Genomic DNA, 53144 nt, shown 5'->3' on the forward strand with positions numbered 1-53144 from the left:
GGGTATAGTTGGGGGGGGGGGGGGTCAAGGTATCGCATCATAATGGATTCACCCGAACCCCATTCGTCGAAAAGTTACACTACATATATATATAACGTCTTTTTTTTTATGTATATAAAGTGGATGTTAAATCCTCTTAGTTTCTTTATGTGTTTATATCTTTATATTTTGAATTTCCTTAGTAACAAACTTGGCTCCACCACAATATGTTGTTATTGTTGTTGTTGGTAAACATTAATTGTCAATATAAATATATGTTATTTTTTACTGACTCTGATTTTTTGATGATTTATCAAATTTTGGGATCTAATGAGGGACCAGATCCTAGAAGAGTCTATGAGTTACATTGAAAAGACCGTTGTCTAAAAGATACAACATACAACATTGTCATACATGCTGTGGTTAGTGCACATCTTTTGCCGAGCAACAAACTCTCAACCAATGACATTGCTCCAAGGGTTTGTGTCCAACTTATATTAGTCTCTTCTCCAATGACACAACTTAAGTTTTTGAATTCTAAAATATTCACAAAGCCCACAAAGCAAAAGCCATTCTTTCAAGAAATATTACTCGAAGAACAACAAAGGGCGTGATAGACTTATCATCGTTCTTAGCTGTCATCTAAGTTTATATTCATATACTTATTATTTGTAGATTTATTCCTGAGTTATAAAACAACTAAATCAGTTGTTTGTCTAAGTCAGATTAACTAGGTTAGTTAGTCAAATCATCTATGTTTTAGTCAAGCCTATTTTCATCATTTGTTTGATGTTCTCTTGGGTAGAATTGCCTAGGAGTGTCACCTAGAGTTAGTTGATGTGTGGGTGGAGTTGAATTGCTGCTTGTTTCTTCTCTTATCTTTGAGATCTGAGTTGAAGGCTAGAGTTAGCCTTGGTGTATTGTTGAAGTCTATATTAGCTAGAGTTCGCTAGTGTAGTGTGCAACAAAGTTGTTGCTTAGTTTGATTTGAGTAACAAAGTTGTTACAGTGAGGGGAAAAGGATTAAGAGTTTAGTTCTTAGACTAGAGTTTGTACTCTGAAGCTTTGTTCCTTTGATGATAATGGAGTTGGGTTGAAATCTGAGACAAGTCGTGGTTTTCTTCTTCCTTGAGCAAGGAGGTTTCCACATAAACTCTGGTATTGTTTTTACTTTGAGTTATTTATTTTCTACACTGTTATTCTGTTGAAGGACTTGGTCCATTGACTAATCGTGACGCATACATTCTATCAATATATGATAAAAATGGTAACTAATATGATGTTTATCACACACTAACTATATTAATTGTGTAAAAAAAAAAAAAAAAGAACACTCCGGCAAGGCATGTAATTTAATCATACTCCTAATGTACTACTACAAAAAGATTTTAAGTGCAGTGCAATTCTAGCTTAAAAAATAGGAAAAATTGTATGAAATAACAAACTATTAATTCAAATTAAATGTTATAGCCATAGTTTATTTTAATTGTAATTCGCAGCAAACATCCCTTTTTTTGCCATTTGATTCGGTATACAATTAGCCATTTTCGGTATACAATTAGTCATTTTATACATTTCGGTATAAATTGTATAAAATGCGTTTTAGTGTTTGTATAAAGCGAGAGAAAAGTGTATATACAAATACAAATACATATATTTTCATCCTATACACTTATAATTATACAAATACAGATCTTATTATACAAATTACAATGTATAAATGAATTTATACAAAACTGAACAATTTGTATAAAAATTGAATGTTTGTAACGAATTATACAAATCAAAAGCTCCATAGCAAATATAAAATTTGTTATGGAGCGTAATTATGCAAACTATAATTATAATATACAAATATAATTTTTATGTTTGTTGTAGGTGAAAATTACTCTAAAAAATATTCGTACAATTAATCACTTCTAAGGTTATTAGATATACATTTTTATGATATACTTCAGTAATTCAACATTAACAACCTGATAAAAAGGGTAAGTTGGAGTGATAATGTAGGAAAAATCTTTACCTTGATTATCCATATAATTTAAGTCTTTTCTTTAAATTTATTTTAATTATTTAAAAATATCTTGTGAAAAATCTTTACATTGATTATGCATATAATTTATTCTTCTGTTTAATTTTTTAAAAAAATATCTTGCGACTCTACTTACGAGTGAACTATTGGTAATAACAAGCAAACAGGACAAAAAAACAAATTAAAAACCACGAAAAATATAACATAGCGAGAAAGATGTTCTTGCACATTAGTAGGGATGGCAAAAGGGCGGGGCGGATGCGGGGTGGATTTAAGGCTATGTGGGGCGAGGCGGGTTTAAGGTTGTGTGGGGCGGGTCAAATGCGGGGCAGGTTGAAGTGGGTTTTTTAAAAATTAATGTGGGGCGGGGCGGATTGCGGGTATATGTAATTTTATGTGGGTTCAAACTTAAATTTAACTTTTTACATGTTATAAGAGTGATAGAACATTATTTATTAAGATAATTTCATTAAAGCTACTAAAATATTCAAGATAATAAATGAAAATGGTTCAATAAAAATAATACAATTTCTTACATGTTTCCCAATTGATCTACTAAAAAATAAAATTTTTAAGTCACTATCCTATTAAATTAATACAAACTTTAATAGAAAAAAATGAATTTATTTTTTATGAATTTCATTTTTAGTATCAAACATAACTAGAAAAAGAAAATATTAAAAAAAATTATGCGGGGTGGAGTGAGATGGGTTGAAAAATGAAAAGAGTTATTATGCGGAGCGGATTAAAATTTTTACGGATTAAGCTCAACCCGCACCGCCCCATCCTAAACCGCCCCATTGTCATCCTTACACATTAGCACAAAATAAGAAATAAATAAATTTTATATTACTTTACTCTTATTTAGAAGTGAGAGTTGGAAAGGACCAACATTGCATTAAAGTACTTGTACAATGTTGGTCCTTCCATTGCATTAAAGTACTTGTTCATATATAAGTGGGCCCCACCTCCTTCCACTTAAATAATATTCTTCAACCTTATCATGGTAAAAGTTGAATTTATTATCCTTTTCATTTAATTTTATATGATATTATTTTTTCCTATAAAATCATTATATATGTTTTAATAATTTACTTCCACTTAAATAATATTTTTCAACCTTATCATGGTAAAAGTTGAATTTATTATCCTTTTCATTTAATTTTATATGATATTATTTTTTCCTATAAAATCATTATATATGTTTTAATAATTTAAATTTCAAAAACATTATACTTTAACTTTAAAGATTTTATTTTATCAAAATCTTGTACATTGAAATATATAGTTATGAATTTAAAATATTTTTAAAATCATATAAAAATTTCAATAACTTCTCAAATTCCATAATATAACACTTAAATACTACATATTATATATTAATTACTATACTACAAATGACTTAAATACTCCATATTATCTACTCTTATTTAGAAATGAGAGTTGGAAAGGACCAACATTGCATTAAAGTACTTGTACAATGTTGGTCCTTCCATTGCATTAAAGTACTTGTACAATGTTGGTCCTTCCATTGCATTAAAGTACTTGTACAATGTTGGTCCTTCCATTGCATTAAAGTACTTGTACATATATAAGTGGGCCCCACCTCCTTCCACTTAAATAATATTCTTCAACCTTATCATGGTAAAAGTTGAATTTATTATCCTTTTCATTTAATTTTATATGATATTATTTTTTCCTATAAAATCATGGTAAAAGTTGAATTTATTATCCTTTTCATTTAATTTTATATGCTATTATTTTTTTCTATAAAATCATTATATATGTTTTAATAATTTACTTCCACTTAAATAATATTTTTCAACCTTATCATGGTAAAAGTTGAATTCATTATCCTTTTCATTTAATTTTATATGCTATTATTTTTTTCTATAAAATCATTATATATGTTTTAATAATTTACTTCCACTTAAATAATATTTTTCAACCTTATCATGGTAAAAGTTGAATTCATTATCCTTTTCATTTAATTTTATATGCTATTATTTTTTTCTATAAAATCATTATATATGTTTTAATAATTTAAATTTCAAAAACATTATACTTTAACTTTAAAGATTTTATTTTATCAAAATCTTGTACATTGAAATATATAGTTATGAATTTAAAATATTTTTAAAATCATATAAAAATTTCAATAACTTCTCAAATTCCATAATATAACACTTAAATACTACATATTATATATTAATTACTATACTATAAATGACTTAAATACTCCATATTATCTATTACAATAATTAACAATTATTTGACACTTTAAATTCTATCAATGCCATATAAATTAGGATAAAAAACCTAACATATAATATTTAAATATATTTACAAATAATATAAGTAATACTATACATTATAATAATTAACAGCTTAATTATTTAAATATTTTTTTAATAATATATGTTATTTGCCATGTCCCAATTTATGTGGCATTAATTGATAGATTTGTTGGAGTCGAGAGATTTATTTTGTTAATTATTGTAATTTATAGTTTCTTTTTCGTCAATTTCAAACAATATATGTTTATCATATAATCCATTTTATGTGGTACCAAGAGAATTTAGAGTTAATTAAATTTTTTATATAAGTTTTAAATAATTAAGCTGTTAATTATTATAATGTATAGTATTACTTATATTATTTGTAAATATATTTAAATATTATATGTTAGGTTTTTTATCCTAATTTATATGGCATTGATAGAATTTAAAGTGTCAAATAATTGTTAATTATTGTAATAGATAATATGGAGTATTTAAGTCATTTATAGTATAGTAATTAATATATAATATGTAGTATTTAAGTGTTATATTATGGAATTTGAGAAGTTATTGAAATTTTTATATGATTTTAAAAATATTTTAAATTGTTAGCTATTGTGATTTGTAGTACTTTTTTTTAACATAATTTTGAAAATAATATTTATTACTCTATTTGTTCTAATTTATGTGGCACATGCAGAATTTCAAATATTAACCATTTTTTATATGTCTCTTTAATATATTAAGTTGTTAATTATTGTATTTTATAGTACATTTTGAACCTAATTTTTTAATAATATATGTTATTTGCCATGTCCCAATTTATGTGGCATTAATTGATAGATTTGTTGGAGTCGAGAGATTTATTTTGTTAATTATTGTAATTTATAGTTTCTTTTTCGTCAATTTCAAACAATATATGTTTATCATATAATCCATTTTATGTGGTACCAATAGAATTTAGAGAGTCAATTAAATTTTTTATATAAGTTTTAAATAATTAAGCTGTTAATTATTGTAATGTATAGTATTACTTATATTATTTTTAAATATATTTAAATATTATATGTTAGGTTTTTTATCCTAATTTATATGGCATTGATAGAATTTAAAGTGTCAAATAATTGTTAATTATTGTAATAGATAATATGGAGTATTTAAGTCATTTATAGTATAGTAATTAATATATAATATGTAGTATTTAAGTGTTATATTATGGAATTTGAGAAGTTATTGAAATTTTTATATGATTTTAAAAATATTTTAAATTGTTAGCTATTGTGATTTGTAGTACTTTTTTTTAACATAATTTTGAAAAAAATATTTATTACTCTGTTTGTTCTAATTTATGTGGCACACGCAGAATTTCAAATATTAACCATTTTTTATATGTCTCTTTAATATATTAAGTTGTTAATTATTGTATTTTATAGTACATTTTGAACCTAATTTTTTAATAATATATGTTATTTGCCATGTCCCAATTTATGTGGCATTAATTGATAGATTTGTTGGAGTCGAGAGATTTATTTTGTTAATTATTGTAATTTATAATTTGTTTTTCGTCAATTTCGTCAACAATTTTTTTTATTAATTATTGTAATTTATTGTTTCTTTTTCGTCAATTTCAAACAATATATGTTTATCATATAATCCATTTTATGTGGTACCAATAGAATTTAGAGAGTCAATTAAATTTTTTATATAAGTTTTAAATAATTAAGCTGTTAATTATTGTAATGTATAGTATTACTTATATTATTTGTAAATATATTTAAATATTATATGTTAGGTTTTTTATCCTAATTTATATGGCATTGATAGAATTTAAAGTGTCAAATAATTGTTAATTATTGTAATAGATAATATGGAGTATTTAAGTCATTTATAGTATAGTATAATTAATATATAATATGTAGTATTTAAGTGTTATATTATGGAATTTGAGAAGTTATTGAAATTTTTATATGATTTTAAAAATATTTTAAATTGTTAGCTATTGTGATTTGTAGTACTTTTTTTTAACATAATTTTGAAAAAAATATTTATTACTCTGTTTGTTCTAATTTATGTGGCACACGCAGAATTTCAAATATTAACCATTTTTTATATGTCTCTTTAATATATTAAGTTGTTAATTATTGTATTTTATAGTACATTTTGAACCTAATTTTTTAATAATATATGTTATTTGCCATGTCCCAATTTATGTGGCATTAATTGATAGATTTGTTGGAGTCGAGAGATTTATTTTGTTAATTATTGTAATTTATAGTTTCTTTTTCGTCAATTTCAAACAATATATGTTTATCATATAATCCATTTTATGTGGTACCAATAGAATTTAGAGAGTCAATTAAATTTTTTATATAAGTTTTAAATAATTAAGCTGTTAATTATTGTAATGTATAGTATTACTTATATTATTTTTAAATATATTTAAATATTATATGTTAGGTTTTTTATCCTAATTTATATGGCATTGATAGAATTTAAAGTGTCAAATAATTGTTAATTATTGTAATAGATAATATGGAGTATTTAAGTCATTTATAGTATAGTAATTAATATATAATATGTAGTATTTAAGTGTTATATTATGGAATTTGAGAAGTTATTGAAATTTTTATATGATTTTAAAAATATTTTAAATTGTTAGCTATTGTGATTTGTAGTACTTTTTTTTAACATAATTTTGAAAAAAATATTTATTACTCTGTTTGTTCTAATTTATGTGGCACACGCAGAATTTCAAATATTAACCATTTTTTATATGTCTCTTTAATATATTAAGTTGTTAATTATTGTATTTTATAGTACATTTTGAACCTAATTTTTTAATAATATATGTTATTTGCCATGTCCCAATTTATGTGGCATTAATTGATAGATTTGTTGGAGTCGAGAGATTTATTTTGTTAATTATTGTAATTTATAGTTTCTTTTTCGTCAATTTCAAACAATATATGTTTATCATATAATCCATTTTATGTGGTACCAATAGAATTTAGAGAGTCAATTAAATTTTGTATATAAGTTTTAAATAATGAAGCTGTTAATTATTGTAATGTATAGTATTACTTATATTATTTTTAAATATATTTAAATATTATATGTTAGGTTTTTTATCCTAATTTATATGGCATTGATAGAATTTAAAGTGTCAAATAATTGTTAATTATTGTAATAGATAATATGGAGTATTTAAGTCATTTATAGTATAGTAATTAATATATAATATGTAGTATTTAAGTGTTATATTATGGAATTTGAGAAGTTATTGAAATTTTTATATGATTTTAAAAATATTTTAAATTGTTAGCTATTGTGATTTGTAGTACTTTTTTTTAACATAATTTTGAAAGTAATATTTATTACTCTATTTGTTCTAATTTATGTGGCACATGCAGAATTTCAAATATTAACCATTTTTTATATGTCTCTTTAATATATTCCTTAGATGTTATTTTATTACTTTAGCTGGCATCGACATTTTTGTAAATCTGATATCTACTTTGGAACATTTTATAATGTGGCATAGGCTGACAATTGAGATCATAAATTTAAAATAATAAAATTTAATTTATTATAATACTAATATCAATATCATAAAGATATATATATATCATTTAAAAAATATATAAAAAGTATTATAAATTATAATAATTAACCGCTTTTTAAAACAAATTCATATAACTAATTTGATTTACACTCCAAAATTCATAGGTGTCACATAATTTACACATTAATTCTTCATTACTTAATATATGTAATTATATCAATGACATATAAATTGAAATTAAAAAATACATATTTTATTTGAAAATCACGTAATAGTACTATAAGGTATAATAATTAACAACTCAACATATTTTAAAATTTTAGTTGACTCTCCGAATTCCATATGTCTCATGTAATTGAGACAGAGAAAAACATATATTGGTTTAAAATTAATAAAAATATTATAAATTATAATAATTAACAACTTAAAATTTATAAAAAAAAACCTTTAAAATTTTTTAGTTGGCTCTCCAAATTCAATCGGTATTACAATAATTAAAACATAGAAATTAACATAGATTGGACTCCTGCTGACATTTATGTTTCCTTTTTCTAAATTTTCTCTTTTATACTTTATATAAATAATTTTTTTATGTAAAAAGTATTATAAATCATAATAATTAATAGCTTAAAATATTTCAAAACATATAAACAGTTTTTGTTAACTTTCAAAATTTCATCTATGCCGCATAAATTGAGAGAAATATAGATATATAGATATTTTAAGTTGCTAATTATTCTGAGTTATAGTACGTTTTATGTAATTTTCATATATATTACTCGGTCCTGATTTATGTGATACAAATGAAATTTCAAAAGTCAATGAATTTTTTATAAGTTTTTTTTTATATTAACTTGTTAATTATTGTGATTTCTAATATATTTACGTAAAACATACTCTAAATACAAATAATTAGCAACTTAAAATATATAAAAACATACTAAAAAATTGATTCACTTCAAATTTCATATGTACCACATAAATTAAAACAGAAACAGTAACATATGTTGGGCCCCGTGCTGGCACGGGGTCCTATATCTAGTATTCTTATATTTGAAAAATAAGTTGGGAGAATTTGACTTTTTTAAGTGCCTATATTAATTATTACAGTCAATTAACGTAATGGAGTTATAAGAGCCAATCATGGGCTAAATTATGGGGTACCTGAATCCATGATTTCATCGTAAAATTAGGTACGGTATATATTTAGTAAAATTAATACTCATAAAGGAAAATATGATATACCCTCAACTTTGTCATTTAGAGCTGATATACATGGACGGACCCACATAGAGTCCGCCGGATGCTCGAGCACCTATTAATCTTGTATCAAACTATATATATCTATGTAGAAGTTAAGAAGCATTGGTATAAAATTAACATAGAGCACCTCATAAATAAGTGAATTGATTGGTTCAATGGCTCATGGTGGGTGCTTTAGGTTGTTTTAGTGTTGCTAGGTTGAGTTCAAATCTCACCCTCAACATGTTTATATATATATATTTTTTTGAACTCCTTTGGTGAAAATTTTCTCCGTCACTATTAAGTTAAGAAAACACTCACAACTTTAAAATCCTAGATTCACCATTGTTGATATACTCCTCGATTCCTCGTTATAAAAGTGGTGCACATATATCTCTACAGTTACAAAAATGACTCACCTATACCTCTACCGTTAAAGTGGTCACATATACCCTTACCATTACAAAGGTGAAAAATAATAATTTTACACTCTCGTTAGAAGAAAATGGTATATATGAGCCATTTGTGTAACAATAGGAATATATATGAGCTACTTTCATAATGAAAGTATATCAAATCTAAATAACAAAATTGAAGTATATATTGTAATCTACAATTAACACCCTCTACTAACTTTAGCAGTAGTACTAACCTGCCACTTCATTGTAATGATGCATATTAAATTAGGGAAAATGGTCAAAAATATCCATCAACTGTGGTTTATTGTTTGACTTTACCCTTGCCGTTAAAATGAAGTTAAATTTACCCCTCCCGTTATTAATTTCACCAAAATTACCCCTCATTAGACGGAATCCCCAAAATCGACCCAAATTGATCCAATTACCCGAATTTAAAAAAAACCTATTCTCTATTTTTAACCCAATGACCCGACCCCTCTAGGATAATCTGGTACCAAACAACCCAATTAACTCAATGCCCTATTACCCATTCCCATTTACCCATTCTCTCTCTAATCTCCTTTTCTCTATCAGAAGCTAAGTGAAGAACGATGAGTGGATTGTCCATTATCGGAAACATTCAGCAGCAAGGTTTCAGGGTAGTGTTCGATCTTGCTGGTTCTTGCTTAGGCTTTGCTCCTCGTGGCTGTGCTTAAATTAACTACACACAAAATGGGGAAAAAATTCAAAAAAAATTCTTCCAAATTCCCCAGTTTATTATATGTTTGATGATTTCTTTGGTTTGGGGTGGATTAGGAGAAGAGAAAGAAACATGATTAGATGTTGTGTGTTTGTATTATGTGCTAAATTAATCTTGTAATACAGGGTTAAGAGAAGAAGCAAATTACAACTATGTAGTGAGAATTAGTGTAGATTTGTAACTCAAAACACTCTGTTTTCTGTAAGATGGGGCGAAGTTAATAGTAGCTGCAAAATGTGCGGCGCTGCTTAAACTCATCGTTCTTCACTTAGCTTCTGATGGAGGAAAGGAGATTGGAGAGAGAATGGGTACATGGGAATGGGTAATAGGGCATTGGGTTAATTGGTACCGGATTATCCTAGAGGGGTCGGGTCAGTGGATTAAAAATAGGGAATAGAGTTTTTTTTAAAATTCGAGTAATTGGGTCAATTTAGGTCGATTTTGGGGATTCCGTCTAATGAGGGGTAATTTGGTGAAATTAATAACGGGAGGGGTAAATTTAACTTCATTTTAATGGCGAAGGTAAAGTCAAATAATAAACCAAAGTTAAGGGGTATTTTTGATCCTTTTCCCATTAAATTATAATATATTAAATCTTTTTGTACCAAAAAAAAAAAACCATTTTCCCTTAATATAATATCATCTCTTGACACCCTAATACTAAAAAAAACAAAAACAAATGATGCATTTGGTAAAATGATGAGTTGTTTACCTAGAGGTGTAGAAAGTAATTTCCAGTCAGTACAATATTTTTGGCACACATGTGCTACAAATCCCAGATTCGTCATTAGAGCCAACATAATTATTTTAGGTTACAAGCTATCAATAAAAGAAAAAATAAAACATGAAGAAGGATGCTAATTATACTGTTGAAGATAGTATTAGATTATTAGGATAACGACGTAGGGTAGTTGAATACTTAGACATTTATAAGGGCTTAATTTGCTTTCCAGCAACACAATGGTGAATTAATTGTGTGAACATATTATTGTTCACACCATATTACACCTAGTCAGTCTTCTAGTTGAAACATTCAGCCATTCACCAAACATTGTCATCACTTCAACATAAAGAAAAGCAAAAAAACTACATCAACATGTAGTGATGTTTAATTAATTGACCTAATCCACTTCAACTAGATTGATTTATAAATACAATTCTATGGTTTCATCTTTTGGAAAACTTGAATAAATTAGTCTTAGAAAAAAAAGCATTCAGAGTATGACCTAGTAATTGATGAAGAGATTGGATCATTAGCTAGTATTTTTTTCTTGTTTGTTAAAATCTTGATGGATAGAATTACTTGATACAAGTGATGGTGAGAGGTACTCCCTTCGTTTCTATTTACATGTCGTCTTTATTAAAAATAAATATTTTTTAATAATTGTTACTTTAGAAAATCAATATATAAATGCCATTATTTTTTTCTATTTTACCCTTGAAAGTATGCATTTAATTAACATAGAAAACAAAGTAATTAGTTAATGTTCATTGGTCAAATTAAAATAAGGATACAATGGTAAAATTACCTAGTTTGTTAAGAGGACTGAAACCTAAAATAATGATAACTAAATAAGAATAGGGTTGGAAACTTGACTTCAAGAAAATACTAAATAAGGATACAATTATAAAATCACCTAATTTCTTAAGGGGCATGCTAAATAAGAATGGAGGGTTGAAAACTTGACTTCAAGAAAACACTAAATAAGGATATAATGATAAAATCACCTAGTTTCTTAAGGAGCCTGAAACTTAAAATAACAGTAACTAAATAAGAACGGAGGGATAATAGATATTTGTAAAAATCAGTCCAGATATGAATAAGCTGATTTGAATGTTATGATTATTAAAAAAAGAAAAGGGATGACTTGTATTAGATCTCAATTTTCAGGTCAATCTCCACTAACTAATGGAAGATGTCAAGCTATACGACGTCGGCTTTGATTTTGACTTCTCCAATACGACGGTTTGGCCTTTTTTGAATTGAAATCTTAAAAGGAGCCAATGTTTTTCTAGTATTAAAAAATTGGTAATGACAAATTTGGAATAGACATAATATAGTCTCGTTTTTGTTCCCAGTGGTTAGCTGCTTAATATTTTTTTTAAAATAAATAAATAAATAAAATCTAGTGCTTAGTAATTTATTTATTTTTAAAATAAAATAAAATTTAGTGCTTAATATCTACCACTAGGATAAAAATAAAAATAAAAATAAAAATAGTGGTGCTTTGATCCCTTCCGCACGACTTTGTTAATTATGAATATGAGTTACGACTTGTGGTTGAATTAGATTGTTTTAGTTTAAACTGTATATTTGACTTTAGGAATTTATTGAATATATATAAATTATTAATTTTAAAATTTAATTATAATTTAAATAAATTAAAATTTTAATTTTATAAACTTCATATCTTGATTTCGCTTATGCAGTTAACTATGTTATCATAATATGCATGTAACTTGTAACTAATAATGGACAAGTAGACGTGATTATTTCTTTCCCTTCTCAAATTCTACACATTTACTTAATTTGGGATTCTTTCTTTTTTGAGTTACTAGATTTTAGATTAACAATTCGTATACATTAAATGATGGTGTATTTTTAAAAAAATTAAATTGAATTATTAATGCATTATGTCATGAAATTCATATTACTTTCTTCGTCTCTATTTACTAGTCAAATATTTTTTAATTTGATGTCCTTTTTTACTTGTCATTTTTAATAAATTAAGAAAGGACAATTTGTTTTTCCTCTTATACCCTCAATTTATTAACATTGAGTTAATGTCTTTGACATATGTAGTAAGTAAATATATTTTGGACCCTATCAATTAATAATGATGAAATGGTAAACTCATTATACAATTATTATTTTCTTAATAGATGTGTCAAGTCGTAAAAATGAACAGAGGGAGTATATATTATACCGCCACGGGCGCCACATCTACATATACAAATGAACTCATAATAGTTTACTTTTAAGTACCTAAATTTCATTTTCCAAGTCTAGTTAGGTGTCAAATTGAAATAAGTAGTATACATTCACATTAAATTCCATTAACATGCAAGTTTTGCATATCATGAAGGTACATGAACACCAAAGCAAAGCAAGTGAAAGTTACTAAGTATATCCAAACAATTCAAATCATAGAGACCATCTATAATTGCTATATAAAATCTTGTCATGCTTAATCAATAGAATATATTTCTTTCCCTTTAATAGGTACTGTAATAAAAATTTAATGTTTTTGTTCTTGATAGCTAACTATACAAAAACATTTAGTACGTACAATTTATTTTCTATTTCCTCATAAGAAAATACTATATTTGTAATATTGTAATTATGTTATGAATAAAAAAATTATCTTTGTAATAATCATATCATGCAATTACTGGACCGTATAATTACAATAAATTCACTTACAAAATGCCTTTCGAAGGAAATTAGTTTTGAATTAAATAATTTATTAAAGTAGGTTGTACGATTCCCAAAGATAATGAATATTGATAATCGCTGATTATCCGCATTGAAATCTATTATTGGTAGTATTATTTATTTCATGAGAATAATTAGGCGATTTTATAAGTAGTGTAGTTAATTATATTATAGGTACAAGTAGATGGACAGAAAAATATTGAAAACTAATATTTTCTTTGTTTTCATTTATATTTTTAAACTCGATATCAAGTTAAATTAATTTATATAAATTGAGACAGAAGAAAAATACGTAATCTATAGACAATAATGAACTGCTCTTCCAAATTCCAAATGCTGTCTTCCTAGTTCCTTCTGCTTGAAGCATCATCAATGAAGACCAATAAAAAGCAAAACGCACAACCATATGCCAAAAGAGGGAAAGAAACAAATGGCAAGAAATCAGATTTTGACGTAAAAAGAATAGTCAGTACTACAATGCTTTTATAATATTTTCTTATCAGAAATATTTGGTGATGACACAAATATGAACCATATTGTTATCAACAACTACAATAACTTGAGTTCGAGCTCTAAGTATGAAAAACATTCTCGATAGAAAGTTTTTTCTTGAATGGGATCTGAAATAATCAGGTTTTAATGCAGGTATCAAACATCGGATGTCTCTAATACATTTATCAAACATCAGATGTAAACATAAGTGTATTCAGGATTTTTGAAGGATGAGTGCACTATTACGAAGAGATGCATCTAAGTCCTAAGATATAAATTTGACCGGTTGACCTTTAAGTTCTTAATACTGAATTTTTAAATTTTAAAAATTATAGGTCCAACATATATAATACTACTAATTTTAAATTTTACTATACACATCTGATTAAATAATAAATTTCCAATGTAACACACTTAGAAATTTTGAAAGATTAAACAAAAAAACAAAAGAAAAATTAATTGAAACGCCAAAAGTGTTACCAATAACCACTTGGAGATGTGTTACTAAAAAAAACAGATATAAGATTTAAATTTCTATCATCGCTTAAAAATGTGCACCCAATCATCATCATACTATTATATGATATTTTGAACCCTATATTTATTTATTTTTTAAAATTATAACACTACTAAATATGATCTAGAAAAGGGAGCATGAGTTCATGTAAACCCACGGAATCCCCTCTAGATACGCCCCTGGATGGAAAATTAAAAATATAAAAGACAACAACAATTACGAACCATGTCATCACATATTCGAATAAATGACGTTCAAACAATTGTACAACTCAAATAGTTCTATTATCAATATTATGATAAATCAAAATCTAATAATAGGAAGCATGTACATTCTTTTCTATTCTTTATTCACGTTTTATGTACCACTATGTAACGAACTATTTTTCAAAATTTGAACGTAAAAGAAATAATAATTTATGGGCGATGTCTTAATACTCGTACCCCAATACCTTTGAAATAAAAAAAAGATAGTAGTATAGTATATGCTTTAATATATTCAAAATTTAAAATGCAAGGTGAGATTTAGAGGCTGTCACGTTGGGGTTAATCATCGCATGAAGCCACGTGGATAACTGGTAGTCGTGGATCCCACCGCTGACGTGGTAATTAAAATAAAAAGAGATTTATGGTAGAGGGTTTATAGACTTTAGATAGGGGAGAAATATTAGGGAGCGATTAGTGTATATTGATAGAGAGAGAAAGTAAAAGAGAGGAGGAGCAGATTTTAGAGCGAGAAACAAGGCGCGGAGAGGCCGTCCGAAATCAAGCACGCCGAGAGAGAGAAAAAACTCTTTGCCATTTTTCTACTTTCCTTCTTCGTCTTCGTCTTCGTTTTCTCCCTTTCTTCTAGGGCACAAAATATTCCTACTGTTTTCATTCCCAGAAAATATACATAACATATTCAAAGCAGCAACAAGAAGAAGAAGAAGAACAAGCTAGATCACTTTAATTACAAATTTATACACTAAACTAATCATTTTTACTTTTAATTTTGTTAATTAAATAGATCTTGCTGCTTTGAATCTCTTATTTTTAGTTCAATCAATATACCGATCACATTTTGTATGTGCGATTCCTGGAAATTATTGATTGAGCTAAGGAGATCTGTCTTACAAGGTTCCGGACCGGATCTGTGGGAGATATTTAATCTGCCGTTGGTAGCGTCTGATGATAGAGGTATTGCAGGTTTAAGAAATCCGTCGGGAAAACGATGAAATGGGCAACATTGCTTAAAGACTTCAAAGAAAAAGTCGGTCTCGCTGCTCAGTCTCCTTCTGCTGCATCATCTCCTTCATCTTCTGCTTCCTCACCTTTTCGTGATAGCAATGCTTCTTTTCCCATACAAGACTTCACCTACTTCCCTTCAAGGTTTGACATCATTTCTTCAAAATAAATAAATAATAATATTCCTCTGTATCGATTTTTTTTAGTTTTGTATTTGAGTTCCTGCTGCAATTCGTTATATCTTTCCTTTTAATATTTTTGCCTAGTTCTGATTTGCCGTGCAATCCATGTGCTGAATTGGAGTTGTTTTTCAATAAGCTTTGCTCAATCAGATGCTAAATTTCATATGCACTCTGTTGAAATGAGCTCGTTAATTTTAACCTGTTAATGATCAGAATTATTTCCCATAGAATTTCATTTATACTGAGGATGGTAACCCATCTTATCTTTATAGCCAAGCCTGACCAGTTCGGATTGAGGTTTAGTTTTTTGTTAAATAGTAAGCCTGTTTCAGTTCCTCCAGCAAAGGGTTCCGAGTGCCAAATGAAGCTGCAGTTCGGAAGCTGACTGTCTAGTTTGTGGGTCATGTTTAATCCTTCGGGGTGACCCAGTGGTTTGGGATTGGGACTTGAGGTCTCAAGTTCGAAACCCCTTGCCAGTGCAAGCAAGGGATTTGCGTAGCGCGGGTTACCTCTCCTGTGTGGTTTGCGAGATATTGCATAGGAGCGGGGGTTTTATCCCGTGCTCACCCAAAGGGTAACGGCTACGAGTTTTCCTTGTCATCAAAAAAACAAAAAGTTTGTGGGTCACGTTTTGCTTATCTTGTGCACTTTATCCTGCTACCTATCCTCATGACACAAATGCAATTCGATGAACGAGTTTACACTTGGATTTATTGATGAGTGATAAATGAGAACAGACTACATTTTTTTTAATCCTATCAAACTAACTACATCAAGTGCATGCAATTTGTGCACTCTATAGTTCAATGATTTCCCCCCATCCAAATTGTGGAAATAATTGTTCTGTGGTTACTGATAAAGAAGGCTCAATGACTGTTGAACTCTTCTTGGATTTTGTTAGTTCTACGGTTTAGAAAGAGGCTACAAATCCTTTTTTTGTGAGCTTAACTGATCTATCCTTGTAAAGCTTGCATCTTCTTGATGCCTTGAAATGAATCTACTTACTTTGTCAAAAAAAAAAGACTGTTGAGGAGTCTATTTTAATGGTCCATATCTTCTCTTTTCTATAGAAATCATTTAAATCTGCAAGAGTGTCATAAAATATTAGAAAACTGCTTACTGAAGAGTGGAAATTAAGATGATATTGGTGTATGTTTTTTTTCTTCTTAAGTAAGGAAACAGTGTATGATTGATGATTTTACATGGAATTAGTTGTGCTGTTGGCTTTTACCTCTGTTAACTGGAATACAAAAGATTTCCCCAAGAGCATTTTGTCACTGTTGCTTGCGAACTAATGGATATAAGTCTTAATTAACCAATAGGGAACCTATGTGGTAAGATTCCAGAGCTTGATGTAAAGACTAATGGAAAATTGAGAGGTATTGTCCTTACAACTTGAATCTGTTGGTGTCACTGGATTTCTATCTTCTTTGTGTAGGTGATGGTGAATCAAATGATAGTAGGAACCTAGTGGATCTGTAAAATTAAATTATTGAACGTTATGGCCTGAAGTATGGGTATGATTATATGGGTTATTTTTGGAGAACATTTGCTAAGTTTCAAGGGTTTTGTAGTTGAATGGTTCCGCACTCGTGTCTGCCCTTGAATAGTATTTTGTATATGAAGTAATAAATTGGACTTTTGTGGAGTGTTTGCCTGTTCCTAGTTGCACTACTGAGTGAAAAACTGGTATAATTTCTATCCCAGATAGTTTTGCAAATGACAAAGCACGTTAGTCCTGTACTCCTATATTACTCCTATCTCCTTAGAGTTGAAATGATCTTTGCCGTAACCATCTTGTCACTATACTGTTACACCAATGACTTCATCTCATGTGTTTAACTTGTTGTAAGTTACTTCAATCATGTGTACTTTTTTTTCTTGAGATTGTACTATGATTTTTCAGGTTAACTTTAGGTGAATTTTCATATGACATAAGCTCTTGGTGAATAATGTTTAAGGAGTTTTAGATCTAACTTTCCATTATGTTTTTTTTGTTCTGTCATTTAAAACAGTGACAAACATGAACTGGAGTTGGATTTTAAGAGATATTGGGAAGAATTCCGCTCCTCAAGCTCGGAAAAGGTTATTTTTTTATATATATATATATATAAAACAAAGTAATGCTTGCTCTATTCATCGAAGTTATTAATGGCTCATTTCTTTTCTTTGTTTCAGGAGAAGGAAAAGGCCTTAAATTTGACTGTTGATGTTTTCTGTAGATTAGTGAAGCAACAGGCAAATGTAGCACAGTTGATTACTATGTATGGAAATTGTAGTTATAGCTGTTTGTGCAATTTGTTTTTGACTTCCATTTTATACTCCATGCACCTGAATCTGTACAGCGTTCAACACCTCTTTCTCTCCCACATTGAAAAAAATAAATGAAAATTAAAGCTACCCATGGTTATGTTATTATTCAGTCTAACCCCGTCAAATGCACTGAGATACGGATGATATTTTTATATGCTTTATTCTGTTGTCAGCATATGGTTCTTAACTGGTACTTTGTTCCTTTTTACAGGTTAGTAGAGACACACATATTTTCCTTTGTTGTTGGAAGAGCTTTTGTAACAGATATTGAAAAGTTGAAACTTAGTAGCAAAATAAGATCTTTGGAAGTTGAAAGAGTGTTAAATTTTTTCTCTGAAGTTACCAAGGTTGTTTTCTTTTCTGTTTATATCTGAAATTCTTGTTTCCTTCTGAGCCCATTCCTAGTTTGTGTTATTTATCTATGGGTGTTTGTTTTGATTATATTAAGCAGGATGGCATCCGGCCTGGTGCAAGTCTGTTGTATGCAATAGAGGCCCTTGTCTCTGGTGTATGTCCTCTACCCGCCTGACTTCTTCATATTTTGATTACTCTCTTCGTTCATGCTAATCAATTTTCATAGTATTTAGACTTCAGGTAATTTGTTTCTTTAAATGTCACTGGCATATGTCAATATCTTCATCAAATTGGCAGTCTTAAATATAGAAATAGACGCACTTTTATCAAGGTAGTAAATTTGTTACTCAGTATTGCAGTCTAATTTAGTCGTATATGAATTGTGTTACTCGGACTCTTCAAAATCCTTCCGCACCCATGTCGACACGACATGGGTGTGGGTGTGAGATCCACACTCGATTTGGTCAACTTACCATGAGTGCTTTGACTACATATATGACCGAGAAGTATAGATTGATTGGGTAACATTCTCATACTCATCTGGCAAAGGCAGGGATAAGGTCTGCCACTCTGCCTAGATCCTACCCTCCCCAGATCCCCATTTGTGGATGTTGTTGTTGACAAATCCAATTTTTTTTATTTTTTTTTTAAGTTTCAAAAAAGAATTTTGGATTTGTCAACAACAACATCCACAAATGGGATCTGGGGAGGGTAGGATCTAGGCAGAGTGGCAGACCTTATCCCTGCCTTTGCCAGATGAGTATGAGAATGTTTTGCTATTACACGAGATATTTTATGAATAAAATTTAAGGTGTTTATAAATAATTAAATATTATTAGTTTTAGTTCAACAACTTTAATTAATTGAGGTGTATACTTTATATGTCGTAAGATACAATAATCTACACTCATGGGCGTGGCCTAGTGGTCAGCGACGCGGGTTATGAACCATGAGACAAGTTCAAATCCCAACAGAGACAAAAAAAAATAGGTGTTTTTTTTCATCTGTCCTATCCTTGGTGGACAGGTAAGTTGGTGGGAGGTGGTAGGTATCTCGTGGAATTAGTTTAGGTGCGTGAAAGCTAGCCCGGACACCACAATTATAAAAATAATAATACATTAATTGGTCATATCCCATCACCTGTATATGTACCCGAATCCTATGTGATGAAGAATCCGACCTTTAGATCCACACCCGAGTCCGAGCAACTTAGGGATGGAGTGCTGCTTAAGGTTCATGAGAGGATAGAGAAGAAACTTAGTTCTGTGATGTAAATCAAACTTTCCCAATTGTAACATATATATATGTATCTACAGCCTGTCGACAAACAATCTCTCCTTGATTCTGGAATCTTGTGCTGTCTCATTCATATTCTCAACTCTCTTCTTGGTCCTAATGAGGGATATCCGAGGCAAAAAGTTAGTAATGATGAGGAATTGCTACTGACAGAGGAAAATCAGGATAACATGGAATCGAGCCGTCGGCTTGAGGTACCTTCCTTGAATGTTCTTTCTTCGTTATAACTTTTTAATTTCCGGTCTGTGCAGTTCAAAACAAACATTGTATTATGTTGTCAAGAGTTGTGATTTGTCAAGAGTTGTGATTTATTTGAGGATAATCAGAACTTCTTGAAGCAAAATTTCAACATGTCACTTTATTTGCTTAATTGTATGACTTTTCAGAGGTTCAGATATTCTCATCCATGCAGGTTGAAGGAAGTGTGGTGCATATCATGAAGGCATTGGCATCCCACCCTTCTGCTGCACAAAGTTTGATAGAAGACAACTCCCTCATGTTACTTTTTCAAATGGTTGCCAATGGTTCTTTAGTTGCTTTTTCTCAGTATAAGGAAGGCATCGTATCACTGCATACCATTCAGTTACACAGACATGCTATGCAGGTAAAACTTATCCTGTAAAAGAGATTCACAATGCTGAAGCAGTGGGAGTAATTCCTTTTCAATTATATGATGAAATTTCAGTTCTTAATTCTCTTTCTGTTCTATATTGTTTACTCTCCAGATTCTTGGTCTTCTTCTGGGTAATGACAATGGTAGCACTGCCAAGTATATTCGGAAGCATCATTTGGTATGCCTTTCTAATTTGTTCTCTAGCTAATAGTGTGTTTAAATGGATTGCTGTAATCTGATAAGAGTTATTTTTGTTACCTTTTGGTCCTTCACAAAAGTGGACATTTTTTTTCTTTGAGGATCTATGAATAAGGTTATTGGATAAGGCTTAATAATGTATCCTGCTTTCCTGTGCGTAAGATCATTAGATTGATCTATACTATCTCTAAGGCGGTACACAAATTTCATGAGCATTTACAAACTTTTTCCCAAACTCTAGGATTGCTGCTTCATAATTGATGAAATGCTGTTTAATTGATTTGTTGTTCAATATTTGTGGCGTACAAGAACTATGGAAAGACATATCCAAAATGAACCTCAGTGTGTTTTTTAAAATCTCGTTTGTGAATATGAAAACTAACAGTTCAATTGGATATCTCTTTTATTTTATTTAGATTTGGTATTTGTTCTCTGTTGAATGGTTAATGCAGGCTATTTTCTCAAAATGTTGGATAAGAATTTGGTTCAACCATTTTAGATCTTTACATTGATGAGTATGTTCTGTTTCTCCGGAAGGGTTATTCCTCTCTTATGTGTGGATAAATTCTAGTCTCTCCTCAATGTGGCTTGGGTCCCGTTCAACAAATTTTCATTTTGAGAAGTCCTTTATTAGGATTTTTTTACCCTTAGGTGCTTGTCTCAATCATCATATGTAACCATCACATTTGGGAATCTTTTCTATACTTGTGTTCTCAAAGGGAAAAAATGCTTGTAGTGATAGCTTCTTGAGAAACTACTTTCTGAAGTCCTTTCTTGAGTCCTTTTGAGATTCAAGAAAAGCTATCCCAGCATTATGCTGAGGGCTTAATATCTGATAACAAGTGAGTTAATATTCAGAAGTCCTTGTATTGTCTGCATTTTTTTCACAACGCATTGAAATACTCTTGTTTGGACTTGTCAAGAGATCTGAAACCTTTGGGTGCTTAATCTTTCTGTGGGGTTTGTGTCAGCATAATATGAACAATTTAGTAGTGCCATATCGTACACTTGGTTGATGCGGGTTTTAATTGAAGCATTGATGTCTAGGGCCTGATTGTAAGTTGGATGCATTAACTTGGATGTTGTACTGCGATGATTCAGGGTGAAGCCTCTTTTTCTTTTGTTCTTTCTGATTTTAATAATTGAGGGGTCACTCTGAGCTTGTTCATCTTTCGAAATACTCATATACAATTTACATGAGCGATGTGCCTCTTTTCATTCTTTTTGAGTCAGGACATAGTTTCTTTTTTCTTGGTGACTTGCTGAATATATTTTACCATTTGTAAAATGAATGTTGGAATATTGTGGAGAAGTTGGTGTATATATCATTATTTGTTTCATTGTTTACAGGGCTATTGTCATTTAGCACTGCACTCTTTGTACTCAGAAATTTGATATTCTTTGCATTTCTTTGCTGATGCTCATCATCTTTGATGCCCCAGATAAAAGTTCTTCTCTTGGCTGTTAAGGATTTTAACTCTGATTGTGGAGATTCTGCCTATACGATGAGCATTGTGGACTTGCTTCTTGAGTGTGTTGAATTGTCCTATAGGCCAGGTAACTCTCTTGCGTTTTCTTCTTGTAGCCAATGTCCTCATGTGATTTTTGAAGGCTTGAAACTTTCTCTTAAACTGTTGGGCCATCGTTCTGCAGTTCTGCAGACTATACTTTCAGAAAATAATCCGTTGGGTCCTTTATCCGTTCATAGCCTTATTTTTTTTGTCTCTGTTTGTTGCTGATTCTAGAAAACTTTGACTTGTAGAGGCTGGTGGGATCAGGCTTAGGGAGGATATCCACAACGCTCATGGTTATCAGTTCTTGGTTCAGTTTGCTTTAATTCTCGCAAAGGGTCAAGATCAGAATTCTCATTTTAAGTTCCTTCCTGATCAAGGAGTTACTTCGGATTATCCGCATTTGGCTAATCATGTGGGTAAAAGCGATTTGGAGGAAAAAGGAGAGGATGCTTTATCACAAGATGTGTCCCCTACACTCTCTAGGTTACTTGATGTACTTGTTAGTCTTGCTCAAACTGGCCCTACTGGTGCATCTGGCTTAAAAGCTTCAAAAGCTTCTCATGTTAAGCCTAGTGGGCATGGCAGAAGTCGTACGTCATCAGCTGACAGAATTGTTGATGATGTCTGGGATAAGGATATTGACAAAGTTAAAGACCTGGAAGCTGTTCAGATGTTGCAAGACATTTTTCTGAAGGCTGATAGCAGGACGCTGCAGGGTGAAGTACTCAACAGAATGTTCAAAATATTCTCAAGCCATCTTGACAATTACAAGCTTTGTCAGCAGTTACGGACCGTGCCTCTGTTGATCCTTAACATGGATGGTTTCCCACCATCCTTGCAAGAGATAATTTTGAAGATACTTGAATATGCAGTGACTGTTGTAAATTGCATACCTGAGCAAGAGTTACTTTCACTTTGTTGTTTGTTGCAGCAACCAATCACACCCGATTTGAAGCATACAATTTTGTCTTTCTTTGTAAAGCTCTTATCCTTCGATCAACAATACAAAAAAGTTCTAAGGGAAGTTGGTGTATTGGAGGTTCTGCTGGAGGATCTGAAACAACACAAGTTTCTTTGTGGTTCAGAGCAGCATGCTGATGACCCTAATCATTTTGAAAGGAAATCGAGTTCAAGCTCAAGCAGCTTTAAGAAACACTTGGACAATAAGAATGCTATACTTTCTTCACCCAAACTAGCAGAATCTGATTCAGGGAAATTCCTTCTTTTTGAAGTTGAAGGCACAGTAGGAGTTGCCTGGGACTGTATGGTCTCATTGTTGAAGAAAGCAGAAGTAAATCAAGCATCATTTCGATCAGCTAGTGGGGTGACTATTATACTCCCTCTCTTAGCATCTGACATTCATCGTCCAGGTGTCCTTAGGGTGTTGTCATGCTTAATTATTGAAGATGTGGCACAGGTAAAATCTGAAGTTTTTATTTTGTAATAATCACCAAAAATACTCCAAAAGTGCTCTTTTATTTTTTGTGCTTCGCATTTGATGAAATATTAATGTAAAATCTTTAGAGTTACTTTTCTTACAAATCCTAGTTCCGTAAGTTACTATTCTAAAAGCTACCAAACTTTCAAGTCCCCCCCTAAAATTGATGGATCTTACATACTTTGGTGCATATTGTTTGCATGATTTCTGAATATGTTCTTCCCTAGTTGATGGATCGAACCGTACCATTGGTGAAATTTTAGATCAGGTTGCTAAGCATGAAATCTTTGGAATATAAATTTCCTGCTGATTTGCCCGTGTTTCTTGATTGTTGATATGCTTTTGCAAGTGTGAGGAGGCTGCAGACAGAGCTGGAAATTACTTGGAAAAATAAAGATTGTTGAACTGTTAGGAGTCATTTGGTGTTGAGGTATATGGTATAATAGTCCCAGGATAAATTGTAGGGTTATTTTATCCCATGTATTGTTGGAGGTATTAGGTAGTCCTTGGACTATTTTTCCCACCATTTTTGCCATAGTTATCCCATATACATGGTGGAATAACTTATCCTGGGATAACTTATTCCGGGATTAATTATCTCGAGATAACTTGTTCCCAACCAAACGACCCCTTATATTAACCAACAAGTTGCTTTGGTATTCTTGGAAGAACATGATGCCTTCCAAAATAGCTGCTATCTCTTTAAGTTTTAGTTTATGGCAATCTACGTCTTCACCAGTTAGTTGCTAGTATTGTCCTCTTAGCTTATAGATTCCTCCCTGTGTAACAATAGATTAAATTCATATGGCATGTATATCTGATACGTCTTTTGTTTGTCATGTAAATCGGATTGGTTCCCCTGCATATTTTCTGATCCTAGATTATGTCTTGCTTTGAATAGTTGCTGCAAAAAAAGGTTGACGGTATCTGTTTTTGTCAGGCCCATCCGGAGGAGTTAGGAGCACTGGTTGACATTTCAAAAAGTGGGATGATTACAAGTGCTTTGGGAACTCATTACACACTTCATAATGATGCTAAGTGTGACACTTTTGGAGCTCTATGGCGCATCCTAGGAGTTAATAGTTCAGCTCAGAGGGTCTTTGGTGAAGCCACTGGGTTCTCTCTTTTGTTGACCACACTTCATGGTTTCCAAAGTGAAGGAGAACCCGCAAATCAGTCAAATTTGACAATTTACTTTAAAGTGTTCACATACTTGTTACGCCTAATGACAGCAGCTGTTTGTGATAACACTATTAACAGGACAAAGTTGCACGCAGTCGTATCTTCTCAGACATTCTATGACCTTTTGTCTGATTCTGGTTTGATAAGTGTTGATTGTGAACGACAAGTTGTACAGCTATTGTTGGAGCTTGCTCTTGAGATAGTGCTTCCTCCCTTCGTGATGTCTGAGGGTGCCACATTATCTAATGCCTCTGACGAGGAAACAACTGGATTTATTCTAGTTACCCCATCTGGAACTTTTGTCCCTGACATGGAACGTGTCTATAATGCTGGTGCTGTGAGGGTGCTCTTGCGTGCTTTGTTGCTGTTTACTCCGAAGTTGCAATTAGAGGTACTAAACCTTGTTGATAAACTTGCTCGTGCTAGCGCCTACAACCAGGAAAACCTTACATCTGTAGGTAAGAAGAAATTTTACTTCCGTCAATCTTTCAGTTCTAATCCCATATTAATACTTGTTGATCATCAGGTTGCGTGGAACTTCTCCTTGAAACAATTTACCCCTTCCTATCGGGGTCATCGCCGATACTTTCTCACGCTTTGAATATCATCGAGGTTCTTGGGGCATACAGGTAATGTCACTCGACTGCTATTGACCAAGTCATAAAGATGTAAACTACTCTTGTGTTGGAGACAGAGACAGGTTTTGGATAAGTGCAAATTAGTGTTAATATTATATGAGTTTAATTTGTATATTTTATTTCTAAAATAGTCTCAAATTAACAAGAAATACTAAATTAATGACCATCGGACCTACGGTGTAAAGAACATACTCCATATATTTAATGTATCTCAACAGAAATTTTAATGATTATCAGACCAAAGGTTAATTAATGTACTTCTTTCTAAAAAAAGGTTAGTTAACGCACTTCATATATACAGATAGTGGTATACTGGTATTGTTCATTCCTTTTGAATATAAAGACAATACAATATTCAAAATAGTACTCTCAATGAATACTTGAAGTAGGCAAGACATTAGATTTGGTGAAATCTAAGCCCACATTGCATCTGGGGGACAGTGTGGAAGGAGAGGTATAGCAGAAATTTTGAAAATATATCCAATCCATTCACAAGGTTAAATGGAATTGCATTGTATCTCTATTTTTTTGGTGTAAACAGATAGAATTAGAGGCTTCTTATCAATTTCTAGAATTCCTAGGATCCTTGTAAGTATTACTTTTCTGCTTTTTGTTCTTTTCTAATAAGGTCTCCGGCATATCCTTAAGTGCTGAAGAATACAAAGTTACCATCAAAAAGAAAAACTTTTAGTATAATCCTTATGGCCAAGTCTAACCCAGTGTTGTGCAATATGAAAGACTCGTTGGTTGAAATTTCTTCCATGCTATGTCAACACCATCAGCATTGTTGAATTGGCCTACATTGGTGGGAAGTGAATTTCTTGGTCTCCTTACATGGTCTTAGGTAATCCTCACCTCATGAACTAGATTTTGGGGCTGAGTTAGGGTCAACTTCCATTTATTATCCTGGTTTTCAGGCCTGACTCATCCCAGTTCTTGGTTCTCGGTTTTGGGCCCTCAAATTATGTTATTCAAGCTCTACTTTGCAGACCTGGGCATGTTGAGTTGTCCCACATCCAAGGATGTGGATTTCTTGGTCTCCTTATAAGGTCTTGGGAAATCCTCACCTCATGAGCTAGCTTTTGGGGTTGAGTTAGTTCCAAGGTCATTTCTTATCTATTAATCTATCACCATAGCCATCCTTTTTTTTTAATCAAGTAAACGTATTTTCATTCATACACATGACAAGATGGCCGTATACAAGGGGTATACCAAAAGGTAAAGAATCAACAAAAAGATATGATACTCTACAAGTTCCACCCAGTCTAGCCTTCCATCCTTCCGAGTGTAGGGAGTCGGTGTCTTTTTTCTGTCTAGTAGAAAAAGGGGGTGTTCCAAATGAATAAGCTGAGGTTCCGACTTTAAAAGCATTTCAGGAAGGAACTTACCTATTTTGTTTACGGACACTTTCTTTGTTTGTCCTTGAATTATGTAAATAGCTTTTCTACCTAATGTGTTGTCCGTGCTTCCTATATTGCTGGCAACTGTTGTTTGCTTTAGTGTGCAGATACATAAACTAACAATAGTCATGATGGCAGGTTATCTGCATCTGAACTTCGAGTGCTCGTTAGATACATTCTGCAGATGCGACTAGCCACTTCGGGTCGTTATCTAGTTGATATGATGGAAAGGTTGATTCTTACAGAGGATATGGCCTCAGAAGATGTCTCCCTAGCACCGTTTGTCGAGATGAACATGAGCAAGATTGGGAGTGCTTCAATCCAAGTGCCCTTAGGAGAAAGGTCTTGGCCACCTGCTGCTGGTTATTCTTTTGTTTGTTGGTTTCAGTTCCGAAATTTATTCAAGTCACAGGCAAAGGAGAATGATGCTTCTAAAATGGGATACACTAAAGGGCAAGGCGTAGGTGGGCAGCATCATGGGCCACATGCCCTGAGGATATTTTCTGTTGGAGCAGTAGACAATTCAAGCACTTTCTATGCCGAACTTCGTCTTCAGGAGGATGGTGTTCTCACCCTTGCAACTAGCAATTCTTCCTCTTTGTCATTTTCAGGATTAGAAATGGAGGAAGGGAGGTGGCATCACCTCGCTGTTGTGCATAGCAAACCAAATGCGCTGGCTGGCCTCTTTCAGTCTAGCTTTGCTTATGTTTACCTCAATGGAAAGTTAAGACACACTGGTCGATTAGGATATTCTCCTTCTCCAGCTGGCAAGTCGTTGCAGGTGATTGTTGGTACCCCGGTTGCTTGTGCACGAATTAGTGATTTGTCATGGAAGCTTAGATCTTGCTTTCTTTTTGAAGAAGTTCTTTCCCCTGGTTCAATCTGCTTTATGTATATTCTTGGAAGAGGGTATAGGGGTCTCTTCCAGGACACAGATTTGCTGCAATTTGTTCCTAATCAGGCCTGTGGTGGTGGCAGCATGGCAATTTTAGATTCTTTGGATGCTGACTTACCTCTGGCTTCCAACTCACAAAAGCCAGATAATGCAGGAAAGCCAGGGAGTGTGCAGTGTGATCGGAGTGGATTTGTTTGGGATTTGGACAAATTAGGGAATCTCTCTCTTCAACTTTCTGGTAAGAAGCTCATTTTTGCATTTGATGGGACAAGTACAGAGTTACTTCGAGCTTCTGGAACATTCTCTGTGCTCAATCTGGTTGATCCAATGTCAGCTGCCGCTTCTCCTATTGGAGGTGAGTAGATTAATTTTAATCTTTGTTTTTCTTGTTGCTGGTAAATATCTCAAATCAAAGTGAGAATTACAATCTATTTCAGCTGTTTTCTCTCTTTGATTTCCTAAATCCTGATTATCCACAGGTATACCACGCTTTGGACGACTTATTGGGGATGTCTATATTTGCAAGCATTGTGTTATCGGTGAGACAATCCGTCCCATTGGTGGCATGGCTGTCATTCTAGCTCTTGTAGAAGCAGCTGAAACGAGGGACATGCTGCACATGGCTTTGACATTACTTGCTTGTGCTCTTCATCAAAATCCACAGAATGTTAGAGACATGCAGCAATACAGGGGATACCATTTGCTTGCTCTCTTTTTGCACCGGCGAATGCCATTATTTGACATGCAATCACTTGAAATCTTTTTCCAGATTGCTGCATGTGAGGCCTCTTTCTCTGAACCAAAGAAGTTCTATAGTTCCCAGAAGACACTGCCACCTGTCACACCCGTCAATGAAGGAAGCATTGAAGACCTTACTTTATCCAAATTCCGGGAAGAATTTTCTTCGGTTGGATCTCATGGAGACATGGATGATTTTTCTGCACCTAAAGATTCCTTGAGTCAGATTTCTGAGCTTGAAAATGCTGAAATGCCAACCGAAACATCCAATTGCATTGTTCTTTCAAATGCTGATATGGTTGAGCATGTTTTATTGGACTGGACTGTTTGGGTAACAGCCCCAATTCCAATACAGATTGCTTTACTGGGCTTCCTTGAGCATCTGGTTTCAATGCATTGGTACAGGAATCATAATCTGACAATTCTGCGCAGAATTAACCTTGTTCAACATTTACTTGTAACTTTACAAAGAGGTGATGTGGAAGTACCGGTGCTAGAAAAATTAGTTGTATTGTTAGGTGTTATATTGGAAGATGGATTCTTACCCTCTGAACTGGAGCAAGTGGTTAGATTTGTGATAATGACATTTGATCCACCAGAGTTAACATCTCGGCATCAAATAATGAGAGAATCTATGGGGAAGCATGTTATTGTAAGGAACATGTTGCTTGAGATGCTGATTGATCTGCAAGTGACAATAAAATCAGAGGATTTGCTAGAGCAGTGGCACAAAATTGTTTCATCAAAATTAATAACTTTTTTTCTTGATGAAGCTGTACATCCTACAAGTATGAGGTGGGTCATGACTCTTCTTGGCGTGTGCCTTGTGTCTTCTCCAACATTTGCACTTAAATTTCGCTCCAGTGGAGGCTATCAAGGTTTGGCAAGAGTACTTCCGAGTTTCTATGACTCCCCTGATATATACTATATCCTGTTTTGTCTTATTTTTGGCAAGCCTGTATACCCAAGACTGCCTGAAGTTCGGATGCTAGACTTTCATGCCCTAATGCCAAGTGATGGCATTTATGGAGATCTGAAATTTACTGAGCTGTTGGAATCTGTGATTGCTATGGCAAAGGCAACTTTTGATAGGTTGTCTATGCAGGCAATGCTTGCCCATCAAACTGGCAACCTTTCCCAGATCAGTGCTGGAGTTGTAGCAGAGCTGGCAGAAGACAATACTGACATAGCTGGAGAGCTTCAGGGTGAAGCTCTTATGCACAAAACTTATGCGGCACGGCTGATGGGTGGCGAGGCTTCAGCACCTGCTGCTGCTACCGCTGTCCTTAGGTTCATGGTTGATCTTGCAAAAATGTGTCTATCTTTCTCAGCTGTTTGCCGAAGAGCAGATTTTCTTGAAAGTTGCATTGACCTTTATTTTTCTTGTGTCAGGTTCATTCGAAATTTCCTTCCTGTATGCTTATAGTTATTTTATATTTGACTATATTGAAGGTATTCTTTGCTTGCTTTTCATTTTTTTTCTGTTCTCTGACATGTAGGGCTGCACAAGCTGTGAAAATGGCTAAAAAACTTTCTGTTACAGTGGAAGAGAAGAACTTAAATGATGGTGATGAAACTAGTAGCTCCCAAAATACTTTCTCTAGTTTGCCTCATGAACAAGAACAGTCGGCCAAGACCTCTATAAGTATGGGAAGCTTTCCTCAGGGACAGACTAGTACAAGTTCTGAAGATATGCCGGTGATGTCGAACAATGTAGGTACAACAGATGTTGATGTTACTTCATCCCAGCCAGGTTATGTCAAAGCAGTACAGGAAGAAGCACAAGCCACTGCAGCAATAGACAATGATGTTGTTGACCATGCTTCTGCTGGCACATCCAGCAGCAAACATCTTAGCTTCCGCGATGTGAAACTCACAGTAGATCCCGTCCGGCAAACTGATTCACTGAGTTCAGCATCCTTTAACATGTTTGAATCTCCTATATTGTCGGAGAGATCCTACTCCCAAATGGCGCAAACCCCATCAACGTCTCCAGTGGTGACATCTTGGATGGGAGGTGAACCAAAAGTTAACCTAGCATCAACACCCCTGATGGAGTCTGCTGCATCTCTCAGTGAATTGGATTCTTCTCCTGAGATGAAATCCGCTTCTCAAGGACAATCTGCTGCAAACACAATGTTTATGATTGGTTCAAATTTGCTTCTTGAGGTGGATGACTGTGGGTATGGTGGAGGGCCATGCTCTGCTGGAGCTACAGCTGTTCTTGATTTTATGGCGGAAGTTTTATCGGGTTTGGTAACTGAACAAGTGAAGTCGGTACCTGTCATCGAGGGTATTTTGGAGAGTGCTCCATTGTATGTTGATGCTGAATCTGTTTTGGTATTTCAGGGACTGTGCCTCACTAGACTACTGAACTTCCTCGAAAGGCGTCTTTTGCGGGATGACGAGGAAGATGAGAAAAAGTTGGATAAGGGTCGTTGGTCTCTTAACTTGGAAGCGTTATGCTGGATGATAGTAGATAGAGTTTATATGGGTGCTTTTCCTCGGCCTGCTGGTGTACTGAAGACTCTGGAGTTCTTGTTATCTATGCTACAGTTGGCTAATAAGGATGGGCGCGTTGAAGAAGCTGCTCCAACTGGGAAAGGAATCCTGTCCATTGGTAGAGGAAGTAGACAACTTGATGCTTATGTACATGCGATTCTGAAGAATACCAATAGAATGATTTTATTCTCTTTCCTCCCATTGTTCTTGATAACCATCGGAGAAGATGAACTACTTTCTTCTTTAGGTTTGCAAGTGGACCCAAAGAAAAGAATACACTTGAACCCATCCTCGGAGGATAGTGGAATTGATGTTTGCACGGTGTTACAGTTGCTAGTCGCTAATAGAAGGATAATATTTTGTCCCAGCAATATTGACACTGATTTAAATTGCTGTCTTTGCATAAATCTAATTTCTCTTCTTCACGATCATAGGCGTCATGCACAGAACATGGCTATTGATATTCTGAAGTATCTGCTAGTACACCGAAGGGCTGCACTTGAAGATTTTCTTGTCTCTAAACCAAATCAAGGACCTCCTTTGGATGTTCTTCATGGTGGTTTTGACAAGCTCTTAACTGGAAACTTACCTGCATTTTTTGAGTGGCTTCATAGTTCTGAACAAGAAGTTAATAGAGTGTTGGAACAGTGCGCTGCCATTATGTGGGTTCAGTTTATTACTGGGTCAGCTAAGTTTCCTGGGGTGAGGATTAAAGGCATGGATGGTCGACGTAAGAGAGAAATGGGGAGGAAACTAAAGGAGATCTCAAAGTTGGATGGAAGACATTGGGAGCAGATAAATGAACGAAGAATTGCTCTTGAGTTGGTTCGCGATGCAGTGGCTACTGAACTAAGAGTTATTCGCCAGGATAAGTATGGGTGGGTGCTACATGCAGAGAGTGAGTGGCAGACTCATCTACAACAACTTGTCCATGAGCGAGGAATCTTCCCATTGAATAAGTCCTCTCATAGTGAAGAATCTGAGTGGCAGCTTTGCCCCATTGAAGGTCCATATAGGATGCGGAAGAAGCTCGAGCGTTGCAAATTAACAATTGACACTATCCAAAATGTTCTGACTGGACAATTTGAGTTAGGAAGACTAGAACTTTCAAAGGAGAGGACTGAGAATGAAACTAATGCCTCTGATGGTGAGTCTGATATTTTTTTCAATCTCATGAGTGAAAATCCACAACAGGACTCTTTCAGTAGTGAACTTTATGATGGATTAACTTTCAAAGACTCGGATGATGTTAGAGATGCAGCTTCTAGTAGAGCTGGATGGAATGATGACCATGATAGTAGCATTAATGAAACGAGTCTCAGCTCTGCTCTTGAACTTGGACCCAAGTCGAGTAGTGCTTCCATTCATAAAGCTGAGAGTGTTCAACGGAAGTCGGAACTAGGATCTCCCAGACAATCTTCTTCTCTAAAAGCTGATGAAACAAGAACGGTGGAGGACAAACCGGAGAAGGAACTAAGTGATAATGGTGAATACTTGATTAGACCTCATTTGGAACCTTCTGAGAGAATAAAGTACAAATATAACTGTGAGAGAGTGGTTGGTCTTGATAAACATGATGGTATATTTCTGATTGGAGAATTATCATTGTACATCATTGAGAATTTTTACATCGATGACTCTGGGTGCATATGTGAAAAGGAATGCGAAGATGATCTATCTATCATCGATCAGGCTTTAGGTGTAAAAAAGGATTTTTCGTGTAGCATGGACTCCCACTCAAAGTCAAGTTCTTCCTGGGCTGTAACAACAAAGGCCTATGTTGGGGGACGGGCATGGGCATATAATGGTGGCGCATGGGGAAAGGAAAAGGTTTGTACTAGTAGTAATGTGCCCCATCTTTGGCATATGTGGAAGCTTGATAGTGTTCATGAGATTCTAAAGCGTGATTATCAACTTCGGCCTGTTGCCATTGAGATCTTTAGCATGGATGGCTGCAATGATCTTCTGGTTTTCCACAAAAAGGAGAGAGAAGAGGTTTTCAAGAATTTGGTGGCCATGAATCTTCCCAGGAACACCATGTATGTTTTACTCTAATTTGCTCAAGTCTTTTGCTTCTCTCATCTAGCAATTGAATTGTTGGTTCCACTCTTATTTTTATTTACTTTTCAATAAGGTCACTAAAGATTAATTATACATAGCTGCAAACCAACATGGCTCCTTTCTAGAATGCTATGATGGTATTACTTATAGTGTTGTGGCTGGTTTCCTACGGATTAGGTGTACCAGTTTGTTTGTTATTTTTGGGATTAAAGAACACAGGGTAAAATCAACTGACTTTGTGCTTAATTGAGTAATACTTTTGCTTTAATCGATCTTCATAATTCTTTTTCTTTGTTGTCTTCTAAGGAAGTCATTGCCTATTTTACAGGTTGGACACGACAATATCAGGGTCCGTAAAACCAGATAGCAATGAAGGGAGCCGTCTTTTCAAGGTTATGGCAAACTCATTCTCTAAGAGATGGCAAAATGGTGAAATTAGCAATTTCCAGTACCTCATGCACCTCAACACACTCGCCGGGCGTGGTTATAGTGATCTCACCCAGTATCCTGTGTTCCCCTGGATTTTAGCAGATTATGAGAGTGAGAATCTGAATTTCTCAGATCCCCAAACTTTTCGGAATCTTGATAAACCAATGGGCTGTCAAACAGCGGAAGGTGAAGAGGAATTCAGAAAAAGGTTGGTGCTTTACCACTCAATTAGAAATTCTGTTGAGTTCGCATTTTATTGGAACCATTTGCCCTTCTTGATCATTTAACTTTTCCGTGATTGTTATATTTTATGTTTGTCATGTTTCAGATATGAGAGCTGGGATGATCCTGAGGTTCCCAAATTCCATTATGGTTCTCACTATTCTAGTGCTGGAATTGTCCTATTCTACCTCATACGCCTTCCCCCTTTCAGTGTTGAAAATCAGAAGCTGCAGGGTGGTCAATTTGATCATGCTGATCGTCTTTTCAATAATATAAAGGACACCTGGCTGAGTGCTGCAGGTAAAGGCAATACATCAGATGTTAAAGAATTAATTCCAGAGTTCTTTTATATGCCAGAGTTCCTGGAGAATATGTTCGATCTTGACCTTGGTGAGAAACAGTCTGGAGAGAAGGTTTGTCTTGCTTCTCTGTATTCTTTTTAGATATTCCTCTTTTTGTGAGAAGTAACTTGTCTAAATAGAACAACTTCCATGTTAATCCAGATAAGTCTCCTAATAGTGTATGGTTCTTCACCAGGTTGGCGATGTTGTATTGCCTCCATGGGCTAAAGGTAGTGTTCGAGAGTTTATTAAAAAGCATAGAGAAGCCCTGGAGTCTGATTATGTTTCAGAGAATCTGCATCACTGGATAGACCTGATCTTTGGCTACAAACAGAGAGGGAAAGTAAGTGTTTAGATGTTCTCTTCTTCTGTCATTGCATCTCGATTACATCATAATGTGAATTTGAGGTTCTTTCTATGTTTTTTTTCAACCAAGTAATACATTTTTATTAATGAAGGGCAACAAACGCCCATATACAAGAAGTTAGCCCAAAATGTAGGAAACTTCACAAAAACATATGATTCTCTACAAACTATATCCAATTTTGTACACTTAGGAACCTCATAGGTGCACCAAAGTGAGTTTAACGAATAAGAGGTTGCTCCTCAAATGATTAAAATCATTTTCTGTTCCATCAAAAACTTTCCTATTTCTCTCCCCATACAGTCCACATAGGTTCCTTCTATGTTTTACTTGTTAGATCTGAAGTTTGATTGGCGTTGTGTTTTATGCAAGCACTAAACAACATATTGCCTGGAATACTGATCAATTCTTTCACTGTCAATTATTCGTCTTTCGTTAAGTCGTTGCTTTTCCTGGATAAATTACCGCATTCTTTTTACCATTTCTCACATGATTTGTTTGAATTTGAGAGTCAAAATTATTTTACCCCTTCTGATATGGCTCTCTCTTCTTGAATAGAAAAATAAACTGTAAATGTTTTGTTGTTGTCAGGCAGCTGAAGAAGCAGTTAATGTCTTCTATCACTACACTTATGAAGGCAGTGTTGACATTGACTCGGTTAGTGATCCAGCAATGAAAGCCTCAATTCTTGCTCAAATTAATCACTTTGGGCAAACGCCAAAACAACTATTCCTCAAACCCCATGCCAAGAGGCGAACTAATCGGAAGCTTCCTCCTCACCCTTTGAAGTACTCTCAGCATCTTGTTCCGCACGAGATTCGTAAAACCTCATCTTCTATATCTCAGATTGTCACATCCGGTGACAAAATTCTAGTGGCAGGGGCAAATACCTTGCTGAAACCTAGAACATTCATTAAATATGTTGCCTGGGGTTTTCCTGACCGCAGTTTGAGATTTATTAGCTATGATCAAGATAGGCTTCTCTCCACTCATGAGAATCTTCATGGAGGGAACCAGATACAGTGTGCCAGTGCTAGTCATGATGGCCACATTCTAGTTACAGGGGCTGACGAGGGATTGGTTTGTGTTTGGAGGATTGGTAAAGAGGCACCCCGTTCTGTAAGGCGCTTGCAGTTGGAGAAGACTCTCTGTGCTCATACAGGCAAAATCACATGCCTACAAGTTAGTCAGCCGTACATGATGATTGTGAGTGGATCGGATGACTGCACTGTTATCTTGTGGGACCTTAGCTCCATGGTTTTTGTTAGGCAGCTTCCTGAGTTACCCGCTCCTGTTTCAGCAATTTATGTGAATGATCTGACTGGAGAAATTATTACTGCTGCTGGTGTAATGCTTGCTGTTTGGAGCATCAATGGGGATTGCCTTGCTGTCATCAACACATCACAGCTTCCGTCGGACTTCATCCTTTCACTTGCTGGTTGCACATTCTCTGATTGGCTGCAAACTAACTGGTATATTTCAGGCCACCAGAGTGGAGCCATTAAAATTTGGAGAATGGTGCATTGCTCTTGTGAGGACAGTGGCCAAAGCAAATCAAGTGGGAGTCCTACTGGAGGGTTAGGACTCGGGGGTAGTGTACCAGAGTACAGGTTGATCCTTCACAAGGTACTAAAGTTTCATAAGCATCCTGTAACTGCCCTCCACCTTACTAGTGATCTGAAACAGTTGTTGAGTGGAGATTCTGGAGGACATTTGCTTTCGTGGACACTCTCTGAAGAGGGCATGAAAAGCATGATTAGTCGGGGGTGATTCTGGGATTAGCAATGTGTGTTTTGTATTCTAAAAATATACTTGGCTTCTTAGGGGCAATTAAAGGACAACCTGAATGGTTTCAATCCGCTCAGGGAGCAACAAGAATTCGTGTGCACGTTGCACAGTAACCGCTGATAAAATTGCTTACTTGGAACAGATCCAAGGAAACAGAAGGATCTGTGTATTGGCATTTCCTGGAAGACATGAAACATATGATCTTTCTTGAGCAAGTGCCTAGTGGCTCCAGATGTAGGACTCGGGAACAAGTTGGTTGCATATGTTGTTGTCGATTATTGTAGAGGGATTTTGGGTATTGGGATGGGAGATTGGTGGGTGTTGTACATAGGACGGTAATTGACAGTGTATACTGAGGTTGTAAATGTGCAAGTTTTTGCCAGGAACATCATGTTGGCTGTAATTTGATCCAGCTAACTTTAGGGGCAGATGTAGCAGTTCGTTTTGGCTTCACTTCATTTAAATGATTGCAAGGGGAAGTTGCAGGCCTGTTTTTGCTTTGTAAAAAATATATATTCTCCCAGGTTATTTATTAAGATTGAATTGGGGTCATATGCTCCTTGGTTTTCCTGTTAGAAAGGGAGTTGCTTGTTTTTTTCCTCTTTTCCTTTTATTATTCTTGGTTGGTCTGTAGCATTTAGTCAAATCTGCATGTCTCAATGGTAGCTAAAATGCCAGTCATTTTGAACTTACATATGCTTGTACAGTTATTTCTGCATCAGATTGTCCAATACGAAGCTGATAAATTAATGGAAAATGATAATGATTTCTCATTACTAATACCTTTACTAGTTTTTGATGTTCATGTTTCTGGTATATGATTTTCAAGAATGGTGTTGTTTTCAAATGTCACACATAAGTATCCTTCCACAAAGACTTATGATAAACTATTGATCAAGTTAACTAATTATCTTTCGGGCAATGTTGTGATCATGTTTGAATCTCTTTCGCTGGATAGACTTTAGTATTTAATTGAGATAAAAATAAAAATACGTTAATCAAATTAAAATAGATCGAGAGTAGAAAAGATAATATATTTAATTTTGCCAATCACAATAAAAAATTCCGTTACCGGGAATCGAACCCGGGTCTCCTGGGTGAAAGCCAGATATCCTAACCGCTGGACGATAACGGAAGTGTTGATAGGAATCCTTTCTTTAATTATAGAAAGATGATCAAACTAAACATTGGATTAAAGTGCGACGTAACAAATAAAACAAACCAAAATAAAGGGATTAGAATGTATTAAATTAAACTTTTAGCAACACTACTTCCTCGATCCATTTTCGTTTTAAAAAAAATGTCATTTACTAAAATTAAAAATAATTTTGTTTTTAGTTAAATAATTTACCGTCACTCAAATATGAATTGTTTTAGATACAAATTTCATAAATTTTCATCTTTGTTTTTTATTTTCATTATTATTTTTAATAACTATCTTAGTATGTTGTTTATTGTGTTTTGACTATTGATTTTATTGTTATTTTAACTTCTATTTGGTAGTCTTTGCACAATTTCCTTTACTCTTTTTGTTATGTACCTAATTTATGTTTCCTTTTCCCCCCCCCGAATTTGAGTCGATGGTCTTTCAAAAACAACTTAACTATTGGGTAAGGTTTATGTACCTTCCTCACACTTTACTTGTTAGATTTTACTGAATATGCTATTGTTATTATTTTTAAATCCCAAGATAACCCGTAACCGCTATAACCTTTGCCTTCGCGTGAGTACTCTGTGGTGAACACTTTGTGCTGTGTAATAGCCTACAAACGTAAACCGCATTAGACAAGCCATATGCGACTAACTCGACTTAAGAGATATTGAGAAGATATGCATGCTTTGATCAAGATCTTTGTGGATGATTCTGTACTCCAGTTCGATGGAGGAACTTTAGGATCATCCTAGTGAAGAACCACCTTTCAAACCAACTGAGTTTAGGATAAAAATATACTATTTGTTATAAAATGATAGGAAGAAAAAGGAGAGAAAGAGAGACACAAAGTAGTAGTAGTTTTTCTTTATTATTGAATGTTTTTCTTTTCACTTAGTCTTGTCTTATATACTTGGTCAGCAAGTATAATACATGAATATCTATTTGTCATGTAAATAATTGGCCATCAAATATAATATATGGATGATTAGATTACAACATATTGTATGTTGTCTGTATATCCATCTTACACACAAGACATATTGTGCGTACATGTATGTTGGAACCAAAATATATTGCTTGTACATTTATGTTACAACACAAAGTATACTTACGCAGAGGCGTATCCAAGATTTCGGTAAGATGGGTGCACGATTACGAAAAAATGCTTTTAAATATAATTGATCAGTTTGACTTTTAGGTTCTTAATATGAACCATTAAATTTTAAAAATTATAGGTGCAAAATACCAAATATATAATACTACTAGTTTTAAATTTTAATATACACATTTGATTTAATTATTTTTAAAAATTTATAGTGCTAGTTTTTTTAAGAATTTTCAATGTAACACACTTGAAATTTTTGAAAGATTTAAGAAAAATTAGTTGAAACGTCAAAAGTGTAACCGATAACCACTTGGAGAGGTGTTACTAAAAAGCAGAAGATAGATATAAGATTTAAATTTCTATCTTCACTCATAGAGGTGCACCCTATCATCATGATCATATTATTATATGATACTTTGAACGTGAGTTCACATATCTATATTTAAATATATTTTTAACATATAATAGGATCTAGAGAGGGGAGCATGGGTTCACGTGAACCCACGGCACCCCTCTAGATACGCCCCTGTTAACTTACGTGGACATTCATTTTACAACACTTGTTATTATTGTTACATAATTTTTTATATTTTTCTTAAACATCGTGCAGTGAAAGAGTAGCATTATTCAAACTACTAAAGAGTATTTTGATTCTTGGAATTTTCTTATGCAACAATATGGCTGCCAATGCGATATTCCAAAACATGTCTTCGTTTTCCTCATCACCACCTACTTTAGCAACGAATTCTCAGAAAGTTCCAACATTCAAAATCTCACCCAATTCTCAAAAACCCGCCATTATCCCTTCTCTCAAACAAATTTGCCGGCAAGACAACTTCAAAGAATCAGTTTTTACCCTCTCTAATTTAATTGAGACTTGTGCATTTGAAAAAGCTTTACTACAAGGTCAACAAATCCATGCCCATGTCCTCAAATTTGGTTTATCGGGTGATGATTCAGTTTTCTTGAACACCAAGATTGTTTTCATGTATGGGAAGTGTGGGTCTATTGGTGATGCCCAGAAGGTGTTTGATAGAATGACTGAAAGAACTGTCTTTACTTGGAATGCTATGATTGGTGCTAGTGTTGTAAATGGGGTGCCTGTTAGAGCAATTGAGTTGTATAGGGAAATGCGTTTCTTGGGTGTTGCGATAGATGCTCACACTCTTTCTAGTACATTGAAGGTAACTAGTCAGCTTGAAATTTTGTACTGTGGAAGTGAAATACATGGCGTCGCGATAAAACTTGGTCTTATTTCTAATGTTTTTGTGGTGAACTCACTGGTGACTATGTATACTAAGTGCAATGATATCAGGGCAGCATCATTGTTGTTTAATGGAATGAGTGAAAAAGAGGACACTGTTTCATGGAATTCTATGATTTCTGCTTATACTATAAATGGGATGAATCGGGAAGCTTTAAATCTCTTCATTGAAATGCTGAATGCCAGTGTTGAACCTACCACGTATACGTTTGTTGCTGCGATTCAAGCATGTGAGGAGACAAATTTTGGAAAATTTGGGATTGAGATTCATGCTGTTGTTCTGAAATTGGGTTATTCTTTTGATACATATGTTGTGAATGCTTTGTTAATGATGTACATTAAAAACAATAGATTAGATGAAGCTGCTAAAATATTCTTCCATATGCAAGAAAAGGACAACATTTCTTGGAATTCCATGATATCAGGTTATGTGCAGAACGGACTTTATGATGAAGCGATTAATTTGTTTCATGAGATGAAGAATGCAGGTCAGAAACCTGACCACGTCTCACTTATGAGTATGCTTGTCGCATCTGGAAGACAGGGAAATTTGTTAAATGGGACGGAAATTCATGCCTTTTCACTGCGAAATGGTTTGGATAGTGATTTGCAGGTTGGCAATACTCTTGTAGATATGTATGCCAAGTGTGGTAAGTTAGATTACATGGACTCTGTCTTTGGTAGGATGCTGCATAGAGATAGTGTCTCTTGGACTACAATTATTGCTGCTTATGCTCAGAATAATTTTCCCTGGAAGGCCGTGCAATTATTTTACAAGGTACAGGCAGAAGGAAGCCATGTTGATGCCCTTATGATTGGAAGTGTCCTCCTTGCTTGTACTGAGTTGAGGTGCAACTTACTTGCAAAAGAAATCCACTGCTATGTGATTAAAAGAGGAATATATGATCCTTTTATGCAGAAAACTCTTGTGAGCGTTTATGGAGATTGTGGGAACGTGGACTATGCAAATAGTATTTTTAGGTTGAGTGAAGTTAAAGATGTCGTGTCCTTTACAAGCATGATGTGCAGTTATGTTCAAAATGGACTTGCAAATGAGGCTCTTGGTCTCATGCTCTGTATGAATGAAATGCGAATCGAGGCAGATTTTGTTGCAGTCCTAAGCATGCTCACTGCTGCTGCTGATCTATCTTCCTTAAGGAAAGGAAAAGAGATTCATGGATTTTTGGTTAGAAAAGGCCTCCTTCTGCAAGATTCCATTAGAAGCTCTCTAATAGATATGTATGCCAGCTGTGGGACTCTGGAGAACTCATATAAGGTGTTTAATTATTTAAAGAGCAAAGATCCAGTTTGTTGGACGAGCATGATAAATGCTTGTGGATTACATGGTTGTGGTAGGAAAGCAATTGATATATTCACTAGGATGGAGAAGGAAAATATTCACCCAGATCACATAACCTTCTTGGCTGTTCTTCGTGCATGTAGCCATGTGGCGCTAATAGAAGATGGCAAAAGAATTTTCAAGATAATGCAAAGCAAGTACGCATTGGAGCCTTGGCCAGAACACTATGCTTGTTTTGTTGATTTGCTTGGACGTGCAAATCACTTGGAAGAGGCATTCCAAATTGTAAAAACAATGAACTTGGAGGATATACCTGCCGTCTGGTGTGCTCTCCTTGGTGCTTGTCAGGTATATGCCAATAAAGAGTTAGGAGAAATTGCTGCGATGAAGCTTCTTGAACTAGAGCCCAAGAATCCAGGAAATTATGTTCTTGTATCTAATGCTTATGCTGCGACTAATAGATGGGACGATGTGGAAGACGTCAGAGTTACAATGAAAGGAAAAGGGCTGAAGAAAGATCCTGCATGTAGCTGGATAGAGGTAGGAGATAAGGTTCATACATTTATTGCTCAAGATAAGTCGCACCCAGAGTGTGATAAGATTTATGAAAAATTAGCTTATCTCACTGAGAAATTGGAGAAGGAAGCAGGTTATGTGGCTCAAACCAAATATGTTTTGCACAAGGTGGAGGAGAAAGAAAAAGTTAAGTTGCTTAAAGGACACAGTGAAAGACTAGCTATTGCATATAGTTTACTTGCTAGTAATGATAGAAACCCCATTCGAATCACAAAAAATCTCCGCGTCTGTAGTGATTGCCATACTTTCAGTAAGCTAGCTTCAAAGTACCTAGAGCGAGAAATTATAGTTAGAGATGCCAAAAGATTTCACCATTTCAGGGATGGGATATGTTCCTGTGGAGATTTCTGGTGAAACTAGTAGTTGGTTATTCTATTAAGAACTTCATGATGATAACTAACTCTACTGCTTGGTAACACCCACTTATAAGACGTACTCAACATCTATGAGAAGCTTCTGGTGAGGGTGGAGGATATTTTTCCATATGGTGCGGTATGGATATCAAAGGTGCCAGGGAAGGTGTGCTTCACGTGGTTAGCTACTAGAGGGGTGATTTTGACGACAGATAACCTTAGAAAGCGAAAGGCTGTCTACATGAGCTGGTGTTTCCTATGTAAGGAAACTGGTGAGGACATGGATCATATTCTGTTATATTGCAAATTAGCCACAAGGTTATGGGAGGATATGTTTACATGGTTTGGTGTCACTTAGGTAATGCCAATACCCGTGTAGGAGTTGATGTTCAGTTGGAAGAGTGGAGCTAGGAGAAGAAGGCACAAGGCATGCAATGTTACTCCTCTAGCTCTAATGTGGGTCATATTTGGAAAGAGAAAAATAGGAGAGTTTTTGAAGGGGTGGAGATGAGCTTTGCTCAATTGAGGAGTAGTCTCCAATCCCTTATTTTCTTTTAGTGCACCCATGTAGTTCCTGATTGTATAGAGGATTAGGTGTCTTTTGGAGAGAACCATATTTTGTAGGTCTCTCCTTTTTTTTTGTATATCTCTTGTATACGGCCAAGTTGGCCTTGTTATTATCAATGAAAAACTTACTTGAAAAAAAGAAGATATACTCGGCATATTTTTCAATAAGAGATGTTAATTCTTGACATGCCCTCTTGCAGTGAGCATAATAGTTCAGAGAATTTGGAGGTGGTTGGATTCTTTGGCAACTCTGAGGAGCTCATGAGGTCTACAATAATCAACACTCCTCTTTCTAAATAAAGGTGTGTTGTTCATATGAATATTCCATGTCAGTCTGTAGGAAGCCAACTTTTTAATTGCTGAGAATTCAGAAATTGGCGAAATTTTCCATGGAGATTTAGATCAATTGTCCTGCTTGTGCTTCCAGTTAGAACTTGCTTCAGATCAACGTACAGCAAAACATCCTCTTTATTGCTGCTCTTGGCACTTTATACATCCAAATCAGAGTCAGGTTGAAAAGGTGAGAATGAACTCAAAACAATTGCAAACTATAATAACTGTTGTTTGAGTGTCATAGTTCTCCAACTTGTCCTCTCATTAGACTATCAGCATTGGAATTTATTACTCATGGCATAAAAACTATAATCTAAGTTCAAGAGCCAACAATACGAAAATGTTCAGGAAATGGGAAAAGTTAAATTGCATTAAAGATTAACTTATTGACTTAAAGCAATTGATGCTGGAATATGGTGTACTTGGATCAAGTTGATCTCATACTAGGCGTTATAACGTGAAATCTTGTGAAAGAACAGTTTTCCACGTTATCAGAAATGATAAGAGTAATACAGCTTAATCTAAAGAAATTTCATGAACCACTCACTACTGTATGATGGTTAGCAAGCCAATGTTTTCCATTTGCATCGTCATGTTTTATTAATTCAGTATGATTCGATTGATATGTTATCTGGTTTGAGATACATTCTCTTGTTACCGTATTGATTTTCATATTCAGTGGATTATATCTAATCTTCCATTTCTGCATCAGAATTTGATATCATAACCTGTTTTGTACTTGTATAAGTCAAATGGTAAGAACAGAAACTGCTGACATTGAGATTGAATAACTACCAAATTGCTTAATGAGATTTCAGTTTGCAGGTTCAGCGCTTTTGTTAAAGTGCAATGTCAGCAACCAATCATGTAGCTGGATTTGGTTCCTTCCTTGGCCTAAGGAAGAGGGGTGGCGCAGCCCTTCGTCTACCTTGTGGTTTTAGTGACCAGTTCACTGCTGATATTATAATGCACCAACAGGGAGTTGGTGAAGCTGTCTAGTGCTCTGTGCTCGCAATGGTATCATACACTATTTGAGAGAAATAAAGAACTTCTTGGAGAAGACTTTTTTTGTTTTGTTTTGTGTCCGGTGCTTGCATTGGATCCCGACTAAGGGCCTGTGATATATTTTCTAGTTGGGAAATTGTTTTTGTCTCATATCTGCACTGCCTCTCTTCTTGCATTTTCCTTTTATGATGCATTTGCATGTGTTCCTGCATATGTAAGATGAAAAATAAGAGATTTTGTATATGCAGCCACCTGAGAGGGATGTCATAGTGAAATTTGTAAACAGAAAGTTATGAATCCTAATATATGAATTATTAATAATATTTTAAATTATGCTTTAGTCCAATCATACTAAATTAAAGGAGACAGGATGAAGTATTGAATAACACAGGGACAATGTTTTCATAGTAAGAAGTTCATAGTTTTGTTTTATCTCTGGATTAGTAATCTTAAAATTACTATACTACATATAGTGCGATGTAAAAATACAATAACTTGCTCATTTGCTCACTGTGATTTTATAGGTGAGTATGGAGAGGATAAGATATATGCAAATTTTATTCTTATTTTTGACGGTAGAGGTCATTTTTTTATAGACCCTTGATTTAAAAGAGAACTTGTTGAAGTAGAGAAAATACGATAATAAAATTGCAAGATATAAAACAAATAAATTAATAAATAGTACCACGCAATGAAAAATAAGAAAGTAAGCGAGTACTACCTACTACTACCAAAAGAGAGGGAGGGGATGAGGCTAGCCCCTTCCCTCTATCATAGGAAATGTGGTAACATTCGACTTCCTAATAACCGTCTACTATAACTTTCAATCACCGTACCTTTTTATCTTTGGTCATGTCCTCAATAAGATGGAGTTGAGTCACACCCTCTAATCGCCTCTTCCAGTTCTACTTTGATCTACCTCTGTCTCTCCTCACTCTTTCTATAGAAACCTCTCACAATTTCTTAATGATGCACATATTTCTTTTACATTTCTGAACAATCTCAGTGTATAAAGGTATTTTAATATTAAAATAAAAATATTAAAGTGTATGATAATTAGGAAACATAAAGTGGAGAAAGTGGTGTTATTATTTTTTGTAATTCACGTAACTAAAATTAAATGTTTTGCTCATTATCTTCTACTACTACTCATATTCTTGATATTTATTTGTGGAAGAAGTCCTACATCAATATAAATGATGTTTTTATCCTTGTGCAGTAAGAGATGAAAAAAATATAAAATTGGATGAGAAATATTATATTGTGTTTATATTTTTATGTTAGTACTGTAGTGAAAAAGATAGTTGAGATAAGGAAAAACATTTTGAAAGTCTCAAATTTATTCACTATACAAAATAAAGTAATTTTATATTGAAGGAAAGTGTTTTTGGACTCTTCAATTAATCTGGAGTTGTTTGAGTTGTATAATATTGTTAGATTGTTATATCGTGGAGGAGACAAGTCAAGAGTTATATTGTTGATCGAACAAGATTATATTGCAATGAACTTGAATCTTTTTAAAAAATAAGAAGATATCCACGCATCAGATTGAATGTTTATTTATTTACTTTTATCCATTTTAGTTTTCAACTGTAATTTATGGTATATTCATCAACAATCACGCTTCTCTTATTTTGTTTGTCGCGGACGGAGGTCTCTCCCACCTTTTCCCTTATAACTCTGTTTCTAGTCATATATCTTCTAGTGTGCCCGTACATTCATCTGAGTATGCTCATCTTCTGAATGTGGACATTCTTGATTGACAAACATTGTGTTTTACACAACAATGTGGTCTAACCACCACTTCACAATACCCTGGATGCGAACCTCCATTTCATCCACTCCACTCCAATACGATGCGACATTATCATCAATCTCTTTATTTTGTTTTATTGTTACGAACCCAAGATACTTGAAACTTTATTTCTTGAATATGATTTGTGTATTGATCTTCACTTCTACCTTTGTCTTATGCATTACGTCACTGAACCAACACTCTAAAAATATAGCGTAAAAAAACCCATAATCATAATGGTATAAATTATCTCAAGATTACTTTATCTTCTTAAATATAAAATTATACCAAACATCAAACAAAATATTTCCACAATTTATCTTGGACCCTTATCCCAATTCCCAAACAACCAAATGACCCCTCAAATATTTATAAAAAATGTGTTTTTCAATTAAAAAAAAAGTACTCCATTTTAGTAGTGAAAGCTCCAAAGAGAGAGAGAGAGAGAGAGAGCGACCTGAGGTATCATTTAGGTCTTTGCCTAAAAAAATGTGAAATTAGCAAACCAATGCACCACTCTCTCTCTCTGCCTCTTCTGGAAAAAAGAATAATAAAGGACCACTCTATATATAAGCTTGTAGACTTGTAGGTGTTTTTACTCCTTTCATCATTTCATTTGCCTTTTGAGTTTTGACTACAAGCTGGCTAGTTAGTCCTGTGTGATTAACAAGTATCATCATATGTTACCAATATGGGTTGTGGTGCACTGATAAGAGTGTTTCATCCTTAATTAGAGGTTTTGGATTTGAGTTTTGGGTATGGAGAAAATCATGTTAGAAGCGTCACCCCCGAATGAGCCCTGTAGAGCGCGATTCAAATTTAGTCGGAGCTTCAATGTGGGCTTCGGACACTGAGTGGGAAACCAAAAAAAAAGTATCATCATATGTTCAATACAAGTACAGTATATTATGCAAAAAGCTTAATTATTGTTTGAGTTGTCAACTTCAATTCTATTCTAGTATCTCCTGCTTCCTTATTGCTACATAGGGATTGTTTGATTGCATTCATATATTAAAATCAAAACATAACTAACACGCTTGGTAGTATTTTAATTGTTATGTATAAAGTTCATATCACTTGGTATGAGAAAATCTTTGTATTATTTTATGTATGATAGAAAATGAAATAATTGATTTGTGTAGAACTAATCTTTTGCATCATTAATAACTACTCCTTTAGTTACAAAAATAAAGAAAATAGTCTCCATGTAGAATCTAGCCTAACTTATACAAAGTTATATAATTTAATTTGTCTCATTATTGCTAAGATACTTGGATTAATTCCTTCAAGTTAGAATGGAAAAACTATTTTGCAAATTTCAGAACTTCTGCTAACTCAAAAATATCAAAAAAAGGAAATAAATAATGAAAATGAAAAATAAATTTGGTCCAAAAGATATATCAATCACTCAAATATTTTGATCGAATTTGAATCCAAAGTCGAGTGATGACAATGTGAGACTTGTCGTCTTCTCAACTATTTAAGGGCTAGAAAAAAATGCTCTATATATAAACACAATAATCTTTATCTTTCTATCCAATAAGAGACAAAGTTCCTTATTAGTAAAAGGAAGCATTTCAAATATTTCATTTTCCTCTATTTTTTTCCCCTCTAGGTGTCATTCACACTTTAATTAAAATCCAACAATCCCCTATATGAAAGGGGAATGGTCATATGATTAAAATTTTACATGAAAAAATTATGTGATTCATAAGTAAAGATTAAAACGTATCGGAATAGTTTGACTTAATTCGAATCTAAAATCAAAGTTAAAGTCGAAAGAAAAACAACGATTTACTCCCTTCTTAGCTCTTTAAGAGCTAGAAGAATGATTTCTACCTATAGGCTATAAGCACAATAATCTTTCTCTTCTTATCAACTAAGGGACAACGTTTCTTTGTAAAATGAAGCATTTTAAATATTTCATTTTCCCTTTGTGTACCAATCACACCTTAACTAAAAATTCAAGACCTAAACCCCAAGATAATGACATGTATCTTAACTCACCAGTAGGTAATTCAATTCTTCATACGACAAAAGATTATTAACTCACAAAATAAGTAAAATAATAGGATTTAGTAGTCTTAAGAACACACAAAATATAGTTGGAAATCCTATAGTGCTAGTATAAAATTAACCACACGTACTCAATATGCATAATATGTCGATTGAACAAGAATAATAACTATATCACATAAAGAATGTTAACAATCATGCACTCAAAAAATATCCAAAAGTTCAATCAAGATCAAGAGTGAGAAAAAATTCAAAGCAAGTAATAATATAAATGTGATGCAATGATCAATGATCCTACCAATATAGACACCCTCTCCACAAAACTTTGCTATAAGGTGTGAGACTTATGGGGGGATCGCGCTATCTATATACCCACCAAAAACTATTTTCCTCAAACGCATGTAAAGTACTGATATTAATACTCGATATCATCAATAACAAAATCATCTGAAATTATTTCTCTCAAGCATATAAACTTTTTTTTTTCAAAAACATGATTCTTAGAGTATTAACTTCGTGATCCATGAGAAAGAATATGAATACATAATCACAGTAAAATAGGAAATTTCAAATGCAACAGGTGGATCAAGATTTACTTTTGCACTACAAAAATCATAGGCTAATATGTTAGGTTTTATTTGTCTTGACTTTCTTACCACAAACAGGTTTTCCTTTTAGGAAAAAAAATTAATATTTTGACTAGTTTTCTTTTTGTAGGAAAGGTTTTAGGACTCTATAAATATAAGTTTATTCCTTCTAACTTAATCAGCATTCACAATGTAGTCCTAGGATTTTGAGAGATTTTGGTTGTGGGGGAGAATTTGTGGGACACAAGCTTGATACATTATTACTTGTGTGAACCTCCAATGTATTTCGAGTGAATTGGTTGAGGTTATTTCTCTCTATATGTTGTACTTGTGTTTATATAGTGGATTGCTCATCTCCTTTGCGGACGTAGGTCGATTGACCGAACCATGTTAAATCTTTATATTTTTTGGTATATTTCTCATTTGTCTTCTTACTCATGATCTTTCGAGGTTTGTTTTGCTAGATTTCACATAACACCTAATTAATTAATTTTTGGGTCCTAACATAATAGACAATGCCCATTTTGGTGTAATAGTCTGTCATAACAATAAATGCATGAAATTGAATACAACTTAATAACGATACGATTTTACTACACGCGATGTTATTTTGTATTCTTCTTCAAAAACATCTAGCTAAATAATCAATACGTTATTGACTGATAATTTCTTCTGAATCCGCTATTCCTATAACAATTATTTTTTTAAAAAGGTCAAAGCCATTAGCATTTTTTTGAAATTTAACTTTGAGAAATTATGAAATTCAGGATTAGATAATACTCACTAACTCAATCACCATTGTTTCCAAGAGTTTCCATGCACTTACGTCATGAACTCATTCGTATTGTATTAAGGTTGTATGAGTTTTGACATTTGCTTAGAATATGTTGTTTTGTTCGATTTGTGTATGCATAACTGTTTTTATAAAATTACTTTGAATTTTGATTATATATACTGACAATGTATTTTTTTCTATATCGGTATAATTTGACTTATTATGGAAGAAGATTGCTTTCTATAATTATATGTATATGGTAACCAATCAGTATTTATATAGAAAATTAACTACAATTATCTTTTAAATGAGGTATAAATATATATATTTTTACATACTCAGATAACTTTTTCTAAGATTAATGAAGTTTGGTCTGAATATTACCTATGCCTCCCTCTAATTTCAATTTTCATAGCACGACTTCGAAGAATATACCAAACAACATGTTATAAAACTTTTGGATACACCTTTCTATCCTAGCAATCTAGCATATATAAGTATAGGTTGTTAGGTAGCTGAATGAAAAATAAATTATTTATGTATTAATTATTTAACTTATATGACGTTTGGTAGGTAGATAAGAAATAAGTTATTTATGTGTAAAATTAATATAACATTTGGTTATCAATTTAGAAATTCACATAATTAATACATGTATAACTTATGAGAAAATCTATGTACTATTTTATGCAAAATAGAAGGTGAAATAATTAATCCTTGCATAAAATAATGAGAGAAGTATTAAAACACTCATAAACTCGGTGTGAATTATTAGTTTCATTCCCGAACTATTGATACCCTTAAAAAACAACCATTTACTTGATTAACCAAACTTAAATACACTTCAAATGTTGCAACATGAATGAAATACACATCTAAGTTCTCGCCCTAAGTTTAGTAGTGTTTTCAACACTTATCTCGATTTTTTTATTAAGAGTCAGAAGCTCCTACAAGAGTTAGAGACTACTTGTTATGAAATGTAGCAAATCAGGCGTGTATCTAAGTTTAGTTAATCAAGTAAAATAATATTTTTAAGATTATCAATTATTTAGAGATGAAATTAATAATTTGCATTAAGTTCAAGAGTATTTTCAATACTTGTACATATATAAACTCATTGATAATTAATTACTACAATACTACGTAACTTTAACCCGCTATCAAACTGAGAGGACATTTTGGTAATTTTACTTTAATTAATATTCTTTTACCAGGACATAGATCTTAAATCACGTTCTATCAATCTTGATAGTACTAATAAAATCAAGAAAAAAAACAAACTTTATAGCTGTTTTTTTTTTAAATATTTGTTTTTTGTGGGTCAAATGAACATTAAGATAAAATAGTGACAGATGGTTAGGTGCAGAGAGCTAATATAGATAGATAGATAGATAGGTGGAACCTTTCTTTTTAATTTTTTCTGAGGCACTGAGCAGTGAAATGAAAAGTCAATGTGTTATTTAAATTGAGTAGTTATCAACTTTAATTTCCTTGGGCAATTAAATTCAGCTTTTGTCCTGCCTTAATCAATCACGCATGCTCATTTGGTTGGTAAGATAATGAATAATAATTTTAAAACTAAAATTTTATAATATATTTAACAGATTAATGATTTTGAAATTGTTTATATTATAATTCTTGGGATTATTGATCTCGGAATAAAATAATATTGTAAATATATAATACATTTTTTCATTTTAGAATTAAAAATAAAAATTTAGTTAAATTTATTGAATTTTGAACCATAAAATGTTTTATATTATACCTTGTATATCTTATTTTTCAACTTATGAATCAAGCATCCTTTATTTAAAAATATATCCATTAAATATATAATTTCTGTCATTATTTAATTTTTATGTTATAACTTATAGTTGGTTAGTTGGGGACCGTTTAGTTACGTTGGCCACAAAAAGTTAGATCCCAAGGTCGTTTGGTCAAAATCAAATCATTTAAGAATTATAATTCTCAAATTATAACCAAGGTTATTTATCTCATATTTTGTATGGACTAAATAATTTCATACTTATAATATAAAAACTCAAAACACATACATAGTTTAATCCCAAATTTTATTTTGAGACAACTCATATAATCGTTCGCAGCTAGGATAGTTTGGTACGTGAGATAAGACGGAGGTTGAAATATAATCTACAGAATATGTTGATGGAATATCTTATAAACTTTTGGGTATTTATAAAGAACAAGATCTCAAATATTCTGCAAATTCATGAAATATTCAAATTCAAATCATTGAGAAATATGTCAGAAACAATTCTTAAATCATGAATAAATCTTATGAAAGAAGAATCAACGAAAGAACAATATTTGCCAAGAATATTTAGAAATCTATGGCCAAACACTAGCTATCTATCAATAAAATATTCTTATTTCTTCAGATTTTATTTATGATTGATCTTTTCGAAATAATTTAGTCCACGGACCAAATGACGCAAAAGGAGTAAGGAATAGTAGGGTTTTAAGTTTTAGATAACCAAGAAAAAAGACAAGGATCGCCACCTTGCGGATATATGCCGCCCTAATATTCCCACTTTCGGCTAATTGCATCTTCAATTTGTACACCCTACCTATCTATTTTATTTCATTTTAATTATTTTTTGCCTACACATAATTTTGCTTTAATATACCCTTCATTCCTTATCACTTCTTTATATAAATCAAAACACTACATCCCCAATTATTTGAAACAACAAACTCATGAATCCCCACTCTCTTCAAATCATTTGTCCTTCACTTTTAGTTGTATGAATCACAAGTGATTTAAGTTTGTTATTTGTATTAAAGGTCTAGAGTGGAACAAGTGAAGCTGCCAGCATGATCTAAACTTGGCCACACTTATAAAGAAAAAAAATGGGTGACTAAGGTTAGGTCATGCTCGGACAGCCTCACTCCTTCCTTTCTTGATGAAAACACACAATATGTCATGGGTATATATGTATTAGTAAGCTTTTAACCATATTCCTTTTACTTTATATAAATTCATTTTTATTTTACAAAAAATTGTTGTTACAACTATTGATTTTTTACATCCATTCTCATGACTCTTTGTTTTTTTTAAAAAAATAATTAAGGTTCAACCATACAAAAAGAAACTGTCTTATATGAGACAGTTCCTTTAGCATCTCTTTCAAGCTAATGATGGTTTGTCAAGTTGTTGGATCAAATTCTAAAAAAAAGAGTATCAGTGCATTTCTGAATACTAATATTTTCCATTTTTTATTAAGATTATGAAAAGTAATTAAGAGGTAATGTTCATGTATATTAAAGTTTTGTTGAATGAGAATGGGAGTCTTTTTCTTGTTTGACCAACTAAATGACCAGTCAAGCAAGATTTCAGAGTCCCCAAGATGCAAATAACTTATTAGTATATTTAATTAAGTATATTTTATAAATAGTGAGTCATTTTTTTAAAAAAAGGTTAGATTCATGTATATGGTTTTTATGATAAATTCAAGTTATCTATAATAATGACGTCTTAAATAGTTATTTTACCAAAAACAAGACGATTCGTCTTAATAGTTGCAGTTAGGGGTGTTCACGATTTGGATAAAAACCGATCCAAACCGAAAAACCAAACCAAACCGATAAAATAAAATCGATTTTACTTGGGTTTGGTTTGTTTTTAGATTTTTGAAAACCGATAGTATTTGGTTTGGTTATGGTTTTATTCGAAAAAAATCGAAGAAATAACCGAACCGAACCGATGAATTATATACATATATTTTATTAATATACATACTTAATATATTCTTTTTATAAACAATTTTAAAGATCTTATACATATTTTCATTAAAATTTCTTTATAATTTACTTATTGAAAGCAAAAATGTCCAAGATGAAACATTTATCTTATTAATTTCATATATATGAGTGTCTATGTCAATTCTTTGTGGGACTGAAAAT

The 53144-nt window shown here is 33.1% G+C and overlaps 2 protein-coding genes and 2 non-coding genes across 5 annotated transcripts; 3 read left to right on the forward strand and 1 right to left on the reverse strand.

The window, feature by feature from the left end:
• Positions 1-15361: 15361 nt before the first annotated feature.
• Positions 15362-36989, forward strand: LOC102603400 (protein SPIRRIG). The gene is made up of 19 exons (XM_006349667.2): positions 15362-16067; positions 18121-18190; positions 18284-18369; positions 18630-18765; positions 18870-18926; positions 20089-20262; positions 20481-20672; positions 20794-20859; positions 22322-22436; positions 22642-23810; positions 24772-25471; positions 25540-25642; positions 27190-28301; positions 28426-30076; positions 30184-33225; positions 33576-33884; positions 34005-34311; positions 34436-34582; positions 35195-36989. Exons 1-19 carry the CDS (start codon positions 15910-15912, stop codon positions 36371-36373), a joined length of 10773 nt encoding a protein of 3590 aa, XP_006349729.1. The 5' UTR covers positions 15362-15909; the 3' UTR covers positions 36374-36989.
• A 465-nt stretch (positions 36990-37454) lies between these two features.
• On the reverse strand, positions 37455-37526 carry TRNAE-UUC (transfer RNA glutamic acid (anticodon UUC)). Its single transcript has one exon. It is a non-coding gene; the product is annotated as a tRNA-Glu (tRNA).
• Positions 37527-39234: 1708 nt separating this feature from the next.
• Positions 39235-44329, forward strand: LOC102603734 (pentatricopeptide repeat-containing protein At3g63370, chloroplastic). Of its 2 annotated transcripts, XM_006349668.2 has the most exons (3): positions 39235-43011; positions 43137-43229; positions 43868-44329. In XM_006349668.2, exon 1 carries the CDS (start codon positions 39327-39329, stop codon positions 42141-42143), a length of 2817 nt encoding a protein of 938 aa, XP_006349730.2. In that variant the 5' UTR covers positions 39235-39326; the 3' UTR covers positions 42144-43011; positions 43137-43229; positions 43868-44329. The 2 variants fall into 2 exon arrangements, with proteins under 2 accessions (XP_006349730.2, XP_015165194.1); XM_015309708.1 differs by having other exon boundaries at positions 39235-43229.
• Positions 44330-52042: 7713 nt separating this feature from the next.
• MIR167C (microRNA MIR167c) lies at positions 52043-52131 on the forward strand. The gene has a single exon (NR_127264.1). It is a non-coding gene; the product is annotated as a microRNA MIR167c (primary transcript).
• The last annotated feature ends 1013 nt before the right edge of the window (positions 52132-53144 follow it).

The sequence above is a fragment of the Solanum tuberosum genome, unplaced genomic scaffold, assembly GCF_000226075.1.
Source record: "Solanum tuberosum cultivar DM 1-3 516 R44 unplaced genomic scaffold, SolTub_3.0 scf00110, whole genome shotgun sequence".
Taxonomy (NCBI): Eukaryota; Viridiplantae; Streptophyta; class Magnoliopsida; order Solanales; family Solanaceae; genus Solanum; species Solanum tuberosum.

What these genes read in the sequence shown, in the direction of transcription:
- LOC102603400 (XM_006349667.2), top strand. Translation starts at nt 15,910, where the DNA reads ATGAAATGGGCAACATTGCTTAAAGACTTCAAAGAAAAAGTCGGTCTC. An exon ending in TTATTGAAGATGTGGCACAG is followed by an intron (nt 23,811 to 24,771) that starts GTAAAATCTGAA and finishes TGTTTTTGTCAG; the next exon opens with GCCCATCCGGAGGAGTTAGG. An exon ending in GAAGAGGAATTCAGAAAAAG is followed by an intron (nt 33,885 to 34,004) that starts GTTGGTGCTTTA and finishes GTCATGTTTCAG; the next exon opens with ATATGAGAGCTGGGATGATC.
- LOC102603734 (XM_015309708.1), top strand. Translation starts at nt 39,327, where the DNA reads ATGGCTGCCAATGCGATATTCCAAAACATGTCTTCGTTTTCCTCATCA.